The sequence below is a fragment of the Petromyzon marinus genome, chromosome 80 (assembly GCF_048934315.1).
Source record: "Petromyzon marinus isolate PM22_M1 ecotype Great Lakes invasive population chromosome 80, UKy_Petmar_22M1.pri1.0, whole genome shotgun sequence".
Taxonomy (NCBI): Eukaryota; Metazoa; Chordata; class Hyperoartia; order Petromyzontiformes; family Petromyzontidae; genus Petromyzon; species Petromyzon marinus.
The window spans coordinates 7,681,673-7,753,761 of NC_133746.1; the positions used below are offsets into that span (position 1 = coordinate 7,681,673).

The 72,089-nt window shown below is 46.2% G+C and overlaps 3 protein-coding genes across 3 annotated transcripts in view; all 3 read left to right on the plus strand.

Annotated features, from left to right (window-relative positions):
• Positions 1–2,663: 2,663 nt before the first annotated feature.
• On the plus strand, positions 2,664–6,827 carry LOC142907671 (uncharacterized; the record flags this gene model as incomplete). The annotated part of the gene is made up of 1 exon (XM_076057283.1): positions 2,664–6,827. A coding segment is annotated over one exon (1,845 nt), but the record flags the coding sequence as incomplete, so codon positions are not given.
• Positions 6,828–9,917: 3,090 nt separating this feature from the next.
• On the plus strand, positions 9,918–32,621 carry LOC116958600 (uncharacterized). Its single transcript, XM_076057218.1, has 2 exons — positions 9,918–11,408; positions 27,272–32,621. Exons 1-2 carry the CDS (start codon positions 10,747–10,749, stop codon positions 27,759–27,761), a joined length of 1,152 nt encoding a protein of 383 aa, XP_075913333.1. The 5' UTR covers positions 9,918–10,746; the 3' UTR covers positions 27,762–32,621.
• A 37,510-nt stretch (positions 32,622–70,131) lies between these two features.
• Positions 70,132–72,089, plus strand: part of LOC116958596 (two pore channel protein 2-like) — a 111,086-nt gene continuing 109,128 nt past the window's right edge. The window contains exon 1 of the mRNA XM_076057284.1: positions 70,132–70,232. The gene's annotated coding sequence lies outside the window, so the exon portion shown is untranslated. The remainder of the gene's footprint in view (positions 70,233–72,089) is intronic.

Sequence of the window (72,089 nt, forward strand, 5' to 3'; positions counted from 1 at the left end):
CTCTGTCTCCCTCTGTGTCTCTCCCTCTGTCTATGTCTCCCTCTGTCTCTCTGTCTCCCTCTGTCTCTGTGTCTCCCTCTGTCTCTGTGTCTCCCTATGTCTCTCTCTCTGTGTCTCCCTCTGTCTCTGTGTCTCCCTCTGTCTCCCTCTGTGTCTCTTCCTCTGTCTCTGTGTCTCCCTCTGTCTCTCTCTCTGTCTCCCTCTATGTCTCTTTGTCTCCCTCTGTCTCCCTCTGTCTCTGCGTCTCCCTCTGTCTCCGTGTCCCCGCGTCTCCCTCCGCGTCACCCTTTGTCTCCCCACCCCACCCCCACCCCCTCCCCCCCCCTGCTACCCCCCCCCTCCTCCCCCGGTCACTCACCGCGTCGTCGCTCCCTCCCACCACCCCACACAGAACCCGCAGCCTCCTCCACCTCCTCCTCCTCCACCGCCTCCTCCTCCTCCTCCGCCTCCATCATCGCCGCCGCCTCCTCCTCCATTATCTCTCTGTCAGGGAAACCCAGGCCGCGGTGACGTCACCGTCGGGATGACGTCACCGCGGCCCCGGACGCATGACGATTGCACGGCCGTTGGTGACGTCACGCGCGCGCGCGAGGACTTTCCCGCGCGCGTGCGGGCATGGGCGGGCATGGGGTGACATGACGACACGCACGGTTGACAATAAGAAGTTCGACTAACCCCGCCTTAAATAAATATCCAGACGACACGTTCTACTGAATTAAATATACTTTTTTTAATATAAATATTTAAAAAAATCACAGTTATAATTACTTTTAATATTTTATAATTGTAATAGAATTTAAGGATAATATTGTGAACATCCGAGTGTGCATCGCCACTTTAACACCGCGCTAAGATGACAACAATAGTTTAAAGAGATTTGAATCGTGTTTTTGGGGGGGGGGGGGGTTTGTTTGGGGGCCGGGGCGGCAGAGATTTGTGACGTCATATTTGAGGGAGGGGGTGGGGTCTGACTTTTTGTGACATCGTGTGACGATGGGGGGGGGAGGTGGTCAAAAATCGCGTGACGTCATTTATGTGGGGGGGGGCGAGTGGTGAGGGAGTGGGGGGGGGGAGTGGTGGGGGGAGTGGGGGGGGAGTGGGGGGGGGAGTGGGGGGGAGTGGTGGGGGGGAGTGGTGGGGGGAGTGGGGGGGGAGTAGTGGGGGGAGTGGGGGGAGTGGTGGGGGGAGTGTTGGGGGGAGTGGGGGGGTAGTGGTGGGGGAGTGGAGGGGGAGTGGAGGGGGAGTGGGGGGGGGAGCGGTGGGGGAGTGGAGGGGGCCTGAGTGGTGGGGGGAGTGGTGGGGGAGTGGGGGGGAGTCGGGGGGGGAGCGGTGGGGGGAGTGGTGGGGGGAGTGGTGGGGGGAGTGGGAGGCTGAGTGGGGGGGCTGAGTGGGGGGCTGAGTGGGGGGCTGAGTGGGAGTGGAGGGGGAGTGGGGGGGAGTGGGAGGGGAGTGGAGGGGGAGTGGTGGGGGGAGTGGGGGGGGGGGTGGTGGGGGGAGGGTGGGGGGAGTGGGGGGGAGTGGTGGGGGGAGTGGGGGAGTGGTGGGGGAGTGGTGGGGGGAGTGGGGGGGTAGTGGTGGGGGGAGTGGAGGGGGAGTGGGGGGGGGAGCGGTGGGGGGAGTGGAGGGGGCTGAGTGGTGGGGGAGTGGGGGGAGTGGTGGGGGGAGTGGGGGGGAGTCGGGGGGGGAGCGGTGGGGGGAGTGGTGGGGGAGTGGTGGGGGGAGTGGGAGGCTGAGTGGGGGGCTGAGTGGGGGCTGAGTGGGGGGCTGAGTGGGAGTGGAGGGGGAGTGGGGGGGAGTGGGAGGGGAGTGGAGGGGAGTGGTGGGGGGAGTGGGGGGGGGGTGGTGGGGGGAGGGGTGGGGGGAGTGGGGGGGGAGTGTGGGGGGAGTGGGGGGGGGAGTGGTGGGGGGGAGTGGGGGGGGAGTGGTGGGGGGAGTGGGGGGGGAGTGGGGGGGGGAGTGGGGGGGAGTGGAGGGGGAGTGGTGGGGGGAGTGGAGGGGGAGCAGGGGGTGGAGCGGTGGGGGGAGTGGGGGGCTGAGTGGGCGGCTGAGTGGGGGGCTGAGTGGGAGTGGGAGGGGGAGTGGGGGGGGAGTGGAGGGGAGTGGAGGGGGAGTGAGGGGGAGTGGGGGGGGAGTGGGGGGGGCGTGACGCTCCACCTGCCCGGCTGGGGCGCAACTTCGGCCCCACTCACAAAAACGCGGCGTGACGTCATCTCGGCGTTGGCGCGCGTGACGTGGCGAGTGACGATGACGTCATCGTACGGTTCGACGTCGCGCGGCCCTGGCAGAGGAGAGGGAGACGGAGGGAAGACAGCAGAAGGTGAGACACGGAGAGACACAGACAGAGACACAGAGACACAGAGACACTCACAGAGACACTCACAGAGACACAGAGAGAGACACAGACACAGAGACACTCACAGAGACACAGAGACACTCACAGAGACACAGAGACACTCACAGAGACACAGAGAGAGACAGAGATACACAGAGAGAGACACAGAGAGAGAGACACACAGAGACACACAGAGACAGAGACACACAGAGACAGAGACACAGAGAGACAGAGACACTCACAGAGACACAGACAGAGACAGAAAAGACACAGAGACACAGACAGAGACACAGACACAGAGACACAGAGACACAGAGAGACAGAGACACAGAGAGACAGAGACACAGAGAGACAGAGACACAGAGAGACAGAGACACAGAGACAGAGACACAGACAGAGAGACAGAGACACAGAGACAGAGAGACACAGAGACACAGAGAGACAGAGACACAGAGAGACAGAGACACTCACAGAGACACAGACAGAGACAGAGAGACACAGACAGAGAGACACAGAGACACAGAGAGACACAGAGAGACACAGAGACAGAGACACAGAGACACAGAGACAGAGACACAGAGACAGAGACACAGAGACACAGACAGAGACACAGAGACACTCACAGAGACACAGAGACACTCACAGAGACACACTCACAGAGACACAGAGCCACTCACAGAGAGACACAGACACACTCACAGAGACACTCACAGAGACACAGACAGAGACACAGAGACAGAGAAACATACACAGAGAAACACAGTCAGAGAGACACAGACAGAGACACAGAGACAGAGAGACAGAGAAACAGAGAGACAGAGACACAGACAGAGAGACAGAAACAGAGACACAGAGAGAGACACAGAGAGACAGAGACACAGAGACAGAGACACAGATAGAGACAGAGACACAGAGACAGAGACACAGACAGAGACACAGAGACAGAGACACAGACAGAGACACAGAGACACAGACAGAGAGAGAGACACAGAGAGAGACAGACAGAGACACAGACAGTGAGACAGAGACACAGACAGAGAGACAGACACAGACAGAGACACAGAGACAAAGACACAGACAGAGAGACAGAGACAGACACAAACATAGACACAGAGAGACAGAGACACAGAGACAGATAGACAAACAGAGACAGACAGACAGAGACAGAGACACAGAGAGAGAGAGACAGAGACACAGAGACACAAACAGAGAAATAGAGACACAAACAGAGACACAGAGAGACAGAGACACAGACACAGAGACACAGAGACACAGACAGAGAGACAGACACATAGAGACAAAGACAGAGAGACAGAGACGCAGACAGAGAGACAGAGACACAGATAGAGACATAGACAGAGACAGACACGAACACAGACACAGAGAGACAGAGACACAGAGACAGATAGACAGACAGAGACAGAGACACAGACAGAGACACAGACACAGAGAGAGAGACAGAGACACAGAGACCAAACAGAGAGATAGAGACACAGAGACACAGAGAGACAGAGACACAGACACAGAGAGACAGAGATACAGAGACACAGACAGAGACAGAGAGACAGACACAAACAGAGACAGAGAGACAGACACAGACAGAGACACAGGCAGAGAGACAGAGACACAGACAGACAGAGACAGAGACACAGAGACAGACAGAGACAGAGACACAGATAGAGACAGGAGAGACAGAGACACAAATAGAGACAGAAACAGATATAGACAGAGAGACAGAGACACAAACAGAGACACAGACAGAGAGACAGAGACACAAACAGAGAGACAGAGACACAGAGACAGGGAGACAGAGACACAAACAGAGACACAGAGAGACAGAGACACAGACAGAGAGACAGAGACAGACACAAACAGAGACAGAGAGACAGAGACACAGACAGAGACACAGAGACACTCACAGAGACACAGACAGAGACACTCACAGAGACACACACAGAGACACAGAGACACTCACAGAGACACACTCACAGAGACACAGAGACACTCACAGAGAGACACAGACACACTCACAGAGACACTCACAGAGACACACTCACAGAGACACAGACAGAGACACAGAGACAGAGAAACATACACAGAGAAACACAGTCAGAGAGACACAGACAGAGACACAGAGACACTGAGAGACAGAGACACAGAGAGACAGAGACACTGAGAGACAGAGACACAGAGAGACAGAGACACACTCACAGAGATACAGAGACAGAGACACAGAGACACTCACAGAGACACACTCACAGAGACACAGACAGAGACACAGAGACAGAGAAACACAGTCAGAGAGACACAGACAGAGACACAGAGACACTGAGAGACAGAGACACAGAGAGACAGAGACACTGAGAGACAGAGACACTGAGAGACAGAGACACAGAGACACAGAGAGACAGAGACACACTCACAGAGATACAGAGACAGAGACACTCACAGAGACACTCACAGAGACACAGAGACACTCACAGACACACAGAGACACAGACACACTCACAGAGATACAGAGACAGAGACACTCAGAAACACTCATAGAGACACAGACAGAGACACATAGACACTCACTGAGACACAGAGACACTCACAGAGACACAGAGACACTCACAGAGACACAGAGACACTCACAGAGACACAGAGACACTCACAGAGACACAGAGACACAGACACACTCACAGAGATACAGAGACAGAGAGACAGAGACACTCAGAAACACTCACAGAGACACAGACAGAGACACAGAGACACTCACTGAGACACAGAGACACTCACAGAGACACAGAGACACTCACAGAGACACAGAGACACTCACAGAGACAGAGAGACACAGAGAGACAGAGAGACACAGACTCAGAGACACAGAGAGACAGAGACACTCACAGAGACACAGACAGAGACACTCACAGAGACACAGAGATACTCACAGAGAGACACTCACAGAGACGCAGAGACACTCACAGAGACACATAGACACTCACAGAGACACAGAGACAGAGAGACATACACAGAGAAACACAGACAGAGAGACAGAGACACAGAGACAAAGACACAGAGACAGAGACAGAGAAACAGACAGAGACACAGACAGAGACACAGAGACAGAGAAACAGATAGAGACACAGACAGAGACACAGAGACAGAGACACAGAAACAGAGACACAGAGACACTCACAGAGACACAGACAGAGACATAGAGACACTCACAGAGACACTCACAGAGACACAGACACTCACAGAGAGATACTCACAGAGACATACTCACAGAGACACATAGACACTCACAGAGACACAGAGACAGAGAGACATACACAGAGAAACACAGAGAGACAGAGACACAGAGACAGAGACACAGAGACAGAGACACAGAGAGACAGAGACACAGAGACACTCACAGAGACACAGACAGAGACACAGAGACACTCACAGAGAAACAGAGACACTCACAGAGACACAGAGACACTAACAGAGACACAGAGACACCCACAGAGACACAGAGACACTCACAGATAGACAGAGACACAGAGACACTCACAGAGACACAGAGACACTCACAGAGAGACACTCACAGAGACACAGAGACACTCACAGAGAGACACAGAGCCACTCACAGAGACACAGAGACACTCACAGAGACACTCACAGAGAGATACTCACAGAGACACTCACAGAGACACAGACACACTCACAGAGATACAGAGACAGAGAAACAGAGACACTCAGAAACACTCACAGAGACACAGAGACACTCACTGAGACACAGAGACACTCACAGAGACACAGAGACACTCACAGAGACACAGAGACACAGACACACTCACAGAGATACAGAGAGACAGAGACACTCATAAACACTCACAGAGACACAGACAGAGACACAGAGACACTTACTGAGACACAGAGACACTCACAGAGACACAGAGACACTCACAGAGACACAGACACACTCACAGAGATACAGAGACAGAGAGACAGAGGCACTCAGAAACACTCACAGAGACACAGACAGAGACACAGAGACACAATATTTTCCTATTTAAGCTTCTGTTCATCCCCCCGCCCCCCCCTCTCTGCCTCGCTGTCCGTCCTTCCTCCCTCCTTACCTCTTTGTGGACTTGTATATGTATTTCTACTGACCGTGTATTTTTCATTCCATCTATGCTGGTATGTGCGATCCAAAAGTTGAACACAAAATTTAACACTCTTCTGAAATTCGTGGTCCGCCAGGAAGTGTCTAACTGTGTTGTTGGCCTGACTGGATGTGCTTCACATAATGTTTTTTTTCAGGTTTGTTGAATTCTCGCCTCTCATCTTTTTGTTGTATTTACCTCCGTGATTTGTTCTTGACACCTGATGAAGATCGCTCGCGTTGTGATCGAAACGTCGTGATTGTTGTTTTGTTTTAACATAATTTTATTGTATTTCTACATGCGTGACTTTACCGAAAAAAACAATGGGTAGTCACAGACACACTCACAGATACACTAACAGAGACACAGAGACACAGAGAGAGACACAGAGACACAGACAGAGCCACTCACAGAGAGACAGAGCCTCTCACAGAGTCACAGACAGAGACACAGAGACACTCACAGAGACACACACAGAGACACTCACAGAGAGACAGAGACACAGAGACACTCACAGAGACGCAGAGACACTCACAGAGAGACACAGACACACTCACAGAGAGACACTCACAGAGAGACACAGACACTCACAGAGAGACACTCACAGAGAGACACAGACACACTCACAGAGAGACACTCACAGAGACACTCACAGAGAGACACAGAAAGACAGAGCCTCTCACAGAGACACAGACAGAGACACAGAGACACTCACAGAGACACTCACAGAGACACACACAGAGACACTCACAGAGACAGAGACACTCACAGAGAGACACAGACACACTCACAGACACTCGCAGAGAGACACTCACAGGGAGACAGAGACACTCACAGAGAGACACAGAGACACTCACAGAGACACTCAGAGACGCAGAGACACTCACAGAGAGACACAGAGACACTCACAGAGAGACACAGACACACTCACAGAGATACTCACAGAGAGACAGAGACACTCACAGAGAGAAACAGAGACACTCACAGAGAGACACTCACAGAGAGACACTCACAGAGACGCAGAGACACTCACAGAGACACAGAGACACAGAGAGACACAGACACAGAGACACTCACAGAGAGACACTCACAGAGACGCAGAGACACTCACAGAGAGACAGAGACACTCACAGAGGGAGACAGAGACACTCAGAGAGAGACACAGAGACACTCACAGAGAGACACTTACAGAAAGACACTCAGAGAGACAGAGCCTCTCACAGAGACACAGACAGAGACACAGAGACACTCACAGAGACACACACAGAGACACTCACAGAGACAGAGACACAGAGACACTCACAGAGAGATACAGACACACTCACAGAGATACTCACAGAGAGACAGAGACACTCACAGAGAGACACTCACAGAGACGCAGAGACACTCACAGAGAGACAGAGACACTCACAGAGAGACACAGAGACACTCACAGAGACACTCACAGAGAGACACTCACAGAGATGCAGAGACACTCACAGAGACGCAGAGACACTCACAGAGAGACCATCACAGAGAGACAGAGACACTCACAGAGGGAGACAGAGACACTCAGAGAGAGACACCCCCACCACCCCTACCACCACCACCACCACCGGGGCTATAGCTGTAATCACACCCACGGCTGCCAAATTTGAATCGCTGAACCTCCGCAAACGGCAGTCCACTGCTGGGCCACCACTGGGCCACTATTGTGTCACCACTGGGCCACGACTGGGTCACCACTGGGTCACCACTGGGCCACCACTGGGTCACGACTGGGCCACCACTGGGCCATGACTGGGCCACAACTGGGTCACCACTGGGTCGCCACTGGGCCACCACTGGGCCACTATTGGGTCACCACTGGGTCACCACTGGGCCACTATTGGGTCACCACTGGGTCACCACTGGGTCACCACTGGGTTCACGACTGGGCCACGACTGGGCCACCACTGGGCCACTATTGGGTCACCACTGGCCCACCACTGGGCCACTATTGGGCCACCACTGGGTCACCACTGGGCCACCACTGGGTCACCACTGCGCCACTAATGGGCCACCACTGGGCCACCACTGGGTCACCACTGGGCCACTATTGGGTCACCACTGGACCACCACCGGGCCACCACTGGCCCCCCACTGGGCCACCACTGGCCCCCCACTGGGCCACCACTGGGCCACGACTGGGCCACGACTGGGTCACCACTGGGTCACCACTGGGTCACCACTGGGCCACTATTGGGTCACTATTGAGCCTCGACTGGGTCACTACTGGGTCACTACTGGGTCACTACTGGGCCACCACTGGGCCACCACTGGGCCACCATTCGGCCACCACTGGGCCACCACTGGGCCACTATTGGGCCACCACTGGGCCACCATTGGGACCCCACAGGGTCACCACTGGACCACCACTGGGCCACGACTGGACCACCACAGCGCCACCACTGGGCCACAATTGGGCCACGACTGGACCACCACTGGCCCCCACAGGGCCACCATTGGCCCCCAAGCGCTGTTCTCCCCCCACCCCCCACATGAAACCAGAATGCTGGTTGTTATTTTGCCTCTGCGATCCTACCACACCCCATCCCAAATAAAGCAAGGTACGAGTCGTAGCTCGAGCAGCGGCCTAATCCTCGTCCTTCTGGTCATCTCACTCAACCCGCAGCTCCCGGCAACAACGCGGTATTCAATTTCGGCCCAAAACTAAATATCTTTTAGACATTTTTTTATCGCGGATTTAGCTCCACGGGGCTTGACTCCTGGCGAGAAGCAGCGGAAATAAAGAACAGGCCTCACTCCTTCTGGCAATTAAGCGGGTGTTGTTAAGACGCTCAAACACCAAATTATATAGACTAGATTCGAAGCCTTCGCGGCTGCAGGAATTACTCTTCGCCTCTTTTGGTAAAGTCACGTTGAAAGAAATCAAATTAAATAACAGAATACGGCGAATCTCGGATCGCAACACGAGCAACCACCGCCAGGCACAAATGAAAAAAGAAAAAAACAGAGAACACCACGTGACTTTACCAAAAGAAACAAACGCCGAATATTTACGTTTTGCAAGAATCAAGTTAATGCATTAACCACGCGCACGTGACTTGTGGTGAACATGCAAGCAAACACGCTCCGATAATGAACACATTCTCCTGCGGAGGGATGCTGGTTGGAACGTCGGGTTGCTCGCAGGTCAATGGCCTGGGTCAACAGCGGCACCACCACGTGGTGTGTTCCGTACAATGTGCCCGACTGTGAGGGCGGGCACAAGCCTGGAGTGAGTTGGTGAAACGTTGAGTTTTATAAGGGGGGGGCACCACGGGGTGACCAGCCCCTACACACCCAGCCCCACCCCTCCCACCCTCCCCACCCAGCCCCTCCCCCCTCCCCTCTCCACCCAGCCCCTCCCCACCCTCCCCTCCCTTCCCACCCAGTCCCTCCCCCCCTCCCCTCTCCACCCAGCCCCACCCCTCCCATTTTCGGATGCATGATGGACGGACGGACACAATAATCCCCCCTGTAGGCTGGTGTAGTAACCAGGAGGTTCCTACCAGTATAATGTTACACGCATTGTATTTGAAACTCCACCAGGGACAGCAGCCTTATTTATGGTGTCATCTTACTACCGGCGTCAGATCAGAGAAGAATGCCAAATGGCGAACGGTACAAGGGCAATGCACGCATCAGCAACCTCAGCTCAGGGTGAGCAGCGGCTATATCATGGGATACAGAGACACAGAGACACTCACAGAGAGACACTCACAGAGACACAGAGACACTCACAGAGAGACACAGACACAATATTTTCCTATGTTTTCTCGCCCGGTATCAGATTAGTGAAAAAACAAGAACGGCTTTTACCCTTTCTGGAAATACAACGGGAGGCGTTAGGACGTTCAGACACCAAATAGATGGAATCTTTCGCAAGGAATCTTCTGCATTGACCAGGCACAGCGCTCGTGGTGAACATACAAACAAACCTTTCCCTGATATACGTCTTTGAGACTCATTGGCCGACACCAGAGTCAGCAATAGCCTGCTTTGTTTTCGTTGACCTGCGGAACACAAATGTGCAGCACCAGTTTAACCGTTTAATTTTGTTTCACTGTTACCTCCCCAAACCTTCGGCGGCTGCTGCTTAGCAATGACAGCATTCCACCGAGCTCAGAAGACCCGGAAAAAAACGGCTTAGAACACACACAAAAAAAACTAGCCTCACCCTGATCTCTCCTGTCGCCAGCTGTGCCGAGATTGTAGGGCGGCGGGGACGGGGGGGGGGGGGGGGTGGAGTGGAGGATGATGATGGAATCGGTGACAACGGCGGAGGAAGAGGCCGCGGCGGCAGCGGGGCGGCCCGTCTCTTGCCCCGTGTGCGGCCTGCATGTGACGAGCCCCCTGGCGCTGCAGTCCCACGCCAAGCAGCACGGGCGCCCGCCCACGGCCACGGCCACCCCGGCCGCCACCCCCGCGCCAGCGAGGCCGCTGCTGTGCTGCGACCAGTGCGCCTACAGCACAGACAAGCGCAGCCGCCTCAACAGCCATCGGCGCATCCACACGGGCGAGAAGCCGTACGTGTGCGTCGCGTGCGGCAAGGCCTTCACGCAGTCGGGCAACCTGCACAACCACCAGAGGACGCACACGGGCGAGAAGCCCTACAAGTGCGACGTCTGCGGCAAGGCCTTCGCGGTCTCGGGGGCCCTCAACAACCACCAGAGGACGCACACGGGCGAGAAGCCGTACAAGTGCGTCGCGTGCGGCAAGGCGTTCACGCAGTCGGGCGCCCTCCACAGCCACCAGAGGACCCACACGGGCGAGAAGCCCTACAAGTGCGCGCTGTGCGGCAAGGCCTTCACCCAGTCGGGCGCCCTGCGGAGCCACCGTAGAGTCCACGTGGGCGAGAAGCCGCACCGGTGCAGCGTCTGCGGCAAGGCGGTGACGCAGTCGGAGCACAAGCATTAGTGCCGCCCCGACCGAGCCGCCGTGAAGGAGAGGCCGCCGGTGTTCGACGGACACGGCGTGCGGTTGGTTTCATAGTTGGGCGGAGGGGGCGGGACGGGGGATTGGCAGCAGTGGAGCGAGTTGTAGGGGGAGGTTTGTTTGTTTGTTAGTTCGTTCGTTTGTTAGTTTGTTTCAACGCACGCGTGCGATGCGCACACGTGCGTGTGACCCTGGTTGTTGCAATAGCGGTGAGCGCGCTGCGCTATGAACCCGGCCAACCCGAGTTCAACTGCCGCCGCCGGTCCTGGGCCTCCTCCCCTAGGTCGACTGGGCCTCAAATGAGTACCTGGTGGGGGTGTATAGACATCGCCACTGGGGGAGACAAAGGCGGCCGGGCGTGGTGTTGGCCATCCACACCCCTCATGTGCCGTGCTGACCTTCGTAGGTGCTCGCCAACGGCAGTTTCCCCAACGGTCTGTGAAGGCTATACCGGGGGATCTTTTGTGGCTAGGAGATGTTAGCTGCCTCGCCCGGTACGCAGGGTGCCGTGGGTTCGTTTCCAACCCTGACGATACCTTTTGTGCATCTGGCGTTTGCACGTCTCATCTCCCCGTGGCCACGTGGATCTCCCCCGGGTCCTCCAGTCTTTTTTTTCCCCTCCACATTTAGGGAATCGACGTTTGCGCGTTTCCGAGAGCATTCGGCTGGCGACGCAAAAATTCCCACGCGATGATGGATCATGGGCCAGCCGCCACCTCGTTGGGCTATCATTTGTGATAGCCAGGGTCGCTTCTGCAAGAGAGCTACTGCATCGCTCAGCAGTGAGGCCTTGCGCCTGGTTTAGGGCTACGAGTGAGGCCCCTCCTACCCCAGCAACTCACTCGGGGAAGGCCTGCGGACTTCATCCCCGTTTCGTCAGCACCCCCAACACCCCCCCCCACCACCCCGACGTCCCCCCCGACAACGGGCGGAAAACACCCGGGGGGACGATTGCTGTGCCGGTTGCCGAAGCCGCGTTGTGTTCCGGTCTCCCGTTTTTATTTTCTCCCATGGCCGCGTGGATCGGCTGAGATGATTGGACGACGTGACAGAGCGGCGGTCGGACGGGATAATGGCAACCTTTCGATTTAAAGCTTTCGTGACTGCACGGATTAATATTTCTTGGTTCTTACCGAAAGAACCATGAGATATGATGGCAACCGTTCATTTCGAGAGCGCTCTCTTTCTGAAGGGGTGGGGGGTGGTGGAATGGGTGGTGGGGGGGGGGAAGATTCGCGTCTCTGCAGCAGCGAGCAGAGAGACGCCACCGCACTCTTAACAATCTTATCTCTTCAAACGCGATTTTTTTTCATTCTTGAGCTCATAATTAATAACGCGTTGCGCTGGAGAATGTCATCTTCCTCGCCTGGTGTGCAGGAGGTCGTGGGTTCGATCCCGACCCCGACGCCTACTGCTGCTGCTTGCTGCTGTATATTTGGAGTTTGCGGTGTCTCTCTCTCTCTCACCGTGGTTGGTCGTGTGGATTTTTTTCTCCGTGTCCTCGGGGTTTTTCCTTCCACGTTTAGAATCGGTGTGATGCCATCGCAGTATTTGACTGCTGCTATGCAGTTCCCCGTGATAAGCCGGCAACAGTCGAGCTTTGTGATTTGTGATAGCCAGGTCGCTTCTGAGGAAGGACGACAGGGGGACCCCCCCCCGCCCCGCACCGACGACCGAATCGATTGCTGCATGACAGTCGTAGGTCGAGCCATCCCTTGTTTTCCCATAGGGCACAACGTTATACACTGGGGTTCCTTCACTGGAAAGCCATTGCACACCCTTTGGCTCTATTGGGTAAAGTCACGTAGGTGAAAATAAAATAACAAAAAATCACGACGTTTCGGCCACAACACAAGCAGCCTTCATCAGGTGAAGGGACGAGACTGTCTGGAGGACAGCGCTGGAGTGGAAGAAGCCACGCTTAGATCACGACATTTAAGCTCGTCCCTTCACCTGATGAAGGCCGCTTGTGTTGTGGCAGAAAAGTCGTGATTTTTTGTTATTTTATTTTCACCTACGTGACTTTACCCAATAGAACCAAAGAGTATGGATCCTAGCAGTCACGAAAGCTTTAAATCTACCATTGCACACCGTAAAAATACCAAAGGTGACCACGAAAAATTGAATGAAAATATCCCTAACAAAACATTAATCGTCACGGAAATCCTCGAGTACTTTTCCGCACGCGCATCGGTAGCAAAAGGCGAATTTTATTTCAAAATTTTAAGAGAATTTTACAAAAAAAGGTTGAAGAGCATAAGCGGATGAGATGCTGCTGCTGCTGCTGCGTTCGCTGTCGGCGCAGCTGCAGACTGTCAGGCTATACTGTACATACGGTGGAATAGCAAAGCAGTGCTGAGTCTGCGCATGACATGCCTTTAGCCAGGCCGTGGCTGAGCCCTGAACCAGGCCGACGGCTGAGCCCTGAATCAGGCCGTGGCTGCGCCACTCATTCGTTCGTCCTTCGAAGCAACCGAGGAGCGGCTTTGAGCCTGAGGCTGAGCCGCGTTCAAGAAGCCGAGCCGGGGCCGGGTAGCGGCTAAGGAAGAACGGCGCTCAAGGCCGAGTTGTCACGGGCCCCCTGGACGTCGACAGCGTGAACGGATCGTCGGGCTGACCCGAGCCAGCCGCTCAATCGGGAGCATCGCCTGCGAACGGCCGACCCCCCCCTCCCCCGCTGATGAAAATCGTTGGATTGAGATGGTTCTCTTAGCTCGCTCGCGCGCTCTCTGATGCGAAAGGATCGTCGGCGTCTGTTGATCCCGCAGAGCAAGTTTGTACCTTGACGTGATTTTCATGTAAACCGACAACGTATACTGCGCTGCGTCAACAACACCGCTCGCGTCTTTCTTGTCCGTGTTTGTTCGCAGCCACCACCAGCACCGGTTGTGTGTGTGTGTCATATGTTGAACTTCTTTCGCACCGTACGTAGCCAACGGTGCCAATCGGGGGGTGTGCGGGCAATGATTCCGCGAGCGAAGTGTTGTTTCGTGCACCCTCCTCCACCCAACGCATCGTCCCCGCGTCAGCGGTACCACCGATAAATCTGGAGAGCCATCCACACACGTTTAACAGCTTGGATGCGACCCTTCAGCTGGTCCCTGTCCTATTCATAGGTTGGGGAGATGTTAACTTCCTCGCGGGGTTTTGCAGGCGGTCGTGGGTTCGATCTCAACGCTAACGACGCCTGTTGTATATTTGGAGTTTGCGTGTCTCTTGTCTCCCCGTGGTCGAATGGATTTTTTGTCCGGGTCCTCAGGTTTCCCCCCCCGCCACGCGTCTAGAGCAGGGATCCGTGGCCTGTTAGGAACCGGGCCGCACAGCAGGAGGTGAGCGGTGGGCGAGCGAGCGATGCTTCGTCATCTGTATTGACAGCCGCTCCCCATCGCTCGCATTACCGTCTTAGCTCCGCCTCCTGTCAGGTCAGCGGCGGCATTAGATTCTCATGGGAGCGCGAACCCTCCTGTGAACTGCGAGGGATCTAGGTTGCGCGCTCCTTATGAGAAGTCGGAATCCGACACTTATTTTAGTCCGCGCGTGGCCCGCCCCCATTATTTTATTTACCACTTCCGTCCGCGCCTCTTTTCCCGCACTGCGCAACTTGTCTCAGTCAGAGTGTTGGTATAAAGCCCACAAGCTCTAACCCCCTAGTAGCCACAGTGAGTAACGAACAAACGTCACTGGAGAGCTTCTTTGAAAAGGGGGAAAGACCCAATGATGAACCCCCCCCCGTCTGGTCCGTGAAAAAAGTTGTCTTCCACGAAACCGGTCCCTGGTGCCAAAAAGGTTGGGGACCGCTGGTTTAAGAGTATTTGGCTGCTACGATACATTTACACGTGAGAAGCCACTTTGTTGAGCTATCATTTGTTAAAGCCAGGACGCTTCTGAAAAAGAGTTACATAGAGTGCCGAGAAAAAGTTTGTGAACCCCTTTGGCTTTTCTCGACAAATGTCTTTCGACATTTATTCATCCTCAAATGTATTCTTTATTCAGTAACAACGATGGGTGACAAAGTACGTGACCTGCTGGAATCCATACGCTTTGGTTCTTTCGGTAAAGTCACGTAGGGTAGAAATGCAATGAAATGAAACGAATCACGACGTTTCGACCGCAACACGAGCAACCTTCACCAGGTGGAACAACCACAGCAAGAAAAATGGTGAAGTAGGCGAGAGAGCCGCCGTGGCAAGGGGTTATATAGGTAAGAAAGGGGGGAGGGGCAAGGGAGGAGAGAGAGAAGGGGGGGGGGGGAAGGGTGGGGGAGGCTACGTGAGCGCTAGTGGGAGAAGTGAGGCTGAGGGGGAAGTAGGCGGAGCTAGAAGTGGGAAGCTGAGTGTGGGACATTGGGGGGAAAGTAACTCGGAAAAATCTACTAGTGCCCGGCGGGTATGATGGAAACAACCACAACCGGTTAAGGCTTTACCTGGTTAATAACATCCTTCCAATGGTTCTTTCGGTAAAGTCACGTTGAAGGGAAACAATAAAATAATATATTTTATTATTTCATAATATATTTTATTATTTCATTGTTTCCCTTCAACGTGACTTTACCGAAAGAACCAAGAATATGAATCACTGAAGTCACGAAAGCTTTAAATCAAAATTTAAATCCTTCCAATGATTGCTCAATTTGTATCCATCTTCTCGGTTGAAGTTATGTCTATGTTTATATATCTGGATGGCTTCATGAACAAACCTTTGATAGTAGCCCGAAGGTTTGCAGAGTACCTTGGTCTCGGAAAAAATAATATCAAGCGAGCTCACAGCGTTACAACAATGGTCAGCCACGGCAGAGGTATTGGTTCAGCCGTGTTTCAGATCTGCCTTGTGTTCGTGAACACGGTCTGAGAGCCATCAGCAAAGACGATCGCTCTGAACTCGCCAAATTGAAAGAGAGAGAGAGAGGACATAGTCATCCTCTCAGCCGACAAGGGTAATGCTACTGCTGTGGTTGTTCCACCTGATGAAAATTGCTTGTGTTGCGATCGAAACGTCGTGATTTGTTTGATTTTATTTCTACCTACGTGACTTTACCGAAAGAGCCAAAGAGTATGGATTCCTGCAGTCACGAAAGCTTCAAATCGTTTAGATTCACTAACCGGTGACACCCCCTTGAGCAGCAATGAGTGCAGCTAAGTGTTCCCTGTAACCCGCTGGCGAGTCTCTCGCATCGGATTTGAGGAATTTTCGGCGCATTCCTCCTTAACAGAACTTCAACTCGGCGACATTTGTTGGTTGCCATGCATGCATGGGCTGAACACTTCAGGTCCTGCCACAACATTTCGATGGGGGTTTAGGTCCGGAATTTTACTAGGCCCATTGTAAAACATGGACTTTCTTATTCTTAGCTCTTTCGGTAAAGTCACCACGTTGAAGGGAAACAATAAAATAATAAAATATATATAAAACAATAAAAATTCTCACGACGTTTCGACTGCAACACAAGCAGTCATCATCAGGTGTGATGACCGTTTGCGTTATGGGCGAAACGTCGTGAGAATTTTTATTGTTTTATATATATTTTATTGTTTCCCTTCAACGTGACTTTACCGAAAGAGCTAAGAATATGAATTACTGCTGTCACGAAAGCTTTAAATCAAAATGGAATTTCTTCTTCTGCAGCCATTCTTTTGTAGATTTTGGATAATTGGCTTACTGCAGGACCCACTTTCAGTTCAGCTTTGGTTCACAGATGGATGGCCTGACATCCTCCTCTCAAATCTTCTGTTACAATGCAGAATTCATGGTTGTTTGATGACTGAAAATGTACCCCAAGCCAATGTGCAGCCTAACGGCTATTCGACGATAAACCAAGGTCTCCGATTGGAGGAAAGAGGCCTCCACAGGGATTGGTCAGGCTTTTGAAGTGATTGGAGGAGAAGGTTTGAATTAGAATAGGTGGGAAACGGAGTGGAACCCACAGGTCGATGGTTGGGATCCGTTAGAGGGGAAGGACGGGGATTGGCTAAGGGAAATAAACACGAAGCCCGGACCTACATTGTTCTGTGTTAATAAAAGTGGCTCCTAGTACTTCATCATCCGAGTCATCACAGTCGTGTCAATGATGGCAAGCCGTCCAGGTCCTGAGACAGCAAACCATCACCACATTCCCACAACCGCGCTTGACGGTTGGGACGAGGTTCTTCTGTGCGAAAGCAGCGCTAAGTTTTGGCCAAACATAACGCTTCTCATTGACGCCAAAACGTTCAACCTTTGACTCGTCTGTCCCAGAGGACATTGTTCCAGTGGTCTTGTGGATCATCTGTGTCCTCTTTGGCTATCCTTCTGTAATAAACGACTTCCACGACGCTTTGAGACTTGCGTCCTTTCTTGATTAGTTATCACTGCTCGGCTCCGCACTCTCTTTAGATGGTCACCCTCTCTCTCTCTCTCGCCGCATGCACGCGGCTCTCTGCTCCTCCATTCCCTCGCTCTCGCTTCCCCGCGCACCGCTGGTCGGCGACGCGCCGGGAATCGGGAGAGCTTCGCCCGCGGCCGCCACGCGGTCGGTGGCTGACGAGATGGCGGAGATGCAGTACGGGACCCCAGGCGTCCACACGTAACCCCCCCGAGTCCTCCTCCTGCCTCTCCTTATATCCTCCTTGTACGCAGCGAAGCCCCGCCTCTAACCACGCCCCCTTCAGAAACTTCTCGATTGTTCCCGCACGTGCCCCTGAGCTCCGCCCATGAACTTTGTTTGGCCCAGATCGAACCCCGTAGCCCTGATTGGCTATGACCGATGCGGCAATGCCTATGCAGCCCTCCGTGTGTCGGTGTGCTCTCTCATTACACTTGCATGAACATCAATTCTTGTTCAGTTTTTTTTTTCCTGATAGATGAATCATGAACACTCAGATTAGCCAGGGCGAGAGTGGCCGGCACGCCCTTGGATGTTCCTCCGAGGTTCTTTGGGACCTCCTTCATGATTTTTGGCTTCGTTCTTGGGAGACATTTGGGTAGAACGACCGCTGCTGGGTAGAGTGACGATGGTCTTGAACTTTCTCCATTTGTAGACCAGCTGTCTGACAGTGGATTCATGGAGCCCCAAGTCCTTAGAAATAGGTTTTGTAACCCCTTTACGGACCGATGAGCATCAATAACTCTTTTTCTGAGGTCCTCAGAGATTTGTTTGATCGTGGTATGACTTGTTTCCACACGCAACTGTACGGTGAAGACCAAACTCACGACGTTTCTGACCTCTATAGGGTGGGGGTCTCCCAAACTCCTAAACTCACCTCTGAAGTCCATAATACAAGTTTTTTTTGGGATTAGATCGCGTAAATATGTATTGGTCGCGGAAGCCTACGTGTTAAACTCACCTCTGAAGATCTACCTAATTATGTAAACACCTGATTATACTCTTTGGTTCTTTCGGTAAAGTCACGTAGGTGTAAAATAGAATAAATCACGACGTTTCGGGTGTAACACCAAGCGTCCATCGCTTTCTCACCTGATGATGGACGCTTGGTGTTGCGCCCGAAACGTCGTGATTTATTTCCTACCCACGTGACTTTACCGAAAGAACCAAAGAGTATGGATTCCTGCAGTCACGAAAGCTTAAAATCAACACCTGATTATAATTATTCCCTTGATTTAGCTAATGAAACCAGGTGTTCGCTTAGTACTTTTTCACATGCCTTGAACCTCAATGACTCGTTTGTTTAATCCATACGTCCTTTTGGTTCAAATGACGTGAAATTGGGTAATATAACCCCTTGTGGATGTTCAAGAAAAGGCCTGGTTTTGATTTTTCGAGAAGGCTCTCGTGGTGAAACTATGGAATTCCCATAATTCACTTTGGGCGGGTTCACAAACTTTCTCTCGGCAACTGTATCTCGCTCAGTGCTGGGCTTTACCTGGTACATTTTTAAAAATATATATATTGATTAACTAGCTTTACTACCCAGCTTCACCCAAGACTTGGATGCTTGTCTTGGGTTAATGCACGGCCTACGAGGAGGGTGGGGGATGCGTGACGTCAGCAGGCACGCTGCGTGACGCTGCCGCGAGGGGGGTGACATCATAGATGTGACGTCACTGCTCACTTGCCGTGCAAAATATATCCATTATTGCACCCCCCACCCCTCTCCCGCAAAATACAAAAGTCTATTTTTTATACTTTTTGCATTGTGTACAGTCTGGAAGCTACCCACATGCCAAATTTCAAGTTTGTTGCATGTCGGGAAGTATGCTAAACATTTCTGACAGACACACACATATACGCATATTTGCCTTGTATATATGTAGAAGAAGATAGACGCCAATGTCGAGGTGTGCTATTGCTCCTCCTCCAATGAAGGTATTCGGTGGCAGAATGTTTGCTGGAGCAGGGAGCCAAGGAGATCATCGGTATCAAGAATTCTTGTGTACGAGCTCCTGGACCAGGCTTGACTGCAGTGACTCAACCACTGAGTGGATCATTGGTAGGGACCAGGCTGGAGCACGACCAACCAATCACTCGCTCACTCAACCAAACACTTAACTAACCCCAACCAGCCACTAAATCAACCACCCAGTGAACCAAGCACTCATTCAACCACTCACCCAACCAACCACTTACTCAACAACTCATCCAATACTCACTCAACCAATCACTCAACCAACAACTCATCCAACCACTCAATCACTCACTCATTCAACCACCCACTCAACCAACAACTCATCCAATCAATCACTCAACCAAACACTCAACAAACCACTTAACCCCCCACTCAACCAACCACTCAATCAACCACTCACTCAACCACCTACTGGACCAACAACTCATCCAATCATTTACTTAACCAAACACTTAACTAACCCCCCCACTCAACCAACCACTAAATCAACCACCCACTGAACCAAGCACTCATTCAACCACTCACCCAACCAACCACTTACTCAACCAACAACTCATCCAATCACTCAACCAAACACTCAACAAACCACTTAACCCCCCACTCAACCAACCACTAAATCACTCACTCAACCACCCACTCAACCAACAACTCATCCAATCACTCACTCAACCAAACACTCAACAAACCACTTAATCCCCCACTCAACCAACCACTCACTCAATCACTCACTCAACCACCCACTCAACCAACAACTCATCCAACAACTCACTCAACCAATCACTCTACCAACCAATCATTTAATCAAACACTCAACCACTCACTCAACTAAACACTAAATTAACCACGCAACTAATCAACCAACCACTCACTCAACCAACCACTCACCCAACCAACCACTCACTCAACTAACCACTCAACCACTCAGCCAACAACTCACTCAACCACTCACTCAACCACTCACTCAACCATCCACTCAACCAACCACTCACTCAACCACTCAACTACTCAACTAACCACTCAATCAACCAACCACTCACCCAACCAACCACTCAACTAACCACTCAACCACTCACTCAGCCAACCACTCACTCAACTACTCAACCATCCACTCACTCAATTAACCACTCAACCACTCACTCAGCCAACCACTCAACCATCCACTCACTCAATTAACCACTCACTCACTCAGCCAACCACTCAACCACTCACTCAGCCAACTACTCACTCAACCACTCAACCATCCACTCACTCAATTAACCACTTAACCACTCACTCAGCCAACCACACACTCAACCACTCACTCAACCAACTACTCAACCACTCACTCAACCACTCATTCAACCACTCAACCAACCGTGGTGACGTCATCGCGCTCTGCCTCACCATCCTGCGCGGTGACGTCGTGACGCACGACGGCGGAGGGAGTCTTCGTGCGCCGTGATGTCATCGTGCTCGGAACTGACACCAACCTTCGCGGTGACGCCATCGCGCTCGACGGCGCAGCGGGGGAGCTGGGACTCGGTGACGTCATGCCGCTCGGTATTACCGCCTCTCTACGCAGTGACGTAATCGCGCTTCGGCATCTCGCCCTGCGAGGTGACGCAATCGCGTTCGACGGAGCGGGGGGGGGGGGGCTTGTACTCGATGACGTCATTGCCCTCTGCCCTGACACCGCCCTGTGAGGTGACGTCACGCGGCCTAGGCGGAGCGGGAGGTCGAGACGGAGGTGATTCGGTGAGAGACAGAGACACACAGAGACACAGACAGACAGAGACACAGAGAGACAGAGACACAGAGAGACAGAGACACACAGAGACAGAGACACACACAGAGACACAGACACACAGAGACACACAGAGACAGAGACACACAGAGACAGAGACACACAGAGACACAGACAGACACAGACAGAGACACACAGAGACACACAAAGACAGAGACACAGAGACGCAAACAGAGACAGAGACACACAGAGACAGAGACACACACAGAGACACACAGAGACACAGACAGAGACAGACAGAGACACACAGACAGAAACACACAGAGACAGAGACACATAGAGACAGAAACACTCAGAGACACAGACACACACAGAGACACACAGACAGACACAGAGACACACAGACAGACACACAGAGACAGAGACACACAGAGACACACAGAGACAGAGACACACACAGAGACACACAGACACACAGAGACAGAGACACACAGAGACAGAGACACACACAGAGACACACAGAGACAGAGACACACAGGGACAGAGACACAGACACACAGAGACACACAGACAGAGACAGACAGACAGAGACACACAGAGACACAGACACACAGAGACACAGACAGACAGAGACACATAGAGACAGAGACACAGAGAGACAGAGACACACACAGAGACAGAGACACACACAGAGACACAGACACACAGAGACACACACAGAGACACACACAGAGACACACACAGAGACACACAGAGACACACACAGAGACACAGACAGACACAGACAGACAGAGACACACAGAGACACAGACAGAAACACACAGAGACACAACAGAGAGACAGAGACACACACACAGACAGAGACACAGACAGAGACAGAGACACACAGAGACACAGACAGAGACAGAGACACACAGACAGAGACACAGAGACACAGACAGACACACAGAGACACACAGACGGAGAGACAGACACACAGAGACAAAGACAGACAGACAGATAGACACACAGACAGAGAGACACACAGACATAGAGACAGACACACAGAGACACCCAGAGACACACAGACACACACTGAGACAGACAGACAGAGACACAGACAGAGACACACAGACACACACAGAGACACACACACAGAGACACCGACACACACAGGCAGACACAGACAGACAGACACACACAGACACACACAGACAGACAGAGATAGACACAGACAGACACAGACACACACAGACAGAGACACAGAGACACACACAGAGACACAGAGACACAGACAGAGACATACAGCGAAACAGACACACAGAGACACACACAGAGACAGACAGAGACACAGACAGAGACACACAGACACACACAGAGACACACAGACACAGACAGACACAGACAGACAGCGATAGACACAGACAGATAGACACAGACAGACACACACAGACACACAGACAGACACAGACAGACACAGGCAGACACAGACAGACACAGACACAGATAGACAGACACAGATAGACACAGACAGACACAGACAGACACACACGGACAGACAGATAGAGACAGACACAGACAGACACAGATAGACACAGACAGACACACACAGATAGAGACAGATACTCCTACCATGAAAAAATGTAAACACGTGTAAAATATTTTTGGGATAGCCCGCACCTCCATATACCCCGCAGGGTCTTGTTTCGTTTGTGAAAAGTGGTATACCCCGCGGGTTATGTGCGGGAAAATGCGGTATATACATGTGCTGTGTTTTCATTGTTCATCTGGCACCACAAGATATGGAGTGCCTCGCCCACCTTACATCGAGACGTGGTAGAGAGGGACCCCAAGTTCAGTAAAACCTTGGTCTCCGAGCGTTCTGCAAAGACGAGTAAAAAGGTTTTAAAATAAATATTGATTCGATAAACGAGCGAGGGTCTTAGCAATACGAGCAGCGTGCGTGTAGACGCTTTGTACTGCCGAGTGTCACGTGATCACAGCTGATATACGAGTGCTTTGGATTACAAGCACGTTTCCGGAACGAATTATTGCTCGCAATCCAAGGTTTTACTGTGTGTGTATATATATGAATCCCTTAGTCTGCGAGACGAATCAGAAGTTTCGGATATCATTGCTGCAGGTTTGTGCGTGCGTGTCCATGTGCGCAGTAGGGGGCACAGGTGGTGCATCGGCCAGTAATCAAAATCAGTCGACCCGTGGCACATGCTGCTGGGTCTGCCCCGTGACCTCCTCCTGCCAGCGGGGCGTTCGACACTTCACGCGGGCCCAACGTGCACATGGCCTGGCACATGGTGACGTCACCGCCGCTTGGTGGCCAATTGGCGATTGCTGCTGCTGCTGCTGTTGGTGTTGCGTGAAGAGGGTTTATTTTTTTGGCAAACAAATTTGGATTAAAAACATTGGTGCAGCAGGAGGCCCTAGGGAGCACGATTGCACATGTTTCGGAACATTGGATGATTCGGCAAAGCCACAGCCCCGCATGCGTCGAATTAGCGGGGCTTTGCCGTGTTTTCAAGTCAGCTTTGAAACTCCTCCCCCGCCCCGGTCTCAAACCGCTCGGCACTGCCACAGGTTCATAGGCTTGCCGCTCTTATCGGCGATCGCCGCCCGTGTTCGCCTGGCACCACCACAGGCTGTGGAGGGCCTTGGGCCAGGTCGCTTCTGGAAAAGGGCTGAACGGGAGCTCAGTGGTGGGACTTTCCTGGTAACGATGATTAAAAAAACAAACAATAATCGAGTTGAACTTAGATTCGGCGGCACCCTGGGAGATCGAACTCAGTCCGTTCCAGGAGGCCATTCGTACACCGATTTGTTGCGACACCGAATTAATTTTTCCCCGTAAGAACGAATGTAAATGACACGGATTGCTTCCGGAAACAAGAAATCCCTCATCATAGAGCACTTTTTACGCGACGTTTACAGTAATCGCGTGCGTAAAATCACGTAAAAAAAAACCCAATAAAACACAGCAAATAAATGGAACATATGGATACATACATGGAATAAATGAACTAAACCAACATTGAACTTCACTTTACCTGTAGTAAGGAGAGTTGATGGCTTGAGTGGAAGGTGGTGAGGAGGAGGAGGTGGTGGTGGTGGAGGAGGTGGTGGTGGTGGTGGTAGTGGCGTTATTGCTTGTAAGGGGAGGCCCCTTTGCCCTGGCAAGCGTCGTCCACGCTGCTGGGCCATACTCGCGTCTCAGCCGTGCAGGCCCTTCCAAGTCGCGATTGCCCCCAGTTCGACCTCCGAATTTCGTTCGGTTTCCAGGGCGAAAAAATGTTTGGGAATGTCGTTCGAACACCGACTTGTTCGAGTTCTCGTGCGAGGTCCGACTGTTTTTACTCGAGTATGCTTTAGCATATGAGGTCCACAGAGCTACGTGTAGCTCTTTTGCGGAAGCGACCTGGCTGCCGCAGATGAACAGCCGAACGAAGTGGCTCATCGTCGTCTTCGCGTGGGAATTGACAGCAGCAGCCGAATGCCCTGAACACGTGATGTTGATTCTGAATGTGCAGGGAAAAACGGGAGGAACCCGGAGGAAAAAAGTTCACGTGGCCACCACGGGGAGAGAGAGAGAGAGACCCAGACTCTAAATATACAGCAGCAGAAGCAGGCATCGTTAGGGTCCAGATTGAACCCACGACCTCCTGCATACCAGGCGAGGTAGTCAACATCTCCTAGTCCACCGTAATGATGATGAGAGAGAGACCCAGACTCTAAATATACAGCAGCAGAAGCAGGCATCGTTAGGGTTCAGATTGAACCCACGACCTCCTGCATAGCAGGCGAGGTAGTCAACATCTCCTAGTCCACCGTGATGATGATGATGAGAGAGAGAGAGATACCCAGACTCTGAATATACAGCAGCAGAAGCAGGCATCGTTAGGGTCCAGATTGAACCCACGACCTCCTGCATAGCAGGCGAGGTAGTCAACATCTCCTAGTCCACCGTGATGATGATGATGAGAGAGAGAGATACCCAGACTCTGAATATACAGCAGCAGAAGCAGGCATCGTTAGGGTCCAGATTGAACCCACGACCTCCTGCATAGCAGGCGAGGTAGTCAACATCTAGTCCACCGTGATGATGATGATGAGAGAGAGAGATACCCAGACTCTAAATATACAGCAGCAGCAGACATCGTTAGGGTCCCGATTGAACCCACGACCTCCTGCATACCAGGCGAGGTAGTCAACATCTCCTAGTCCACCGTGATGATGATGAGAGAGAGAGAGAGACCCAGACTCTAAATATACAGCAGCAGCAGACATCGTTAGGGTCCCGATTGAACCCACGACCTCCTGCATACCAGGCGAGGTAGTCAACATCTCCTAGTCCACCGTGATGATGATGAGAGAGACCCAGACTCTAAATATACAGCAAGCAGCAGCAGGCATCGTTACGGTCCAGATTGAACCCACGACCTCCTGCATACCAGGCGAGGTAGTCAACATCTCCGACCCCTGCCCCCTAACTGAACATCTGTGAAAAATATCTTCATAGCTCCATCAGATTCCTCCTCTTCCATGGTAAGTGGAGATGCTGATGCTGATTCTGAACCGCATGTCAACGCTGAGCCAACGGTTGCAACCACAATCCACGGTTGGGCAAGCGTTGGTCCAACGTTCCAGTAATCGTGGCAACTTTGCGCCAACGTTGGGGGCGCCACGGATGCTGAGATGTTGACTACCTCGCCTGGTTTGCAGTAGGTCGTGGGTTCGATCCCGACCCTGGCGCCTGCTGCTGTATATTTGGAGTCTGCGTCTCTCTCTCTCATCATCATCACGGTGGCTGGGAGATGTTGATTACCTCGCCTGGTATGCAGGAAGTCGTGGGTTCGATCCCGACCCTGGCGCCTGCTGCTGTATATTTGGAGTCTGCGTCTCTCTCTCTCTCATCATCATCACGGTGGCTAGGAGATGCTGACTACCTCGCCTGGTTTGCAGGAGGTCGTGGGTTCGATCCCGACCCTGGCGCCTGCTGCTGTATATTTGGAGTCTGCGTCTCTCTCTCTCTCACCATCATCATCACGGTGGCTAGGAGATGTTGACTACCTCGCCTGGTATGCAGGAAGTCGTGGGTTCGATCCCGACCCTGGCGCCTGCTGCTGTATATTTGGAGTCTGCGTCTCTCTCTCTCTCACCATCATCATCACGGTGGCTAGGAGATGCTGACTACCTCGCCTGGTTTGCAGGAGGTCGTGGGTTCGATCCCGACCCTGGCGCCTGCTGTATGTTTGGAGTTTGCGTCTCTCTCCCCCGTGGCCGCGTGGATTTTTATCCGGATCCCCCCATGTTTTAGAATCAGTGTCACGCCTTCCGAGTGTTTGGCTGCTATGAATGTAGTTTGACGGTTAGCGCGCTGCACAAGAACCCGGCGCCCCGAGTTCGACTCCCGCTCACTGCCAACACTGGTGACGATTTATCCGAACCGGTGCTGGGCAACCCCCCCTCGGTCGACTTGGCCTCAGATTACCTCCTGGGTGTGGTGTGTAAACATCGCCACTGGGGAGACAAAGGTGGCAGGGGCGGGCATGGCGCTGGCCACCCCACCCCCCGCTTCGAGTACCTTATTAGGCGCTGCTGCAACTCGCTACTAACGGCACTTGCCCCGACAATCTGTTAAGACGACACGCCGGTCGGTGTTGGTGTGGGGGATCTTTGTCTTTTTGGTGGTCTCTGCAGCAACAGGAGCAGCAGCAGCAGCAGGAGGAATCGCCATGCACCAGTGCGACCAGTGCGTGTACAACACGGACAACCGGGGCTCCTTCAACAGCCACCGGCGGACGCACACGGGCGAGAAGCCGTACGTGTGCGCCGTCTGCGACAAGGCCTTCACGCAGTCGGGCAACCTGCACAACCACCAGAGGACGCACACGGGCGAGAAGCCCTACAAGTGCGACGTCTGCGGCAAGGCCTTCACGGTCTCGGGGGCCCTCAACAACCACCAGAGGACGCACACGGGCGAGAAGCCGTACAAGTGCGTCGCGTGCGGCAAGGCGTTCACGCAGTCGGGCGCCCTCCACAGCCACCAGAGGACCCACGCGGGCGAGAAGCCCTACAAGTGCACGACGTGCGGCAAGGCCTTCACCCAGTCGGGCGCCCTGCACAGCCACCGGAGGACCCACACGGGCGAGAAGCCCTACAAGTGCGAAGTCTGCGGCAAGGCGTTCACGCAGTCGGGCAACCTGCACAAGCACCAGGTCACCCACGCGGGGGTTCTGTTCACTCCCCTGAACTTCATGGAGCAGAAGATTAAAAACTGAGGATTATTTTTGTTGTTTTTGACCGCCGCCGCCGCCGCCGCCCGCCCGCCCCACCACCACCACCACCACCCTCGCCCCCTCCATCCCCACCCCACCGGCACGACCGTCGGGGTTGAACCGTGAGCCGTGCCGCTGCCGACACGCCGGCGGGCGCGTTAGCGGTTAGTCCGCGGCCTCACCGCGCACTATGGACGCATCGCCACGCGAGACGCATTTGTGGGTCCGTTCCGGGTCAATGTTGTGTCCCTGCTCTCCCCCCTGCCCCGCCTCCACCCTTGGCTCCTCTGGTTTGCCAGAATCGCGTAACTATAAACGTGTGTCGTCGTTAAACCCACCGCCGCCACCACCATCGCCCGACACGGCCGATCGGTCAAGGCTCGTGGCGCGTAAAACTCAAAACGTGGCCCAGTTAGCAACTAGTTTTAACCGGTTGCGTATAGGAGGGCAAAACCCGCGGACATCAACATTCACGTTTCGAGTAGCCGGTGACGTTTCGCCGACGCGATGACAACAAAAACGACCCAGCCTCATCGGGGCGATTTGGCCAGAATTGTGAGCAAAGTCTCTTCCACCTGTTTCGCTCTGAAATAGACGGGGGGGGGTGGGTAGGAGTGAAAGGTGGTGTCATCGCCGCAATGCCACCAGCCTTTATAGCGCAGTTGGCTACGCACGGCGTGCGTGTGACGCAGCAAAAAAAACTATTCCAGGAAACATTCCCACCCGGCGATGAGATTTTGGATTATCATTTTAGTTTTTTTACTTTGGGTTGACGGAAGGTTTCAAGATGGGACTGTGAGACCAGCGCGAGGGCGTTGCGACGCTTGTCGCCGAGGCGTTTGCCGGTGGCGCCGTGAAGAATGCACTGCTTCTGGCCATGTAAACATCCTGAGCGTCTGCGCCCCAACACTCTACTCACCTCCGGAGATTCATGACCAACTCTATGAAGAGCTTCACAATATTATTTGCAAAATCCCCAGCTCTGTGCACATGTTTCTGTTGGGAGACTTCAATGCAAGGGTTGGGGCTGACCACGACGCGTGGCCCGCATGCCTTGGCTACCACGGCATCGGAAAGATGAATGCCGGTGGCCAAAGACTACCGGAGCTTTGTTCATACCACAATCTCTGTATCACAAACGCATTCTTTCTCACAAAACCATGCCATGAAGTATCATGGAGACATCCAAGGTCTCTTAATTGGCACCAACTGGACCTCGTCATCACCCGACGAGCCCTCCTCAACTCGGCACTCATCACACGCGGCTACCGCAGTGCAGTCTGTGACACCGATCACTCGCTGGTATCCAGCAAGGTCAGACTACGCCCCAAAAAAGATACACGGACTCGAACAAAAGCGCCTACCTACGCATCGACTCTGCCAAGACCTCCCTCCCAGAGCTCACTCAATTATGCCAACACAGCCTTGAGCAGTCCCTACACGACACGCCGAATGGAAGCGTGGAGACAAAGTGGGCATACATCAGAGACCGCCATCTTCAATGCAGCCATCAATACCTTCGGCAAGGAGACAAGGCGGAACATGGGCTGGTTTGAGGAACACCTGGCTATGTTGGAACCCATCCTCCAAGCCAAACGCACGGCGCTCCGGAAGTACAAGCAAGTCCTAAGCACAGGATTGTCAAGGGCTCTGAAAGCTGCCCGCAGTGCAGCTCAAACGACCGCCAGACAGCTGCGCCAACAACTACCGGGTGAACCTCAGCAGTAGGATCCAACTCGCCTCTGACACTGGCAATATCCGTGCCATGTATGAAGGCATCAAGACAGCCTTTGGTCCAAACATAAGGAGGACTGCCCCCCTTAAATCCAGCACAGGGGCCATCATCACTGATAAACAAAAGCAGATGGCCAGGTGGGTAGAACACTACTCAGAGCTCTACTCGCGAGACAACGGTGTGACAGAAGCTGCCATTGCTGCTGTAAAGCCCCTACCAACGATACACGAACTGGACAATGTTCCAACCTTGAAGGAACTTCACAGCGCCATCAACTCACTAGCCAGCGGCAAGTCACCGGGACAGGACGGCATCACACCTGAGGTACTGAAATGTGCAAAACCCGCCGTCCTCACAAAACTCCGTGAACTTCTCTGCCAGTGCTGGGAAGAAGGAGCAGTGCCTCAAGACAATGAGAGACTCCAACATCATCACCCTATATAAAAACAAGGGTGACCGTGGGGACTGCAGTAACTACCGCGGCATCTCCCTGCTGAGCATCGTGGGGAAAACCTTTGCCCGTGTGGCCCTCAGCAGGTTACGGATACTAGCTTAGAGGACGTATCCTGAGGCTCAGTGTGGCTTCAGAGCAGGAAGGTCTACAATTGACATGCTCTTCTCCTTGCGTCAGCTACAGGAGAAATGTCGAGAACAGAGAATGCCCCTGTACTTGGCATTCATTGATCTTACAAAAGCCTTTGACCTCATCAGTAGGGGATGCCTTTTCAAACTCCTCAAAGTGATCGGCTGTCCACCGAAGCTGCTGGCAGTAATCTCCTCTTTCCATGACAACATGAAAGGAACACTACAGCACAGCGGCACCACCTCAGAGGAATTTCCCATACTCAGCGTGCTTGCCCCAACACTATTTGGCATCTTTTTCTCACTTATGCTCACACATGCCTTTGGGACAGCAGAAGAGGGGGAGTCTTTCTTCACACAAGATCTGATGGCAAACTCTTCAATCTTGGCCGTGTCTCAGATCCAAAACCAAAGTCCGCAAAGTCCTCATCAGAGAACTCCTATTCGCTGATGATGCTGCGGTGACAGCTCACACAGAACAAGGTTTGCAGACACTCATCGACCACCTTGCCAATGCCTGCAACAACTTTGGCCTACACAATCAGTCTAAAAAAGACCAATGTCATGGGCCAGAATGTCAGAGACACCCCTTCCATAAACATTGGCAGCTACACCCTGGAAGTCGTTCAGGACTTCACCTACTTGGGTTCTACCATCACCTACAATTTGTCCCTCGTCACAGAGATTGGCAAGCGCATTGGGAAGGCGTCTACAGCTATGTTCAGGCTGACTAAAAGAGTGTGGGAGAACAAATCCCTAACGCTCAACACCAAAGTACAGGTGTACCGGGCCTGCGTCCTTAGCACCCTCCTCTATGGGTCTGAGTCCTGGACAACATACGCCCATCAAGAACATCGACTAAACACATTCCACCTCCGATGTCTCAGGCGCATCCTCGATATCAGATGGCAAGATCGCATTCCCAACACCTCAGTTCTCAACTTGGCCAACATTCCCAGCATGTACTCTCTACTGAGTCATAGGCGCCTGAGATAGCTTGGACACGTGCGCCGCATGCAGGATGGCAGAATACCCAAGGGGATGTCTTGTACGGCGAGCTGGCATCAGGCACACGGGTCACTGGTCGCCTGGTCCTGCGCTTCAAAGATGTCTGTAAACGGGACGTGTAGAGCTGCGACATCAACCCAAATGACTGGGAGAAAACTGCCGGCGACCGACTCAGCTGGCAGCAGGCTGTGGAAACCGGCCTCAGGAGAGGCGAGGAGAAGAGACGCACCGCTTGGCAGACCAAGAGGGAGCGACGTAAAGAAAAAGCAACAAACACCTCTGGAGCTGCCACCGCATTCACTTGAAATTGCTGTGGCAAGGATTGTCACTCAAGGATTGGCCTACTAAGTCATTCTAGGCGCTGCAAAACCTACAGCTGACCTCGTAAGGTGCAAAAAGAATTGTCTCTCGAGACACAAAGGCCTATGCAGATGTAGATGCCACCGGTTCTTCACGTTCTGCAGATGTAGATGCCACCGGTTCTTCACATTCGGCAGATGTAGATGCCACTGGTTCTACATCTTCTGCAGTTGTAGATGTCACTGGTTCTTCAAGTTCTGCAGATGTAGATGCCACTGGTTCTACACGTTCTGCAGATGTAGATGCCACGAGTTCTTAACGTTCTGTAGATGTAGATGCCACTGGTTCTTCACGTTCTGCAGATGTAGATGCCACTGGTTCTTCATGACATACGGACAGGTTTGTTCGTATCTCTGAAAGTTTGTGAATCGTACGTAGAGGGATCTCCTGTATGCAGTTCTGCAGCTGTGTTACTTACCTCCGTTAATTCTGATTTCATGACCCCAACCCCCCCCCCCCCCCCCCCCCCCCGGTGATCGCATCTCCCCGCAGTGACGAACAGATGCGATCACCTCCCGATGTGTAGGAGGTCATGGGTTGCATCTGGAACCCTGACGTTGCCCGTTGTACATGTGGAGTCTGCGTGATCTCTCTCTCTCTCTCTCCCCGTGGTGGTCGCGTGGATTTTTCTACGGTGTCCTCCGGGTTTCCCCTCCACATTTTAGATTGAACGTCACACGTTTAGATTATTTGGCTGCTGATACTATTGTCCACGTGATGATGGTGATGATGATAAGCCGCCTGCGATTTTGCGCCCCTCTGCATTGAGAATCAGCGCACGTTCGGATTCCTATTTTGGTCGCTTTAAATTCCCACGTGTGGTGACGACGACGAAAACGACGACGACAACGGTGATGTCATCCACTGTCGGATGACGTTGGTGATGAGCTATCGTCGAGTGTGGCCAGGTCTCCTCTGAGCAAGAGCTAACGGCTCGGTTGGCCTTGCCCGTGAAATAGAATGGAATAGTTAAAAAGTAAAACTATTTTTTCGAGTGGCCTCGGAACATCACCCAGAGGTCAGTTTGAGCTGCCGAGCTGACTTTGCGGGATTGGCTCACGGACGACGACGATGACGACGACGACGATGACGGAGGAGTTTCCGTTGAAGCCGAAGCCAAACAGGGCACGAATCTGTCTCCCCTTCGTGGTTTCAATAAACGTGCGAGCGTGACCAAGGTGCCGCGTCCGTGTCGTTCGCGCTGTCTCCGTTGGTGCGCCGTTGCGGGCGACGGTTTGCAGTCTGGCGCCACGTGGGCGAGGAGATGTTGACTGCCTCGCCCGGTATAAAGGAGGTCGTTGGTTCGATCCCGACCGCTGACGATGGATTCCATGCTGCTGTATATTTGGCATCTGCTTCTCTCTCTCTCTCTCCCCACGTGGTCACGTGGATTTTTCTCCGGGTCCTCCGGTTTTTCCCTCCGCGTTTATAACAATGATGGTGTACATTTATTCGTAAGGCGCTGTAACAGGATCAAATTAATCCGTAACAGAATGAAAGGTAAATTATGTTAATGCGGAAGGCAGCCAATCAGTGTCAACGGGCGGCCTAATGTGGGCTTTTTCGATCCACAAATCGTCTTCTTTAGGTCCAGAAATCACGTGTCAGGAATCGCCATGCTCGATCTGTGCTTGATCCACGCTTGATCCACACCGATTCCCGTTTAATCGACCGTTGAATCGTCAAACACGTCGATTACCGTCCCGGTGTTCCTTATATGGTGCAAAGCCACGGTCCCATTTCTCCGCACGTGGGCCAAGAGCATTGAACGTAACTTATCGTTCGTTCTGTCTGCGGATTCGTTTCATCCCGTTACGGCGCATTTTTTCCGAGGATACCCAAATGTGCCACCGCATAATGGGGAGCAGGGAAATGAGACGATGCCAGTGCCGGTAAACCACCAAAACTTACGGGAGCGGGGGGGGGGGGCTAAAGGCCATTTTGTGTTTTGTTTAAAGAGGTGATTTTACGGGCCGAGATGGGGTGCATCGCACACCCCCTTGGGTGTAACGTGATGAGGTGATTTGTAAATGTGTGAATATATCATACGTGAGTGTCAATACATACGATACACTACACTCTACTATACACCACACTATAGCACTATTGACGACACTACTATACACTACACTATTATACACTACACTACTACACATGACACGACTACACATTACACTACACTTCTACACACGACACTACTGCATACGACACTACTACACTACCACACACTATACACCACACTACTATACACTACACTACCACGCACTATACACTACACTACTACACACTATACACTACACACTCTACACTACACTACTACACACTATACACTACACTACTACACGCTACACTACTACACACTATACTACTACACACTATACACTACACTACTACACACTATACTACTACACACTATACACTACACTACTATACACTACACTACTATACACTACTACACACTATGCACTACACTACTACACACTATACACTATACTACTACACACTATACACTACAATACTACACACTATACACGACACTACTACACACTATGCACTACACTACTACACACTATACACTACACTACTACACACTATGCACTACACTACTATACACTACACTACCACACACTATACACTACACTACTACACACTATACACTACACTACTATACACTATACACTACACTACTACACACTATACACTACATTACCACACACTATACACTACACTACTACACACTATACACTACACTAATATACACTACACTACTACACAATATACACTACACTACTATACACTACACTACTACACACTATACACTACACTACTACACACGACACTACTACACACTATACACTACACTACCCTACACTACACTACTACACACGACAATACTACACACTATACACTACACTACTACACACGACACTACTATACACTACACTACTACACACTATACACTACACTACTACACACTATACACTACACTACTACACACTACACTACACTACTACACACTATACACTACACTACTACACTACTATACACTACACTACTATAAACTACACTACTACACACTATACACTACACTACTATACACTACACTACTTTACACTACACTACTACACACGATGCTATATTATTGCACGCTACACACTATACACTACACTACTACACACTATACACTACACACTATACACTACACTACTATACACTACACTCCTACACACTATACACTACACTTCTACACACTATACACTACACTACTACACACTACACTGCTACACATTACACTATACACTACACTACTATACACTACACTACTATACACTACACTACTACACACGACAATACTACCCACTATACACTACACTACTACACACTACACTACTACACAATATACACTACTACACACTATACACTACACTACTACACACTATACACTACACTGCCACACACTATACACTACACTACTATACACTACACTACTATACACAACACTCCTACACACTATACACTACACTACTACACACTACACTGCTACACACTACACTATACACTACACTACTATACACTACACTATACACTACACTACTATACACTACACTACTACACTACTATAAACTACGCTGCTACACACTATACACTACACTACCACACACTACACACTACTATACACTACACTACTATACACTACACTACTATACAACACTATACACTACACTACTATACACTACACTAATACACACTATACACTACACTACCACACACTATACACTATACTACTACACACTATACACTACACTACTACACACTATACACTACACTACTACACACTATACACTACACTACACTGCTACACACTATACACTACACTACCACACACTATACACTACACTACTATACACTACACTACCACACACTATACACTACACTGCTACACACTATACACTACACTACTACACACCATACACTACACTACTACACACTATACACTACCACACACTATACACTACACTACTATACACTACACTACCACACACTATACACTACACTACTACACACTATACACTACTACACACTATACCCTACACTACTACACACGACGCTATATTATTGCACGCTATACACTACACTACCATACACTATACACTACACTACTATACACTACACTACCACACACTATACACTACACTACTATACACTACACTACTACACACTATACCCTACACTACTACACACGACGCTATATTATTGCACGCTACACACTATACACTACACTACCATACACTATACACTACTACACACTATACACTACACTACCACACACTATACACTACACTACTACACACTACACTACCATACACTATACACTACACTACTATACACTACACTGCTACACACTATACACTACACTACTTTACACTACACACTACACTACTTTACACTACACTACTACACACAATGCTATATTATTGCACGCTGCACACTATACACTACACTACTACACACTATACACTACACTACCACACACTATACACTACACTACTATACACTACACTACCACACAATACGCACTACACTTCCACACACTACACACTACACTACCACACACTATACACTACACTACCACACACTATACACTACACTACTACACACTACACTACTACACTACTATACACTACACTACTACACTACTATACACTACACTACTACACTACTATACACTACACTACCACACACTATACACTACACTACCACACACTATACACTACACTACTATACACTACACTACCACACAATACGCACTACACTTCCACACACTACACACTACACTACCACACACTATACACTACACTACTACACACTATACACTACACTACTACACACTACACTACTACACTACTATACACTACACTACTACACTACTATACACTACACTACTACACTACTATACACTACACTACCACACACTATACACTACACTACCACACACTATACACTACACTACTATACCCTACACTACTGCACACGACGCTATATTATTGCACGCTACACACGACAGGACCACACCGGGTGTGGCTTCTCGCCACCCCTCTGTGACAATCGCCAGCCACGTGCTCGCTCGCGTGCCGCTGCTAATGAAGCCGCCAATCGGCACAACCAAGGACCACCACAACAACAACAGCAGCAGCAGGAGCAGGAGCAGCAGGAGCTATCACAACAACTGTCGCAACAATTGTCACAGCAACTGCGACTCTGGCAAAAAAGCAACTATCGCAACAAATGTCACAACCATCGCAAGGGGTTTGTGTCACGTAAACTCAGAACGTGGCAATTCGCTATTAACACAGCGACATCGATGTGTGTGTCGGGGGTTTCAGAGTTTTCATAGTTTTTATTTATTTATTTGGCAGGGCCCTGTGAGCCATTCGGCTCTTGAATCGGAGTGCAACCGCAACAAACGAACGAGAAAAAAAAACTAAAACATGAACAAGAAAAAAAAACTTCTTAAAGTGACTTTGCGTGTGTGTGTGTGACTTTTTGCAAACAGAAAATCCAGGTAGAGAAAAAAAACCATCAAAATATTCCTGAAATAGCACCGTGTACACCACCAACGCTTTGTGCAAAAATTCCAGTGGGATGCAAAGTCAAACAACAACAACAACCACAAGACAACTTCAGATTAAGGCCATCAGTCTAACTCCGTACGACAATAAACAAAAACATGGCCAAACCCAAAAAACGTTTTAGAAATCACCAAAATAAAAAACCATAAACGCAATGTGACAGTGATCGTAGGAACTGTGACCGAATTTCAAACAACAAACTACATAAATAACATTTTGATTTAAAGCTTTCGTGACTGCAGTAATTCATATTCTTAGTTTTTTCGGTAAAGTCACGTTGAAGAGAAACAACAAAATAACAAAATATATATAAAACAATAAAAAAAATTCTCACGACGTTTCGACCATAACTCAAACGGTCATCATCAGGTGTGTCGGTTTGCATAAATTTATTTTGAAAACGGCATATTTATTTATATATATATATAAAAATAACGTTTGCGTCACGCGCAACGATTGGCAGTTTGCCCAGGACTAGTCCATCTATTTTTTTTATTGCTTTATATATATTTTGTTATTTTGTTGTTTCTCTTCAACGTGACTTTACCGAAAACACTAAGAATATACATAAATAACATGTTAACAACAAACCCTAGAGCCACAGCTGGCCGCACGAGTTGCTCCACAAACAACAGCAGGAGCATCAGAGAGCCGGGCCACGACATTTACCATCTCTGAGTACGACGTTTCGCCAGTAACTACAACGAACTTCATCAGGCAACAGCCAGATTCGTCAAGGCCGCCTGTTTCCTTCCTCAAGTTGAGGGGGTAGACGTGATGAAGTCACCTGTGTGCCCTTCTTACGCGGTAGTGGGATTGGGGATAAATGAATGATTATCAGTGACTGGGTATTCATTGCCGGTTGGGCTATTTATATGGTAAATCGACGTACATGATGAATATGCAAATATTAATTGATGAAATAATAAGAACAGGTTGTTTTTTTCCGCCCCCTTTCTGGCGGTAAAACAGTTAAAGTCTTCGCTGACTGTGATGTTTCCATCCTACCTGCCTATGCCAGCTGTTATTTCCGACTATCTGTGTGTGTGTCTCTCTATCTCTCTGTGCCTCTCTTAGATCTCTCACGTGTCCTTTGGATTACACTCTCATGCTCACATGCACTTTGGATTACACTCTCATGCCCACATGTCCTTGGGAGTGCACTCTCATACTCACACGTCACTAGGATTACACTATCATACTCACATGTCACTAGGATTACACTCTCATACTCACATGTCACTAGGATTACACTCTCATACTCACACGTCACTAGGATTACACTCTCATACTCACATGTCACTAGGATTACACTCTCATGCTCACATGTCACTAGGATTACACTCTCATGCTCACATGTCACTAGGATTACACTCTCATACTCACATGTCACTAGGATTACACTCTTATGCTCACATGTCACTAGGATTACACTCTCATACTCACATGTCACTAGGATTACACTCTCATACTCACATGTCACTAGGATTACACTCTCATACTCACATGTCACTAGGATTACACTCTCATACTGACATGTCACTAGGATTACACTCTCATGCTCACATGTCACTAGGATTACACTCTCATGCTCACATGTCACTAGGATTACACTCTCATGCTCACATGTCACTAGGATTACACTCTCATGCTCACATGTCACTAGGATTACTCTCATACTCACATGTCACTAGGATTACACTCACATACTGACATGTCACTAGGATTACACTCTCATACTCACATGTCACTAGGATTACACTCTCATACTCACATGTCACTAGGATTACACTCTCATGCTCACATGTCACTAGAATTACACTATCATACTCACATGTCACTAGGATTACACTATCATGCTCACCTGTCACTAGAATTACACTCTCATGCTCACATGTCACTAGGATTACACTCTCATGCTCACATGTCACTAGGATTACACTCTCATGCTCACATGTCACTAGGATTACACTCTCATGCTCACATGTCACTAGGATTACACTCTCATGCTCACATGTCACTAGGATTACACTCTCATGCTCACATGTCACTAGGATTACACTCTCATACTCACGTGTCACTAGGATTACACTCTCATACTCACATGTCACTAGGATTACACTCTCATACTCACATGTCACTAGGATTACTCTCTCATACTCACAAGTCACTAGGATTACACTCTCATACTCACATGTCACTAGGATTACACTCTCATACTCACTAGGATTACACTCTCATACTCACATGTCACTAGGATTACACTCTCATACTCACGTGTCACTAGGATTACACTCTCATGCCCACATGTCACTAGGATTACACTCTCATACTCATGTGTCACTAGGATTACACTCTCATGCTCACACGTCACTAGGATTACACTCTCATGCTCACATGTCACTAGGATTACACTCTCATGCTCACATGTCACTAGGATTACACTCTCATGCTCACATGTCACTAGAATTACACTCTCATACTCACATGTCACTAGGATTACACTCTCATACTCACACGTCACTAGGATTGCACTCTCATACTCACATGTCACTAGGATTACACTCTCATACTCACATGTCACTAGGATTACACTATCATGCTCACACGTCACTAGGATTACACTATCATACTCACATGTCACTAGGATTACATTCTCATGCTCACGTGTCACTAGGATTACACTCTCATACTCACATGTCACTAGGATTAGACTCTCATGCTCACATGTCACTAGGATTACACTCTCATGGTCACATGTCACTAGGATTACACTCTCATGCTCACATTAACATTAATGTCTCACATTAACATCACGCTAATGTCTCACATTAACATCATGCTAATGTCTCACATTAACATCGTGCTAATGTCTCACATTAACATCACGCTAATGTCTCACATTAACATCATGCTAATTTCTCTAATTAACATCATGCTAATGTCTTACATTAACATCATGCTAATGTCTCACATTAACATCATGCTAATGTCTCACATTAACATCATGCTACTCTCACATTAACATAATGCTAATGTCTCACATTAACATCATGCTAATGTCTCACATTAACATCATGCTAATGTCTCACATTAACATCATGCTAATTTCTCACATTAACATCATGATAATGTCTCACATTAACATCATGCTATTGTCTCACATTAACAGCATGCTAATGTCTCACATTAACATCATGATAATGTTTCACATTAACAGCATGCTAATGTCTCACATTTACATCATGCTAATGTCTCACATTAACATCATGCTACTCTCACATTAACATCATGATAATGTCTCACATTAACATCGTGGTAATGTCTCACATTAACATCATGCTAATGTCTCACATTAACATTATGATAATGTCTCACATTAACATCATGCTAATGTCTCACATTAACATCATGCTAATGTCTCACATTAACATCATGCTAATGTCTCACATTAACATCATGCTAATGGCTCACATTAACATCATGCTAATGTTTCACATTAACATCATGCTACTCTCTCACATTAACATCATGCTAATGTCTCACATTAGCATCATGCTAATGTCTCACATTAACATCATGCTAATGTCTCACATTAACATCGTGCTAATGTCTCACATTAACATCGTGCTAATGTCTCACATTAACATCATGCTAATGTCTCACATTAACATCACGCTAATGTCTCACATTAACATCATGCTAATGTCTCACATTAACATCATGATAATGTCTCACATTAACATCACGCTAATGTCTCACATTAACATCATGATAATGTTTCACATTAACATCATGATAATGTCTCACATTAACATCATGCTACTCTCACATTAACATCATGACAATGTCTCACATTAACATCACGCTAATGTCTCACATTAACATCATGCTACTCTCTCACATCAACATCATGCGACTCTCACATTTACATCATGCAAATGTCTCACATTAACAGCATGCTAATGTCTCACATTAACATCATGATAATGTCTCACATTAACAGCATGCAAATGTCTCACATTAACATCATGCTAATGTCTCACATTAACATCATGCTACTCTCACATTAACATCATGATAATGTCTCACATTAACATCGTGGTAATGTCTCACATTAACATCATGCTAATGTCTCACATTAACATCATGATAATGTCTCACATTAACATCATGATAATGTCTCACATTAACATCATGTTAATGTCTCACATTAACATCATGCTACTCTCACATTAACATAATGCTAATGTCTCACATTAACATCATGCTAATGTCTCACATTAACATCATGCTAATGTCTCACATTAACATCGTGCTAATGTCTCACATTAACATCATGCTAATGTCTCACATTAACATCGTGCTAATGTCTCACATTAACAACATGCCAATGTCTCACATTAACATCATGCTACTATCTCACATTAACATCATGCAAATGTCTCACATTAACAGCATGCTAATGTCTCACATTAACATCATGATAATGTCTCACATTAACAGCATGCAAATGTCTCACATTAACATCATGCTAATGTCTCACATTAACATCATGCTACTCTCACATTAACATCATGATAATGTCTCACATTAACATCGTGGTAATGTCTCACATTAACATCATGCTAATGTCTCACATTAACATCATGATAATGTCTCACATTAACATCATGATAATGTCTCACATTAACATCATGTTAATGTCTCACATTAACATCATGCTACTCTCACATTAACATAATGCTAATGTCTCACATTAACATCATGCTAATGTCTCACATTAACATCATGCTAATGTCTCACATTAACATCGTGCTAATGTCTCGCATTAACATCATGCTAATGTCTCACATTAACATCGTGCTAATGTCTCACATTAACAACATGCCAATGTCTCACATTAACATCATGCTACTATCTCACATTAACATCATGCTAATTTCTCACATTAACATAATGCTAATGTCTCACATTAACATCGTGCTAATGTCTCACATTAACAACATGCCAATGTCTCACATTAACATCATGCTAATGTCTCACATTAACATCGTGCTAATGTCTCACATTAACATCATGCTAATGTCTCACATTAACATAATGCTAATGTCTCACATTAACATCATGCAAATGTCTCACATTAACATCATGATAATTTCTCACATTAACATCATGCTACTCTCACATTAACATCATGCTAATGTCTCACATTAACATCATGATAATGTCTCACATTAACATCACGTTAATGTCTCACATTAACATCATGCTAATTTCTCACATTAACATCATGCTAATGTCTCACATTAACATCATGCTACTCTCACAATAACATCATGACAATGTCTCACATTAACATCACGCTAATGTCTCACATTAACATCATGCTACTCTCTCACATCAACATCATGCTACTCTCACATTAACATCATGCTAATGTCTCACGTGAACATCATGCTAATGTCTCACATTAACATCATGCTAATTTCTCACATTAACAGCATGATAATGTCTCACATTAACATCATGCTAATTTCTCACATTAACATTATGATAATGTCTCACGTGAACATCATGCTAATGTCTCACATTAACATCATGCTAATGTCTCACATTAACATCATGCTAATGTCTCACATTAACATCATGCTAATGTCTCACATTAACATCATGCTAATGTTTCACATTAACATCATGCTACTCTCTCACATTAACATCATGCTAATGTCTCACATTAGCATCATGCTAATGTCTCACATTAACATCATGCTAATGTCTCACATTAACATCGTGCTAATGTCTCACATTAACATCATGACAATGTCTCACATTAACATCATGCTAATGTCTCACATTAACATCATGCTAATGTCTCACATTAACATCATGCTAATGTCTCACATTAACATCATGCTAATGTCTCACATCAACATCATGATAATGTCTCACATTAACATCATGCTAATGTCTCACATTAACATCATGCTAATGTCTCACATTAACATCATGCTACTCTCACATTAACATCATGCTACTCTCACATTAACATCATGCTAATTTCTCAAATTAACATAATGCTAATGTCTCACATTAACATCATGCTAATGTCTCACATTAACATCACGCTAATGTCTCACATTAACATAATGCTAATGTCTCACATTAACATCATGCTAATGTATCACATTAACATCATGCTACTCTCTCACATTAACATCATGAAATGTCTCACATTAACATCATGCTAATGTCTCACATTAACATCACGCTAATGTCTCACATTAACATAATGCTAATGTATCACATTAACATCATGCTAATGTCTCACATTAGCATCATGCTACTCTCTCACATTAACATCATGAAATGTCTCACATTAACATCATGATAATTTCTCACATTAACATCATGCTAATGTCTCACATTAACATCATGCTAATGTCTCACATTAACATCATGCTAATGTCTCACATTAACATCATGCTACTCTCATTAACATCATGATAATGTCTCACATTAACATCACGCTAATGTCTCACATTAACATCATGCTAATGTCTCACATTAACATCATGCTACTCTCACATTAACATCATGCTAATGTCTCACATTAACATCACGCTAATGTCTCACATTAACATCATGCTAATGTCTCACATTAACATCATGATAATGTCTCACATTAACATCATGATAATGTCTCACATTAACATCATGTTAATGTCTCACATTAACATCATGCTACTCTCACATTAACATAATGCTAATGTCTCACATTAACATCATGCTAATGTCTCACATTAACATCATGCTAATGTCTCACATTAGCATCGTGCTAATGTCTCACATTAACATCATGCTAATGTCTCACATTAACATCGTGCTAATGTCTCACATTAACAACATGCCAATGTCTCACATTAACATCATGCTACTATCTCACATTAACATCATGCAAATGTCTCACATTAACAGCATGCTAATGTCTCACATTAACATCATGATAATGTCTCACATTAACAGCATGCAAATGTCTCACATTAACATCATGCTAATGTCTCACATTAACATCATGCTACTCTCACATTAACATCATGATAATGTCTCACATTAACATCGTGGTAATGTCTCACATTAACATCATGCTAATGTCTCACATTAACATCATGATAATGTCTCACATTAACATCATGATAATGTCTCACATTAACATCATGTTAATGTCTCACATTAACATCATGCTACTCTCACATTAACATAATGCTAATGTCTCACATTAACATCATGCTAATGTCTCACATTAACATCATGCTAATGTCTCACATTAACATCGTGCTAATGTCTCACATTAACATCATGCTAATGTCTCACATTAACATCGTGCTAATGTCTCACATTAACAACATGCCAATGTCTCACATTAACATCATGCTACTATCTCACATTAACATCATGCTAATTTCTCACATTAACATAATGCTAATGTCTCACATTAACATCGTGCTAATGTCTCACATTAACAACATGCCAATGTCTCACATTAACTTCATGCTAATGTCTCACATTAACATCGTGCTAATGTCTCAAATTAACATCATGCTAATGTCTCACATTAACATAATGCTAATGTCTCACATTAACATCATGCAAATGTCTCACATTAACATCATGATAATTTCTCACATTAACATCATGCTACTCTCACATTAACATCATGCTAATGTCTCACATTAACATCATGATAATGTCTCACATTAACATCACGTTAATGTCTCACATTAACATCATGCTAATTTCTCACATTAACATCATGCTAATGTCTCACATTAACATCATGCTACTCTCACAATAACATCATGACAATGTCTCACATTAACATCACGCTAATGTCTCACATTAACATCATGCTACTCTCTCACATCAACATCATGCTACTCTCACATTAACATCATGCTAATGTCTCACGTGAACATCATGCTAATGTCTCACATTAACATCATGCTAATTTCTCACATTAACAGCATGATAATGTCTCACATTAACATCATGCTAATTTCTCACATTAACATTATGATAATGTCTCACATGAACATCATGCTAATGTCTCACATTAACATCATGCTAATGTCTCACATTAACATCATGCTAATGTCTCACATTAACATCATGCTAATGTCTCACATTAACATCATGCTAATGTTTCACATTAACATCATGCTACTCTCTCACATTAACATCATGCTAATGTCTCACATTAGCATCATGCTAATGTCTCACATTAACATCATGCTAATGTCTCACATTAACATCGTGCTAATGTCTCACATTAACATCATGACAATGTCTCACATTAACATCATGCTAATGTCTCACATTAACATCATGCTAATGTCTCACATTAACATCATGCTAATGTCTCACATTAACATCATGCTAATGTCTCACATCAACATCATGATAATGTCTCACATTAACATCATGCTAATGTCTCACATTAACATCATGCTAATGTCTCACATTAACATCATGCTACTCTCACATTAACATCATGCTACTCTCACATTAACATCATGCTAATTTCTCAAATTAACATAATGCTAATGTCTCACATTGACATCATGCTAATGTCTCACATTAACATCACGCTAATGTCTCACATTAACATAATGCTAATGTCTCACATTAACATCATGCTAATGTCTCACATTAACATCATGCTACTCTCTCACATTAACATCATGAAATGTCTCACATTAACATCATGCTAATGTCTCACATTAACATCACGCTAATGTCTCACATTAACATAATGCTAATGTATCACATTAACATCATGCTAATGTCTCACATTAGCATCATGCTACTCTCTCACATTAACATCATGAAATGTCTCACATTAACATCATGATAATTTCTCACATTAACATCATGCTAATGTCTCACATTAACATCATGCTAATGTCTCACATTAACATCATGCTAATGTCTCACATTAACATCATGCTACTCTCATTAACATCATGATAATGTCTCACATTAACATCACGCTAATGTCTCACATTAACATCATGCTAATGTCTCACATTAACATCATGCTACTCTCACATTAACATCATGCTAATGTCTCACATTAACATCACGCTAATGTCTCACATTAACATCATGCTAATGTCTCACATTAACATCATGCTAATGTCTCACATTAACATCATGCTAATGTCTCACATTAACATAATTCTAATGTCTCACATTAACATCATGCTAATGTCTCACATTAACATCATGCTAATGTCTCACATTAACATCATGCTAATCTCTCACATTAACATCATGCTATTGTCTCACATTAACATCATGCTAATGTTTCACATTAACATCATGCTAATTTCTCTAATTAACATCGTGCTAATGTCTCACATTAACATTATGCTAATGTCTCACATTAACATCATGCTAATGTCTCACATTAACATAATTCTAATGTCTCACATTAACATAATGCTAATGTCTCACATCAACATCATGCTAATGTCTCACATTAACATCATGATAATGTCTCACAATAACATCATGCTAATGTCTCACATTAACATCATTCTAATGTCTCACATTAACATCATTCTAATGTCTCACATTAACATCATGCTAATGTCTCACATTAACATAACGCTAATGTCTCACATTCACATCATGTTAATGTCTCACATTAACATCACGCTAATGTCTCACATTAACATCACGCTAATGTGTCACATTAACATCATTCTAATGTCTCACATTAACATCATGATAATGTCTCACATTAACATCATGATAATGTCTCACATTAACATCGTGCTAATGTCTCACATTAACATCATGCTAATGTCTCACATTAACATCACGCTAATGTCTCACATTAACATCATGCTAATGTCTCACATTAACATCATGATAATGTCTCACATTAACATCACGCTAATGTCTCACATTAACATCATGATAATGTTTCACATTAACATCATGATAATGTCTCACATTAACATCATGCTACTCTCACATTAACATCATGACAATGTCTCACATTAACATCACGCTAATGTCTCACATTAACATCATGCTACTCTCTCACATCAACATCATGCGACTCTCACATTTACATCATGCAAATGTCTCACATTAACAGCATGCTAATGTCTCACATTAACATCATGATAATGTCTCACATTAACAGCATGCAAATGTCTCACATTAACATCATGCTAATGTCTCACATTAACATCATGCTACTCTCACATTAACATCATGATAATGTCTCACATTAACATCGTGGTAATGTCTCACATTAACATCATGCTAATGTCTCACATTAACATCATGATAATGTCTCACATTAACATCATGATAATGTCTCACATTAACATCATGTTAATGTCTCACATTAACATCATGCTACTCTCACATTAACATAATGCTAATGTCTCACATTAACATCATGCTAATGTCTCACATTAACATCATGCTAATGTCTCACATTAACATCGTGCTAATGTCTCACATTAACATCATGCTAATGTCTCACATTAACATCGTGCTAATGTCTCACATTAACAACATGCCAATGTCTCACATTAACATCATGCTACTATCTCACATTAACATCATGCAAATGTCTCACATTAACAGCATGCTAATGTCTCACATTAACATCATGATAATGTCTCACATTAACAGCATGCAAATGTCTCACATTAACATCATGCTAATGTCTCACATTAACATCATGCTACTCTCACATTAACATCATGATAATGTCTCACATTAACATCGTGGTAATGTCTCACATTAACATCATGCTAATGTCTCACATTAACATCATGATAATGTCTCACATTAACATCATGATAATGTCTCACATTAACATCATGTTAATGTCTCACATTAACATCATGCTACTCTCACATTAACATAATGCTAATGTCTCACATTAACATCATGCTAATGTCTCACATTAACATCATGCTAATGTCTCACATTAACATCGTGCTAATGTCTCGCATTAACATCATGCTAATGTCTCACATTAACATCGTGCTAATGTCTCACATTAACAACATGCCAATGTCTCACATTAACATCATGCTACTATCTCACATTAACATCATGCTAATTTCTCACATTAACATAATGCTAATGTCTCACATTAACATCGTGCTAATGTCTCACATTAACAACATGCCAATGTCTCACATTAACATCATGCTAATGTCTCACATTAACATCGTGCTAATGTCTCACATTAACATCATGCTAATGTCTCACATTAACATAATGCTAATGTCTCACATTAACATCATGCAAATGTCTCACATTAACATCATGATAATTTCTCACATTAACATCATGCTACTCTCACATTAACATCATGCTAATGTCTCACATTAACATCATGATAATGTCTCACATTAACATCACGTTAATGTCTCACATTAACATCATGCTAATTTCTCACATTAACATCATGCTAATGTCTCACATTAACATCATGCTACTCTCACAATAACATCATGACAATGTCTCACATTAACATCACGCTAATGTCTCACATTAACATCATGCTACTCTCTCACATCAACATCATGCTACTCTCACATTAACATCATGCTAATGTCTCACGTGAACATCATGCTAATGTCTCACATTAACATCATGCTAATTTCTCACATTAACAGCATGATAATGTCTCACATTAACATCATGCTAATTTCTCACATTAACATTATGATAATGTCTCACGTGAACATCATGCTAATGTCTCACATTAACATCATGCTAATGTCTCACATTAACATCATGCTAATGTCTCACATTAACATCATGCTAATGTCTCACATTAACATCATGCTAATGTTTCACATTAACATCATGCTACTCTCTCACATTAACATCATGCTAATGTCTCACATTAGCATCATGCTAATGTCTCACATTAACATCATGCTAATGTCTCACATTAACATCGTGCTAATGTCTCACATTAACATCATGACAATGTCTCACATTAACATCATGCTAATGTCTCACATTAACATCATGCTAATGTCTCACATTAACATCATGCTAATGTCTCACATTAACATCATGCTAATGTCTCACATCAACATCATGATAATGTCTCACATTAACATCATGCTAATGTCTCACATTAACATCATGCTAATGTCTCACATTAACATCATGCTACTCTCACATTAACATCATGCTACTCTCACATTAACATCATGCTAATTTCTCAAATTAACATAATGCTAATGTCTCACATTAACATCATGCTAATGTCTCACATTAACATCACGCTAATGTCTCACATTAACATAATGCTAATGTCTCACATTAACATCATGCTAATGTATCACATTAACATCATGCTACTCTCTCACATTAACATCATGAAATGTCTCACATTAACATCATGCTAATGTCTCACATTAACATCACGCTAATGTCTCACATTAACATAATGCTAATGTATCACATTAACATCATGCTAATGTCTCACATTAGCATCATGCTACTCTCTCACATTAACATCATGAAATGTCTCACATTAACATCATGATAATTTCTCACATTAACATCATGCTAATGTCTCACATTAACATCATGCTAATGTCTCACATTAACATCATGCTAATGTCTCACATTAACATCATGCTACTCTCATTAACATCATGATAATGTCTCACATTAACATCACGCTAATGTCTCACATTAACATCATGCTAATGTCTCACATTAACATCATGCTACTCTCACATTAACATCATGCTAATGTCTCACATTAACATCACGCTAATGTCTCACATTAACATCATGCTAATGTCTCACATTAACATCATGATAATGTCTCACATTAACATCATGATAATGTCTCACATTAACATCATGTTAATGTCTCACATTAACATCATGCTACTCTCACATTAACATAATGCTAATGTCTCACATTAACATCATGCTAATGTCTCACATTAACATCATGCTAATGTCTCACATTAGCATCGTGCTAATGTCTCACATTAACATCATGCTAATGTCTCACATTAACATCGTGCTAATGTCTCACATTAACAACATGCCAATGTCTCACATTAACATCATGCTACTATCTCACATTAACATCATGCAAATGTCTCACATTAACAGCATGCTAATGTCTCACATTAACATCATGATAATGTCTCACATTAACAGCATGCAAATGTCTCACATTAACATCATGCTAATGTCTCACATTAACATCATGCTACTCTCACATTAACATCATGATAATGTCTCACATTAACATCGTGGTAATGTCTCACATTAACATCATGCTAATGTCTCACATTAACATCATGATAATGTCTCACATTAACATCATGATAATGTCTCACATTAACATCATGTTAATGTCTCACATTAACATCATGCTACTCTCACATTAACATAATGCTAATGTCTCACATTAACATCATGCTAATGTCTCACATTAACATCATGCTAATGTCTCACATTAACATCGTGCTAATGTCTCACATTAACATCATGCTAATGTCTCACATTAACATCGTGCTAATGTCTCACATTAACAACATGCCAATGTCTCACATTAACATCATGCTACTATCTCACATTAACATCATGCTAATGTCTCACATTAACATCATGCTAATGTCTCACATTAACATCATGCTACTCTCACATTAACATCATGCTACTCTCACATTAACATCATGCTAATGTCTCACATTAACATCATGCTACTCTCACATTAACATCATGCTACTCTCACATTAACATCATGCTAATTTCTCAAATTAACATAATGCTAATGTCTCACATTAACATCATGCTAATGTCTCACATTAACATCACGCTAATGTCTCACATTAACATAATGCTAATGTCTCACATTAACATCATGCTAATGTATCACATTAACATCATGCTACTCTCTCACATTAACATCATGAAATGTCTCACATTAACATCATGCTAATGTCTCACATTAACATCACGCTAATGTCTCACATTAACATAATGCTAATGTATCACATTAACATCATGCTAATGTCTCACATTAGCATCATGCTACTCTCTCACATTAACATCATGAAATGTCTCACATTAACATCATGATAATTTCTCACATTAACATCATGCTAATGTCTCACATTAACATCATGCTAATGTCTCACATTAACATCATGCTAATGTCTCACATTAACATCATGCTACTCTCATTAACATCATGATAATGTCTCACATTAACATCACGCTAATGTCTCACATTAACATCATGCTAATGTCTCACATTAACATCATGCTACTCTCACATTAACATCATGCTAATGTCTCACATTAACATCACGCTAATGTCTCACATTAACATCATGCTAATGTCTCACATTAACATCATGATAATGTCTCACATTAACATCATGATAATGTCTCACATTAACATCATGTTAATGTCTCACATTAACATCATGCTACTCTCACATTAACATAATGCTAATGTCTCACATTAACATCATGCTAATGTCTCACATTAACATCATGCTAATGTCTCACATTAGCATCGTGCTAATGTCTCACATTAACATCATGCTAATGTCTCACATTAACATCGTGCTAATGTCTCACATTAACAACATGCCAATGTCTCACATTAACATCATGCTACTATCTCACATTAACATCATGCAAATGTCTCACATTAACAGCATGCTAATGTCTCACATTAACATCATGATAATGTCTCACATTAACAGCATGCAAATGTCTCACATTAACATCATGCTAATGTCTCACATTAACATCATGCTACTCTCACATTAACATCATGATAATGTCTCACATTAACATCGTGGTAATGTCTCACATTAACATCATGCTAATGTCTCACATTAACATCATGATAATGTCTCACATTAACATCATGATAATGTCTCACATTAACATCATGTTAATGTCTCACATTAACATCATGCTACTCTCACATTAACATAATGCTAATGTCTCACATTAACATCATGCTAATGTCTCACATTAACATCATGCTAATGTCTCACATTAACATCGTGCTAATGTCTCACATTAACATCATGCTAATGTCTCACATTAACATCGTGCTAATGTCTCACATTAACAACATGCCAATGTCTCACATTAACATCATGCTACTATCTCACATTAACATCATGCTAATGTCTCACATTAACATCATGCTAATGTCTCACATTAACATCATGCTACTCTCACATTAACATCATGCTACTCTCACATTAACATCATGCTAATGTCTCACATTAACATCATGCTACTCTCACATTAACATCATGCTACTCTCACATTAACATCATGCTAATTTCTCAAATTAACATAATGCTAATGTCTCACATTAACATCATGCTAATGTCTCACATTAACATCACGCTAATGTCTCACATTAACATAATGCTAATGTCTCACATTAACATCATGCTAATGTATCACATTAACATCATGCTACTCTCTCACATTAACATCATGAAATGTCTCACATTAACATCATGCTAATGTCTCACATTAACATCACGCTAATGTCTCACATTAACATAATGCTAATGTATCACATTAACATCATGCTAATGTCTCACATTAGCATCATGCTACTCTCTCACATTAACATCATGAAATGTCTCACATTAACATCATGATAATTTCTCACATTAACATCATGCTAATGTCTCACATTAACATCATGCTAATGTCTCACATTAACATCATGCTAATGTCTCACATTAACATCATGCTACTCTCATTAACATCATGATAATGTCTCACATTAACATCACGCTAATGTCTCACATTAACATCATGCTAATGTCTCACATTAACATCATGCTACTCTCACATTAACATCATGCTACTCTCACATTAACATCATGCTAATTTCTCAAATTAACATAATGCTAATGTCTCACATTGACATCATGCTAATGTCTCACATTAACATCACGCTAATGTCTCACATTAACATAATGCTAATGTCTCACATTAACATCATGCTAATGTCTCACATTAACATCATGCTACTCTCTCACATTAACATCATGAAATGTCTCACATTAACATCATGCTAATGTCTCACATTAACATCACGCTAATGTCTCACATTAACATAATGCTAATGTATCACATTAACATCATGCTAATGTCTCACATTAGCATCATGCTACTCTCTCACATTAACATCATGAAATGTCTCACATTAACATCATGATAATTTCTCACATTAACATCATGCTAATGTCTCACATTAACATCATGCTAATGTCTCACATTAACATCATGCTAATGTCTCACATTAACATCATGCTACTCTCATTAACATCATGATAATGTCTCACATTAACATCACGCTAATGTCTCACATTAACATCATGCTAATGTCTCACATTAACATCATGCTACTCTCACATTAACATCATGCTAATGTCTCACATTAACATCACGCTAATGTCTCACATTAACATCATGCTAATGTCTCACATTAACATCATGCTAATGTCTCACATTAACATCATGCTAATGTCTCACATTAACATAATTCTAATGTCTCACATTAACATCATGCTAATGTCTCACATTAACATCATGCTAATGTCTCACATTAACATCATGCTAATCTCTCACATTAACATCATGCTATTGTCTCACATTAACATCATGCTAATGTTTCACATTAACATCATGCTAATTTCTCTAATTAACATCGTGCTAATGTCTCACATTAACATTATGCTAATGTCTCACATTAACATCATGCTAATGTCTCACATTAACATAATTCTAATGTCTCACATTAACATAATGCTAATGTCTCACATCAACATCATGCTAATGTCTCACATTAACATCATGATAATGTCTCACAATAACATCATGCTAATGTCTCACATTAACATCATTCTAATGTCTCACATTAACATCATTCTAATGTCTCACATTAACATCATGCTAATGTCTCACATTAACATAACGCTAATGTCTCACATTCACATCATGTTAATGTCTCACATTAACATCACGCTAATGTCTCACATTAACATCACGCTAATGTGTCACATTAACATCATTCTAATGTCTCACATTAACATCATGATAATGTCTCACATTAACATCATGATAATGTCTCACATTAACATCATGCTAATGTCTCACATTAACATCATGCTAATGTCTCACATTAACATCATGCTAATGTCTCACATTAACATAATGCTAATGTCTCACATTAACATCGTGCTAATGTCTCACATTAACATCATGCTAATGTCTCACATTAACATCATGCTAATGTCTCACATTAACATCATGATAATGTCTCACATTAACATCATGATAATGTCTAACATTAACATCATGCTAATGTCTCACATTAACATCATGCTAATGTCTCACATTAACATAATGCTATTGTCTTACATTAACATCATGCTAATGTCTCACATTAACATCGTGCTAATGTCTCACATTAACATCATGCTAATGTCTCACATTAACATCATGCTAATGTCTCACATTAACATCATGCTAATGTCTCACATTAACATCATGCTAATGTCTCACATTAACATCATGCTAATGTCTCACATTAACATCACGCTAATGTCTCACATTAACATCATGCTACTCTCACATTAACATCATGCTAATGTCTCACATTAACATCATGACAATGTCTCACATTAACATCATGCAAATGTCTCACATTAACATCATGCTAATGTCTCACATTAACATCATGCTAATGTCTCACATTAACATCATGCTAATGTCTCAAATCAACATCATGATAATGTCTCACATTAACATCATGCTAATGTCTCACATTAACATCATGCTAATGTCTCACATTAATATCATGCTACTCTCACATTAACATCATGCTACTCTCACATTAACATCATGCTAATTTCTCAAATTAACATAATGCTAATGTCTCACATTAACATCATGCTACTCTCTCACATTAACATCATGAAATGTCTCACATTAACATCATGCTAATGTCTCACATTAACATCACGCTAATGTCTCACATTCACATAATGCTAATGTATCACATTAACATCATGCTAATGTCTCACATTAGCATCATGCTACTCTCTCACATTAACATCATGAAATGTCTCACATTAACATCATGATAATTTCTCACATTAACATCATGCTAATGTCTCACATTAACATCATGCTACTCTCATTAACATCATGATAATGTCTCACATTAGCATCACGCTAATGTCTCACATTAGCATCACGCTAATGTCTCACATTAACATCATGCTAATGTCTCACATTAGCATCATGCTAATGTCTCACATTAACATCATGCTAATGTCTCACATTAACATCGTGCTAATGTCTCACATTAACATCGTGCTAATGTCTCACAATAACATCATGCTAATGTCTCACATTAACATCACGCTAATGTCTCACATTAACATCATGCTAATGTCTCACATTAACATCATGCTAATGTCTCACATTAACATCATGCTACTCTCACATTAACATCACGCTAATGTCTCACATTAACAACATGCCAATGTCTCACATTAACATCATGCTACTATCTCACATTAACATCATGCTAATTTCTCACATTAACATAATGCTAATGTCTCACATTAACATCGTGCTAATGTCTCACATTAACAACATGCCAATGTCTCACATTAACATCATGCTAATGTCTCACATTAACATCGTGCTAATGTCTCACATTAACATCATGCTAATGTCTCACATTAACATAATGCTAATGTCTCACATTAACATCATGCAAATGTCTCACATTAACATCATGATAATTTCTCACATTAACATCATGCTACTCTCACATTAACATCATGCCAATGTCTCACATTAACATCATGCTACTATCTCACATTAACATCATGCTAAATTCTCACATTAACATAATGCTAATGTCTCACATTAACATCGTGCTAATGTCTCACATTAACAACATGCCAATGTCTCACATTAACATCATGCTAATGTCTCACATTAACATCGTGCTAATGTCTCACATTAACATGCTAATGTCTCACATTAACATAATGCTAATGTCTCACATTAACATCATGCAAATGTCTCACATTAACATCATGATAATTTCTCACATTAACATCATGCTACTCTCACATTAACATCATGCTAATGTCTCACATTAACATCATGCTAATGTCTCACATTAACATCATGCTAATGTCTCACATTAACATCATGCTAATTTCTCACATTAACTTCATGCTAATGTTTCACATTAACATCATGCTACTCTCACATTAACATCATGACAATGTCTCACATTAACATCACGCTAATGTCTCACATTAACATCATGCTACTCTCTCACATCAACATCATGCTACTCTCACATTAACATCATGCTAATGTCTCACGTGAACATCATGCTAATGTCTCACATTAACATCATGCTAATTTCTCACATTAACAGCATGATAATGTCTCACATTAACATCATGCTAATGTCTCACATTAACATTATGATAATGTCTCACATGAACATCATGCTAATGTCTCACATTAACATCATGCTAATGTCTCACATTAACATCATGCTAATGTCTCACATTAACATCATGCTAATGTCTCACATTAACATCATGCTAATGTTTCACATTAACATCATGCTACTCTCTCACATTAACATCATGCTAATGTCTCACATTAGCATCATGCTAATGTCTCACATTAACATCATGCTAATGTCTCACATTATCATCGTGCTAATGTCTCACATTAACATCATGACAATGTCTCACATTAACATCATGCTAATGTCTCACATTAACATCATGCTAATGTCTCACATTAACATCATGCTAATGTCTCACATTAACATCATGCTAATGTCTCACATCAACATCATGATAATGTCTCACATTAACATCATGCTAATGTCTCACATTAACATCATGCTAATGTCTCACATTAACATCATGCTACTCTCACATTAACATCATGCTACTCTCACATTAACATCATGCTAATTTCTCAAATTAACATAATGCTAATGTCTCACATTAACATCATGCTAATGTCTCACATTAACATCACGCTAATGTCTCACATTAACATAATGCTAATGTCTCACATTAACATCATGCTAATGTCTCACATTAACATCATGCTACTCTCTCACATTAACATCATGAAATGTCTCACATTAACATCATGCTAATGTCTCACATTAACATCACGCTAATGTCTCACATTAACATAATGCTAATGTATCACATTAACATCATGCTAATGTCTCACATTAGCATCATGCTACTCTCTCACATTAACATCATGAAATGTCTCACATTAACATCATGATAATTTCTCACATTAACATCATGCTAATGTCTCACATTAACATCATGCTAATGTCTCACATTAGCATCATGCTAATGTCTCACATTAACATCATGCTACTCTCATTAACATCATGATAATGTCTCACATTAACATCACGCTAATGTCTCACATTAACATCATGCTAATGTCTCACATTAACATCATGCTACTCTCACATTAACATCATGCTAATGTCTCACATTAACATCACGCTAATGTCTCAGATTAACATCATGCTAATGTCTCACATTAACATCATGCTAATGTCTCACATTAACATCATGCTAATGTCTCACATTAACATCATTCTAATGTCTCACATTAACATCATGCTAATGTCTCACATTAACATCATGCTAATGTCTCACATTAACATCATGCTAATCTCTCACATTAACATCATGCTAATGTCTCACATTAACATCATGCTAATGTCTCACATTAGCATCATGCTAATTTCTCTAATTAACATCGTGCTAATGTCTCACATTAACATTATGCTAATGTCTCACATCAACATCATGCTAATGTCTCACATTAACATAATGCTAATGTCTCACATTAACATAATGCTAATGTCTCACATCAACATCATGCTAATGTCTCACATTAACATCATGATAATGTCTCACAATAACATCATGCTAATGTCTCACATTAACATCATGCTAATGTCTCACATTAACATCATGCTAATGTCTCACATTAACATCATTCTAATGTCTCACATTAACATCATTCTAATGTCTTACATTAACATCATGCTAATGTCTCACATTAACATAATGCTAATGTCTCACATTAACATCATGTTAATGTCTCACATTAACATCACGCTAATGTCTCACATTAACATCACGCTAATGTCTCACATTAACATCATTCTAATGTCTCACATTAACATCATGATAATGTCTCACATTAACATCATGATAATGTCTCACATTAACATCATGCTAATGTCTCACATTAACATCATGCTAATGTCTCACATTAACATCATGCTAATGTCTCACATTAACATAATGCTAATGTCTCACATTAACATCGTGCTAATGTCTCACATTAACATCATGCTAATGTCTCACATTAACATCATGCTAATGTCTCACATTAACATCATGCTAATGTCTCACATTAACATCATGATAATGTCTCACATTAACATCATGATAATGTCTCACATTAACATCATGCTAATGTCTCACATTAACATCATGCTAATGTCTCACATTAACATAATGCTATTGTCTCACATTAACATCATGCTAATGTCTCACATTAACATCGTGCTAATGTCTCACATTAACATCATGCTAATGTCTCACATTAACATCATGCTAATGTCTCACATTAACATCATGCTAATGTCTCACATTAACATCATGCTAATGTCTCACATTAACATCATGCTAATGTCTCACATTCACGTCACGCTAATGTCTCACATTAACATCATGCTACTCTCACATTAACATCATGCTAATGTCTCACATTAACATCATGCTAATGTCTCACATTAACATCATGCTACTCTCTCACATTAACATCATGATAATGTCTCACATTAACATCATGCTAATGTCTCACATTAACATCATGCTACTCTCACATTAACATCATGCTACTCTCACATTAACATTACGCTAATGTCTCACATTAACATCATGCTAATGTCTCACATTAACATCATGCTAATGTCTCACATTAACATCATGCTACTCTCACATTAACATCATGCTACTCTCTCACATTAACATCATGATAATGTCTCACATTAACATCATTCTAATGTCTCACATTAACATCATGCTACTCTTACATTAACATCATGCTACTCTCACATTAACATCATGCTACTCTCACATTAACATCATGAAATGCCTCACATTAACATCATGCTACTCTCTCACATCAACATCACGCTAATTTCTCACATTAACAGCATGCTAATGTCTCACATTAACATGATGCTAATGTCTCACATTAACATCATGCTAATGTCTCACATTAACATCATGCTAATGTCTCACATTAACGTGTTAAACATCCAAAGAAACATGCCCTGATAATAATAATAATAATAATAATCATCATGTATGCATGGTCTTTGAAACGGATGGGCCTACACGAGAGACAGCAGCAACCTCCTTTATGGCTGTGTCTCACGACCAGTGTCAGACCAGAGACCAACGCCCCAAGGCAAGCAATACAAGGGCAATGTAACACGTATCAAAGCACTTACAGCCCGGGTCAAGCCAGTTTAATCTATGAGACATTTTTTGTTTGTTTGCCAATACTATCAAAATGAAGAAACAATAATACTTGACGATACCAGATGTTTGCCTTTTCCGGCAATAAAACACGAATCTTGACTTGAAGCTTTCGTGACTGCAGGAATTCACATTCTTTGGGTCTTTCGGTAGAGCCACGTAGATAGGTTCAAAGAAAATTACAACAACAACAACAAAACTTCGACGCTTCGGTGCCAACGCAAGCGTTCGTCGTGATCACGTCGTGATGACGACGGCCGCTTTGTGTCGCGGTCGAAACGTCGTCGTTTTTGGTTGTTATTTTTGGACTTCACCGCAAGACCCAAAGGAAACGAAACACGAGTCGTGTTGAGATGTCCAAACAAAAGCATCGTCGAAGCTGCATTAACCGCGCGCGCCACTCGGGGCGGAACACGCAAACTCACGCGCTGCGATAACGGTGCATATGATGAAATAACTCGGGCGATGGACTACTGGGAGCCTTCTTTTTCTAGATTTAAAGCTTTCGTGACTGCTAGGATCCATACTCTTTGGTTCTATTGGGTAAAGTCACGTAGGTGAAAATGAAAATAACAAAACATCACGACGTTTCGGCCACAACACAAGCGGCCTTCATCAGGTGAAGGGACGAGACTGTCTGGAGGACAGCACTGGAGTGGAAGAGCCATTTCAATGCTAAATTATATGCTAATTCCTTTGTCAAGGCGCGTGGTCTTTTTCTTCTCACACAGCTTAAAGGTCGTGATCTAAGCGTGGCTTCTTCCACTCCAGCGCTGTCCTCCAGACAGTCTCGTCCCTTCACCTGATGAAGGCCGCTTGTGTTGTGGCCGAAACGTCGTGATTTTTTGTTATTCTATTTTCACCTACGTGACTTTGCCCAATAGAACCAAGGAGCCTTCTTTTTATTTTATTGAGACGCAGCAACAGCGCCAGGCCCGGGGCTTTGTGCTTGGTCCTTGAAGCTCGTCGCTTCCCTCGAAGTGTCACCTCCCCTCGTGCTCGCCCCTTTCATTACTCCCAAGCCCTCTTTATAGGATCTCCCATCACTGTGCCCCGCCCCCTGCGCCCCCAGCCAATCCGTGTCTTTCCCCTCTAACGGTTCCCAAACCGTCGCCTCCGGCTTCCGCCTCCGTTGCCCCGCCCATTCCCCGCTGAAAACCTTTTCCTCCAATCACTCCTGACCAATCACCGCGGAGGCCTCTTTCCGCCAATCGGAGGCCTTGGCCCACCTTTTGAATAACCGTTTGGCTGCACGTCGGCCAGGGGTGAGTGCCTGTTAATTTCGGCAAATTGCACACGTGTAATTTAGCGCGTCTCTTTCTTCCTTCTCTCGCTCGAGGCTTGTGTGTGTGCGTGCCCGCGGGTGGCGTCCGTCGCACGCACACTCAGAGACGAGGTGGTCGCAGTGGTCACCGTCCTCCACCTTTTATTGTTTGTTGAGTTCACGTCATCACTCGGTGCCACTCCCCCCCCCTCTCTGTCTCTCACGACCACCGCTGCCGCACTACCTGTCCCAGACACGACCCTGTCCGTGTTGCACCGCCGGCGTCGACCGGGACAGCCAATCGCTGTCCGGCCGCGCAATGATCGGGCGAAGACGGCGGCGGCGGCGGCGGCGGCGGCGACAGCGACGACGAGACGGGTCCACTCCCAGAACCGGCTAGCCCGGAGCTCTCGCCCTCCGCTGCTTTTATTCCCCTCGGCGCGGCCTGGCTCCGCCCCTGGCCGCGCCTCCCTTCTCGAACCCGCCAGAGGGTTCCAGGGGCCTCCCCACGAGGTCTACCGTGACCCTTGCCCCAGTTCCCCAGCCCTGCCGGCGCACACAGCCTTGTGTATACTCAACGGCGTGTCCCCTAGGTGCCCATCTGAAGTTGCAGCTGCTGTACAACAGAGCACCATGTCACTATACATGCATGCATTGTCTTCGAAACGTATTGCATTGCGTGATCAGGGAACGTGTGTTTGCATGCGTTTGCCACGGGTTGCGTGTGGGTCATTTGCTGGACTCGACGGCGGTGCCCTGCCAATGAGGTGTTTGCCCATTTGGTGCTTGAACATCTTCAACACACGACTCCTGTTTCATTACCAGAAAAGGGTACAGACGTATTCGTATTTTTCACACTTTGATACCGGTATAAGGTATCCGTGATATATATATACATATGCTGCTCAGCATGAGCTTTAAGTGACTGATATTCGTGTGTCATTGTGCTTGTACTGGTCGTCCTTTGATATCGTTCTCTTGCAGTGAGACTATGCTATAAAAACAACAGGCTACTGTCTCTGGTGTAGGCCAATCAGTTTCAAAGACAATGTATACATTATGAGACCTCCTTTGCCAGTAACAAGACATAGTAATAGGTTTTTACCCTTTTATCTAAGAAAAGCCGTCTCGGGTGTGGACCAATCAAATTCAAGGACAGTGCCAATATTATTTTCAGAGTTGTCTCTTTTGTTTGCATTTTGACTGCTTGTGTTGTGGTTACTGCAAACATGATCCCTTGTATAAATGTGTCAGTTTTTGTGCCAGATAAAAGGGTAAAAACCTATTACTAATGTATACATTGTTGTTGTTGTTGTCAGAGCCATGTTTGCATGTTCACCACAGGTACTGTGTGTGGTGAATGCAGTAACTTGATTATTTGCAAAACGTTTCTATTTGGTGTCTGAACATCTTAACACAACACCTGTTTTTATAGCCGGAAAGGGGTAAAACCGATTTTGATTTTTGTTAGTCTTTTTACAAATGTAGGGAGTTCTTTTATGGAGACGGAGATGTTGTCGTAGGGGCATCCCGGTATGTTTATTTATAACTAAAAGCAACTCCTCTTTTTTGGTTCTTTCGGTAAAGTCACGTAGAATGAGAATAAAATAATAAATTGATAAAATAAAATAACACAATAAAATTCTCACGACGTTTCGGCCACAACACAAGCGGCCTTCATCAGGTGAAGGGACGAGACTGTCTGGAGGACAGCGCTGGAGCTGAAGACTGCTGCGCTCCAGCGCTGTCCTCCAGACAGTCTCGTCCCTTCACCTGATGAAGGCCGCTTGTGCTGTGGCCGAAACGTCGTGAGAATTTTATTGTGTTATTTTATTTTATCAATTTATTATTTTATTCTCATTCTACGTGGTGGTGACTTTACCGAAAGAACCAAAGAAGATGAATCCTTGCAGTCACGAAAGCTTTAAATCGAAATTTAAAAGCGACTCCCTTTACACCCCCTATCTATGGAGATATGGCCTCCGGGCCATCGCGACCTACACACTGCCCCTGTTCACTCCCAGCCCTCCGGCTATCCATGTCCTAGGGGAGGCTATCCTGACCCGACCCAGCCAAGGTACGGGTCCCGACCACTGGTCCAAGCTCGACCCGGCCCTTACAACGGCAGCGGGCTCGAGGTTCCAGGGTCCTAGTCTGTCTAGCTGATCGTCAGTCTTCAGTCTTCGTAGCACTGCCTCGAACCTCTGGAGAGGTCCGGCTTTTATACACCTCCCCGGTGTGTCAGCCTCTGGCCACGCCTCTCTTCTAGAGAGTTCCAAACGGGGGGGTGGGGTCCCCGCAGCCCCCTCCTGCTTTTGGGCTGGGGAACGTAGCGACCCCCTGCCGGTATGAGGTACCGCACCTGATGGGCCCTGTCTGCCATTGCAGGTAAGTGCAGCCCATCTACAGCGCTACACATGTGCGTACGCGATCCGATGCTACACAAGTAGCAACAGTGATGGCATGGGCAGAGCAGAGGAGCCTTAGTCTGGATCTATGCGACTCTTTCATTAACACTGAACCCTGAGAATCCTAGAGGAGCCTTAGTCTGGCTCTATGAGCCTCTGTCATTAACACTGAACCCTGAGAATCCTAGAGGAGCCTTAGTCTGGCTCTATGAGGCTCTGTCATTAACACTGAACCCTGAGAATCCTAGAGGAGCCTTAGTCTGGCTCTATGAGCCTCTGTCATTAACACTGAACCCTGAGAATCCTAGAGGAGCCTTAGTCTGGCTCTATGAGCCTCTGTCATTAACACTGAACCCTGAGAATCCTAGAGGAGCCTTAGTCTGGCTCTATGAGCCTCTGTCATTAACACTGAACCCTGAGAATCCTAGAGGAGCCTTAGTCTGGCTCTATGAGCCTCTGTCATCAACACTGAACCCTGAGAATCCTAGAGGAGCCTTAGTCTGGCTCTATGAGGCTCTGTCATTAACACTGAGCCCTGAGAATAATAGAGGAGCGTTAGTCTGGCTCTATGAGCCTCTGTCATTAACACTGAACCCTGAGAATCCTAGAAGAGCCTTAGTCTGGCTCTATGAGCCTCTGTCATTAACACTGAGCCCTGAGAATAATAGAGGAGCCTTAGTCTGGCTTTATGAGCCTCTCTCATTAACACTGAACCCTGAGAATCCTAGAGGAGCCTTAGTCTGGCTCTATGAGCCTCTGTCATTAACACTGAACCCTGAGGATCCTAGAGGAGCCTTAGTCTGGCTCTATGAGCCTCTCTCATTAACACTGAACCCTGAGAATCCTAGAGGAGCCTTAGTCTGGCTCTATGAGCCTCTCTCATTAACACTGAACCCTGAGAATCCTAGAGGAGCCTTAGTCTGGCTCTATGAGCCTCTCTCATTAACACTGAACCCTGAGAATCCTAGAGGAGCCTTAGTCTGGCTCTATGAGCCTCTGTCGTCAACACTGAACCCTGAGAATCCTAGAGGAGCCTTAGTCTGGCTCTATGAGCCTCTCTCATTAACACTGAACCCTGAGAATCTTAGAGGAGCCTTAGTCTGGCTCTATGAGCCTCTGTCATTAACACTGAACCCTGAGAATCCTTAAGGAGCCTTAGTCTGGCTCTATGAGCCTCTCTCATTAACACTGAGCCCTGAGAATCATAGAGGAGCCTTAATCTGGCTCTATGAGCCTCTCTCATTAACACTGAACCCTGAGAATCCTAGAGGAGCCTTAGTCTGGCTCTATGAGCCTCTGTCGTCAACACTAAACCCTGAGAATCCTAGAGGAGCCTTAGTCTGGCTCTATGAGCCTCTCTCATTAACACTGAACCCTGAGAATCCTAGAGGAGCCTTAGTCTGGCTCTATGAGCCTCTGTCATTAACACTGAACCCTGAGAATCCTTAAGGAGCCTTAGTCTGGCTCTATGAGCCTCTCTCATTAACACTGAGCCCTGAGTATCCTAGAGGAGCCTTAGTCTGGCTCTATGAGCCTCTGTCATTAACACTGAACCCTGAGAATCCTAGAGGAGCCTTAGTCTGGCTCTATGAGCCTCTGTCATTAACACTGAACCCTGAGAATCCTAGAGGAGCCTTAGTCTGGCTCTATGAGCCTCTGTCATTAACACTGAACCCTAAGCATCCTAGAGGAGCCTTAGTCTGGCTCTATGAGCCTCTCTCATTAACACTGAACCCTGAGAATCATAGAGGAGCCTTAGTCTGGCTCTATGAGCCTCTCTCATTAACACTGAACCCTGAGAATCCTAGAGGAGCCTTAGTCTGGCTCTATGAGCCTCTCTCATTAACACTGAACCCTGAGAATCCTAGAGGAGCCTTAGTCTGGCTCTATGAGCCTCTGTCATTAACACTGAACCCTGAGAATCCTAGAGGAGCCTTAGTCTGGCTCTATGAGCCTCTCTCATTAACACTGAACCCTGAGAATCCTAGAGGAGCCTTAGTCTGGCTCTATGAGCCTCTGTCATTAACACTGAACCCTGAGGATCCTAGAGGAGCCTTAGTCTGGCTCTACGAGCCTCTGTCATTAACACTGAACCCTGAGCATCCGAGAGGAGCCTCAGTCTGGCTCTATGAGCCTCTCTCATTAACACTGAACCCTGAGAATCCTAGAGGAGCCTTAGTCTGGCTCTATGAGCCTCTCACATTAACACTGAACCCTGAGAATCCTAGAGGAGCCTTAGTCTGGCTCTATGAGCCTCTCTCATTAACACTGAACCCTGAGAATCCTAGAGGAGCCTTAGTCTGGCTCTATGAGCCTCTCTCATTAACACTGAACCCTGAGAATCCTAGAGGAGCCTTAGTCTGGCTCTATGAGCCTCTCTCATTAACACTGAACCCTGAGAATCCTAGAGGAGCCTTAGTCTGGCTCTATGAGCCTCTCTCATTAACACTGAACCCTGAGAATCCTAGAGGAGCCTTAGTCTGGCTCTATGAGCCTCTGTCGTCAACACTGAACCCTGAGAATCCTAGAGGAGCCTTAGTCTGGCTCTATGAGCCTCTCTCATTAACACTGAACCCTGAGAATCTTAGAGGAGCCTTAGTCTGGCTCTATGAGCCTCTGTCATTAACACTGAACCCTGAGAATCCTTAAGGAGCCTTAGTCTGGCTCTATGAGCCTCTCTCATTAACACTGAGCCCTGAGAATCATAGAGGAGCCTTAATCTGGCTCTATGAGCCTCTCTCATTAACACTGAACCCTGAGAATCCTAGAGGAGCCTTAGTCTGGCTCTATGAGCCTCTGTCGTCAACACTAAACCCTGAGAATCCTAGAGGAGCCTTAGTCTGGCTCTATGAGCCTCTCTCATTAACACTGAACCCTGAGAATCCTAGAGGAGCCTTAGTCTGGCTCTATGAGCCTCTGTCATTAACACTGAACCCTGAGAATCCTTAAGGAGCCTTAGTCTGGCTCTATGAGCCTCTCTCATTAACACTGAGCCCTGAGTATCCTAGAGGAGCCTTAGTCTGGCTCTATGAGCCTCTGTCATTAACACTGAACCCTGAGAATCCTAGAGGAGCCTTAGTCTGGCTCTATGAGCCTCTGTCATTAACACTGAACCCTGAGAATCCTAGAGGAGCCTTAGTCTGGCTCTATGAGCCTCTGTCATTAACACTGAACCCTAAGCATCCTAGAGGAGCCTTAGTCTGGCTCTATGAGCCTCTCTCATTAACACTGAACCCTGAGAATCATAGAGGAGCCTTAGTCTGGCTCTATGAGCCTCTCTCATTAACACTGAACCCTGAGAATCCTAGAGGAGCCTTAGTCTGGCTCTATGAGCCTCTCTCATTAACACTGAACCCTGAGAATCCTAGAGGAGCCTTAGTCTGGCTCTATGAGCCTCTGTCATTAACACTGAACCCTGAGAATCCTAGAGGAGCCTTAGTCTGGCTCTATGAGCCTCTCTCATTAACACTGAACCCTGAGAATCCTAGAGGAGCCTTAGTCTGGCTCTATGAGCCTCTCTCATTAACACTGAACCCTGAGAATCCTAGAGGAGTTAGTGTCTGGCTCTATGAGCCTCTCTCATTAACACTGAACCCTGAGAATCTTAGAGGAGCCTTAGTCTGGCTCTATGAGCCTCTGTCATTAACACTGAACCCTGAGAATCATAGAGGAGCCTTAGTCTGGCTCTATGAGCCTCTGTCATTAACACTGAACCCTGAGAATCCTAGAGGAGCCTTAGTCTGGCTCTATGAGCCTCTGTCATTAACACTGAACCCTGAGAATCCTAGAGGAGCCTTAGTCTGGCTCTATGAGCCTCTCTCATTAACACTGAACCCTGAGAATCATAGAGGAACCTTAGTCTGGCTCTATGAGCCTCTGTCATTAACACTGAACCATGAGCATCCTAGAGGAGCCTTAGTCTGGCTCTATGAGCCTCTGTCATTAACACTGAACCCTGAGAATCCTAGAGGAGCCTTAGTCTGGCTCTATGAGCCTCTGTCATTAACACTGAACCCTGAGAATCCTAGAGGAGCCTTAGTCTGGCTCTATGAGCCTCTCTCATTAACACTGAACCCTGAGAATCCTAGAGGAGCCTTAGTCTGGCTTTATGAGCCTCTCTCATCAACACTGAACCCTGAGAATCCTAGAGGAGCCTTAGTCTGGCTCTATGAGCCTCTGTCATTAACACTGAACCCTGAGAATCCTAGAGGAGCCTTAGTCTGGCTCTATGAGCCTCTCTCATTAACACTGAACCCTGAGAATCCTAGAGGAGCCTTAGTCTGGCTTTATGAGCCTCTCTCATCAACACTGAACCCTGAGAATCCTAGAGGAGCCTTAGTCTGGCTCAATGAGCCTCTCTCATTAACACTGAACCCTGAGAATCCTAGAGGAGCCTTAGTCTGGCTCTATGAGCGTGAGTGGGCGTGATGGTGGGAGACAGTACTTGCCCCTGCAGTCTGTTAGAGGCTACACGGGGGATCTTTGTCTGTGTCTGTGTGAGGTGCTAGCTAACAGCACTTGCCCCTACAGCCTATTAGAGGCTACACGGGGGATCTTTGTCTGTGTCTGTGTGTGATGTGCCAGCTAACAGCACTTGCCCCTGCAGTCTGTTAGAGGCTACACGGGGGACCTTTGTCTGTGTGTGAGGTGCTAGCTAACAGCACTTGCCCCTGCAGCTTGTTAGAGCCTACACGGGGGATCTTTGTCTGTGTCTGTGTGTGATGTGCCAGCTAACAGCACTTGCCCCTGCAGCCTGTTAGAGGCTACACGGGGGACCTTTGTCTGTGTCTGTGTGTGAGGTGCTAGCTAACAGCACTTGCCCCTGCAGCCTGTTAGAGGCTACACGGGGGATCTTTGTCTGTGTCTGTGTGTGATGTGCCAGCTAACAGCACTTGCCCCTGCAGTCTGTTAGAGGCTACACGGGGGACCTTTGTCTGTGTGTGAGGTGCTAGCTAACAGCACTTGCCCCTGCAGCTTGTTAGAGCCTACACGGGGGATCTTTGTCTGTGTCTGTGTGTGATGTGCCAGCTAACAGCACTTGCCCCTGCAGCCTGTTAGAGGCTACACGGGGGACCTTTGTCTGTGTCTGTGTGTGAGGTGGTAGCTAACAGCACTTGCCCCTGCAGTCTGTTAGAGGCTACACGGGGGATCTTTGTCCGTGTCTGTGTGAGGTGCTAGCTAACAGCACTTGCCCCTGCAGCCTGTTAGAGGCTACACGGGGGATCTTTGTCTGTGTCTGTGTGTGAGGTGCTAGCTAACAGCACTTGCCCCTGCAGTCTGTTAGAGGCTACACGGGGGATCTTTGTCTGTGTCTGTGTGTGAGGTGCTAGCTGACAGCACTTGCCCCTGCAGTCTGTTAGAGGCTACACGGGGGATCTTTGTCTGTGTCTGTGTGTGAGGTGCTAGCTAACAGCACTTGCCCCTGCAGCCTGTTAGAGGCTACACGGGGGATCTTTGTCTGTGTCTGTGTGTGAGGTGCTAGCTAACAGCACTTGCCCCTGCAGCCTGTTAGAGGCTACACGGGGGATCTTTTTCTGTGTCTGTGTGTGAGGTGCTAGTTAACAGCACTTGCCCCTGCAGTCTGTTAGAGGCTACACGGGGGACCTTTGTCTGTGTCTGTGTGTGAGGTGCCAGCTAACAGCACTTGCCCCTGCAGCCTGTTACAGGCTACACGGGGGACCTTTGTCTGTGTCTGTGTGTGAGGTGCTAGCTAACAGCACTTGCCCCTGCAGTCTGTTAGAGGCTACACGGGGGATCTTTGTCTGTGTCTGTGTGTGAGGTGCTAGCTAACAGCACTTGCCCCTGCAGCCTGTTAGAGGCTACACGGGGGACCTTTGTCTGTGTCTGTGTGTGAGGTGCCAGCTAACAGCACTTGCCCCTGCAGCCTGTTAGAGGCTACACGGGGGACCTTTGTCTGTGTCTGTGTGTGAGGTGCTAGCTAACAGCACTTGCCCCTGAAGTCTGTTAGAGGCTACACGGGGGACCTTTGTCTGTGTCTGTGTGTGAGGTGCTAGCTAACAGCACTTGCCCCTGCAGTCTGTTAGAGGCTACACGGGGGATCTTTGTCTGTGTCTGTGTGTGAGGTGCTAGCTGACAGCACTTGCCCCTGCAGTCTGTTAGAGGCTACACGGGGGATCTTTGTGTCTGTGTGTGAGGTGCTAGCTAACAGCACTTGCCCCTGCAGTCTGTTAGAGGCTACACGGGGGACCTTTGTCTGTGTCTGTGTGTGAGGTGCTAGCTAACAGCACTTGCCCCTGCAGCCTGTTAGAGGCTACACGGGGGACCTTTGTCTGTGTCTGTGTGTGAGGTGCTAGCTAACAGCACTTGCCCCTGCAGCCTGTTAGAGGCTACACGGGGGATCTTTGTCTGTGTCTGTGTGTGAGGTGCTAGCTAACAGCACTTGCCCCTGCAGTCTGTTAGAGGCTACACGGGGGACCTTTGTCTGTGTCTGTGTGTGAGGTGCTAGCTAACAGCACTTGCCCCTGCAGCCTGTTAGAGGCTACACGGGGGACCTTTGTCTGTGTCTGTGTGTGAGGTGCTAGCTAACAGCATTTGCCCCTGCAGTCTGTTAGAGGCTACACGGGGGATCTTTGTCTGTGTCTGTGTCTGTGTGTGAGGTGCTAGCTAACAGCACTTGCCCCTGCAGTCTGTTAGAGGCTACACGGGGGACCTTTGTCTGTGTCTGTGTGTGAGGAGGAGGGGCTAGAGGAGGAGGAGTGAGCAGTGGCGCTGGTCAGGAGGACGGAAGGCGCGAGTAGTGGTGGTGAGTGGTGAGTGTCGTGGTGGTGGTGAGAGTAGTGGTGAGTGGTGGTGAGTGGTGGTGAGTGTGGTGGTGGTGGTGGTTGCGAGTAGTGGTGAGTGAGTGTAGTGGTGGTGGTGAGTGGTGAGAGTAGTGGTGGTGAGTGGTGAGAGTAGTGGTGGTGGTGGTGAGTGTCGTGGTGGTGGTGAGTGGTGGTGAGTGGTGGTGGTGAGTGGTGAGAGTAGTGGTGGTGGTGGTGAGAGTAGTGGTGGTGGTGAGTGGTGAGAGTAGTGGTGGTGGTGAGTGGTGAGAGTAGTGGTGGTGGTGAGAGTAGTGGTGGTGGTGGTGAGTGTCGTGGTGGTGGTGAGTGGTGGTGGTGAGAGTAGTGGTGAGTGGTGGTGGTGAGTGGTGAGTGGTGGTGGTGAGTGTTGGTGGTGAGTGTCGTGGTGGTGGTGAGTGTCGTGGTCGTGGTGGTGAGTGGTGGTGAGTGTCGTGGTGGTGAGTAGTGGTGAGTGTTGTGGTGGTGGTTGCGAGTAGTGGTGGTGGTGAGAGTAGTGGTGAGTGAGTGTAGTGGTGGTGGTGAGAGTAGTGGTGAGTGGTGGTGGTGGTGAGTGGTGGTGGTGAGTGGTCGTGGTGGTGAGTGGTGGTGGTGAGAGTAGTGGTGAGTGGTGGTGGTGGAGTGTTCTTGGTGGTGGTGAGTGGTGGTGAGTGTCGTGGTGGTGGTGGTGAGTGGTGGTGGTGGTGAGAGTGGTGGTGGTGAGTGGTGAGTGTCGTGGTGAGTGTCGTGGTGAGTGTCGTGGTGGTGGTGGTGAGTGGTGGTGGTGGTGTTGTTTGTGAGTGGTGAGTGGTGGTGTTGTTGGTGAGTGGTGGTGGTGAGTAGTGGTGAGTGGTGGTGGTGAGTAGTGGTGAGTGGTGGTGGTGTTGTTGGTGAGTGGTGAGTAGTGGTGAGTGGTGGTGGTGAGTGGTGGTGTTGTTGGTGAGTGGTGGTGGTGAGTAGTGGTGAGTGGTGGTGAGTGGTGGTGGTGAGTAGTGGTGAATGGTAGTGGTGAGTGGTGGTGGTGAGTGGTGAGTGGTGGTGAGTGGTGATGGTGGTGTTGTTGGTGAGTGGTGAGTGGTGGTGAGTGGTGATGGTGGTGTTGTTGGTGAGTGGTGATGAGTGGTGTTGTTGGTGAGTGGTGGTGGTGGTGTTGTTGGTGAGTGGTGAGTAGTGGTGAGTGGTGGTGAGTGTTGGTGTTGGTGAGTGGTGGTGGTGAGTAGTGGTGAGTGGTGGTGGTGTTGTTGTTGCTGAGTGGGGGTGGTGGTGAGTAGTGGTGAGTGGTGGTGGTCTTGTTGGTGAGTGGTGAGTGGTGGTGGTGTTGTTGGTGAGTGGTGGTGGTGACTAGTGGTGAGTGGTGGTGGTGTTGTTGGTGAGTGGTGGTGGTGAGTAGTGGTGAGTGTTGTTGGTGAGTAGTGGTGAGTGAGTGGTGGTGAGTGGTGGTGTTGTTGGTGAGTGGTGGTGGTGAGTAGTGGTGAGTGTTGGTGTTGGTGAGTGTTGTTGGTGAGTGGTGGTGGTGAGTAGTGGTGAGTGGTGGTGAGTATTGGTGAGTGGTGGTGAGTGCCGTGCCTGGAGCTGTCAACTCTTCGTCTGTCTACGAACCCGGCGGCCCGGTTCCCACGACGTCTCCCCCCTAGGTCTACTCAGACTCAAACGAGTGGAGCTGTGCGTGGGGCGTGTGGCCGGCCACCCCACCCCATACCACCTCCTCTCTGCGTGTGTGCCACAGCCTCCTGCTACTGCTGCTGCTACTACTTTTGCTCCTGCTGCTGCTGCTGTTGCTCCTGCTGCTGCTCCTGCTGCTGCTCCTGCTGCTGCTGCTGCTCCTGCTGCTACTACTACTGCTG

Bases quoted from the DNA above. Each gene is read 5' to 3' on its own strand.
- LOC116958600 (XM_076057218.1), top strand. From the start codon at position 10,747: ATGATGATGGAATCGGTGACAACGGCGGAGGAAGAGGCCGCGGCGGCA. The intron at 11,409-27,271 runs GTGCCGCCCCGA...CTCCTTCAACAG, and splicing joins CAGTCGGAGCACAAGCATTA to CCACCGGCGGACGCACACGG.